Source organism: Babylonia areolata, chromosome 5, assembly GCF_041734735.1.
Source record: "Babylonia areolata isolate BAREFJ2019XMU chromosome 5, ASM4173473v1, whole genome shotgun sequence".
Classification (NCBI taxonomy): Eukaryota; Metazoa; Mollusca; class Gastropoda; order Neogastropoda; family Buccinidae; genus Babylonia; species Babylonia areolata.
Genome location: NC_134880.1, coordinates 44,659,273 through 44,731,361, shown reverse-complemented (window position 1 = coordinate 44,731,361; position 72,089 = coordinate 44,659,273). Strand labels below are relative to the sequence as shown.

The window sequence follows — 72,089 nt, the reverse complement described above, 5'->3', positions numbered from 1 at the left end:
TTTGCGGGGGGAAGGGGGGGAGTAGGGCTGGCGTGCGCGCGTACGTGTGTGTGTGTGTGTGTGTGTGTGTGTGTGTGTTTGATGATTTGAAAATGATTTCTTAGTGTGTCAAAAGTTGAAAAACGTAACAGCATAGTTTAAATCTCTCTTCAATGCTTCTTCACTCTATCTCTCTCTCTCTCTCTGAATGTGCGTGTGTGTGTGTGTGTGTGTGTCTGTCTGTCTGTCTGTCTGTCTGTCTCTCTATGTCATTGTATGCCTGTGTGTTTGTTCTCGTTTCCATCTTTTTCTTTTATTTAGAAAAAAAATAGAATAAAAATGTATTTCACATGCCATGGACATGCCGAGTTTGTTGGGTTGTTGTTGTTTTATATGTGTGTGTTTGTTTGTGTGAGAAAAGAAAGAAAACAACAAATAATGATTATCCCCATCCCTTCTACACACCCACCTACCCCCCCACTTCTGCCACACCCCCACACGCCTCCCACCCCCCACCCTTACCCCTACCCTTATCCCCTCTACACCCATACGTACGCCCCCCCCCCCCCCACCTCCTCTGCACACCTTCTCATCCTCCCCATTCCCCAGGTGACCCGTGTCCACAGCAAAGGAAGTAGCGTGCAGGAGGCCGACCTGCTGCTCTCGGTGGACGGCCACGTTCAGAGACACCGCCGCCCGGCCCAGGTGCACAGTCAGCTGGACGACACGGGCCCCAAGGGCGTCCTGCTGACTGCACGCGGCCTCCGGCTGCCCCCCTCTGTGGCCAGCGCTCTGGCTGCGGCAGGTCTGTGTGTGTGTGTGTGTGTGTGTGTGTGTGTGTGTGTGTAGGAGGATGGGGGATTGTGTGTGGGTAAGTGTGGAGTGGTGGGATGGATTTGTGTGTAGGGGGAGGGGTCGTGTGTGTTTGTGTGTGTGTGTGTGTGTGTGTGTGTGTGTGTGTGTGTGTGTGTGTGTTGTGTGTGTGTGTTTCTCTCTCTCTCTCTCTTTGCGTGTCTGTGTGTGGGGGAGTTGTGTATGTGTAGATGTATGTGTCGGGTGGGTAGGGGTGGTGGCGGTGGTGGTTGTGTGTGTGTGTGTGTGTGTGTGTGTGTGTGTGTGTGTGTGTGTGTGTGTGTTAGTGTCTGTGTCTGTGTGTCTGTGGTGGTGTGAGTGTGAAATGAATGTTGGGTGGCTTTAACGTTCTTTGTCTCTTTTGTCCTTCCCACTTTCACACACACACACACTCACACACCAACACACACACACACACACACACACACACACACACACACACAACCCCCAACACCACACCACCACACCCCATCCACACCCCCAGCACACAGAATAACCCCCAACCTGAAACACTCGTAATTTTTCACAGATGAGGGAAGGGAGGTCACCACGAGCACACCCGCCGCCTCCACACCACCCTCCTCCTCCTCTTCCAGCAGAGCAGTGCTGGTTGGGGAGGGGGTGTATGAGGTGACGCTGACCAAGGGCCCTGCAGGCGTGGGCTTCTGTCTGGAGGGCGGAAAGGCCTCTCCTCGGGGTGATCTGCCCATCCTCATCAAGCGGATCTTCAAAGGTCAGAACGCAGCAGAATGATAAAGTTATTAATATCGTTTCCAAATAAGAGAAGTTTAATTTGCATCATCCCCTTATTATTTTTGTTGGTCATGATCGTCTCTCATCATCATCATCAGCAGCAGCAGAAGCAGCAACAGCAGCAGCGGTGTCCTCATAATTATCACCATTATCGTCATCATCGTCACTTATTTTCAGTAGCGGATTTCTCATCATTATCGTCGTCATCGTCACCCATCGTCATCAATACACGAGAATCATAGTAGTCAATCAATATGTATGCATAACACACACACACACACACACACACACACACACACACACACACACACACACACACACACACGCACGCACGCACGCACACGATATCATCATTTCATCCTAACCAGGTGATGTGTTGCACCAAATACACAACACACACACACACACATGTCAGGCGTTGTGTTGCACTTTATACACAACACAACGCTACACTACACACCCCACACCACAACACCCCCCCCCACACACACCCCACACACACACACTCCCCCCGAAACACCACACACACACACATACTGACAAAGCTATGTCCCCCTGCCCAGGAGGGCCAGCAGAGAAGGGCGGGGTGCTGAAGGTGAAGGACGAGCTCGTGTCAGTGAACGGCGAGGACTACACGGCTCTGAGGCACTACGAGGCCTGGAACCACCTCAAGGCCGTGCCCGACGGCGACATCACCCTCCGCTTCCGCCGGGAGGACCAGTAGACCACCAGTACCGTAGAGTACAGAACAGTACAGTACAGTACACTACACTACACTACACTACACTACAGTACAATACACTACAGTACAATACAGTAGACTAAGTACATGGACCAGTTTCCTACCCGTTTTTCCAGGTCCGAATCTTTTATATATATATATATATATATGTATATATATGTATATATAAATGTATGTATATATCTGAGAAAGAAAAGGAAAAATATATATCTATATAACAGATACCCGCGGGGACTAGTTCAGTAGAGTAGAGATACCCGGGTTCGGGTACCTGGACTAGTTTCCTACCCTTTTTTTTTCCAGGTCTGAATCTTATCAGATGGGGGCGGGGAGGCGGAGGGGTTCGGGAGGGAGGGGTGGTTAGAGAGATCTTGTATTGAGGACGTGAAGGGAAGAGCTCATTATTCGTTCATATTTAGAAATGATAATTTTATATAAAGGCTGACAGTTTTCATAGCTCTGGTCTTTCTTCTTTGTTCTTTTTCTTTTGTGGGGGGGCCGGGGGGGGGGGGGGCTGTTGGGTTGTTGGAGTCGATCATGGGTGTGTAACGGTATGGTACTGACGACATGAAGAGAAGAGCTCATTATTCGTTTGGGTTTAGTAATAATTATGTAAAGGCTGGCAGATTTTCGTCTATCTTGCGTATTTCAGCGCCTGACTGATGTCATTCAGGCTGTATCTGACCATGCCTTGGTTCTTTGCCCAGCCCTGGACGCAGTGGGTATGAATTCTCTGCCCTGATGGATGTAAAAGACTATGGGACGTTCAGTTTTAATTTTATTTCATTTCTACCAATTTAGTGCTGCAAAGATCGCTCCTGTAATCAAGCCCCGGTCTGTGAAGATTTGGATAGCACGTCTCTTGTCATTGGAGACACCATCCTCTGCCTTTCTGCTGCTCTGTCACTCTTCTGCTGGACGTGGCTCGTCTTGTGATTGTTTCCTGTTGTGTTGCTTTACTGATTCGTCTGCTGCACACATCTCCTTCTTGTTCTTGTTCTTCTCTCCTATGCTCCTCCACCTCCTCCTCCTCCTCCACCTCCTCCTCCTTCTTCTTCTCTTTTCCACCACCACTACCACCACCTCCTTCTTCTCCACCTCCTCCTCTTTCTTTTTCTTCTCCTCCTCCTCCTCTTTCTTCTTCTTCTCCTCCTCCTCCTTCTCCTCTTCCTCCTCCTTCTTCTTCTTCTTCTGCGTTCACTCGTATGCACACGAGTGGGCTTTTACGTGTATGACCGTTTTTACCCCGCCATGTAGGCAGCCATACTCCGTTTTCAGGGATGTGCATGCTGGGTATGTTCTTGTTTCCATAACCCACCGAACGCTGACATGGATTACAGGATCTTTAACGTGCGTATTTGATCTTCTGCTTGCATATACACACGAAGGGGGTTCAGGCACTAGCAGGTCTGCACATATGTTGACCTGGGAGATCGTAAAAATCTCCACCCTTTACCCACCAGGCGCCGTCACCGTGATTCGAACCCGGGACCCTCAGATTGACAGTCCAACGCTTTAACCACTCGACTATTGCGCCCGTCTCTCTTTTTCCTCCAATCCCTTCTTCTTCTTCCTGGCTTTTTGTCCTTTCAGTACAAGGTGATTTGGACATGTATGCATTCATTCATTCATTTGAGCATACACATGGACATTCACACAATGGACGTGGAGAGTGAGGTGTCGGACGTGTAGATGGAGAGGGATGTAAGGGGGTTGGAGGGGGGGGGTATTTAGAGACAGGAAACAAAATAGGGGAAGTTGACAGTGAGACGTTGGGTGGAGGTCATCTTACCAGTGTAAGGAAGTATGATGTTACGAATCACTGACTGGTGTACGACCTCAGCAATGGGTGATAACAATTGGTGACCTCAGCAATTGATTCAATATCGTTGTATATTGTGCTCACATCTTAATCTATCACTTGTTCTTAAATTGGATTGTGAGAACTGGACAATGAAACAGCAATGATACTGTCATTATTACAACAGTTCGGGTCTTTTCTTATTCCTGTATGCCTTGTTCTTGTTCCTGCTCTGTCATATAATTATTTCAAGAGGGGAAAGAACTTTTTTTCCGAATCCAGATTTTTTTTTTTTAAGTATGCAAGAATATTTTCAAAACCCAAATCTGTTGCATTAAAAATGCACCAGAAGCATGATTTTGGATAAAAGCTCTTGTTTGGCAATGACTCTTTTCAACAGACTATTATTCTTTTTAAACTGCAACCAGGTGTCAAATCGATGAGATGAGACAATATAAACATACAGCCGGTTTGGGTATTCCGGTTTTATTAAACCATTAAACTGTTGAAGAAAAAAATGTCAGGAAACCCTCTTATACCAAAGCAGCATGTAATTTATATTTTTGATGATTAGAATTGGAAATATAAATATTGAGCAATTCACAGAGCAGTTGCACCAGCTGTTATGATTGTTATTTGAACATTTATTTTCTCCTAGTTCTATGTTTTGATAACTGTATTTTCGTTGTAAAGAATGTATTAACTTACAAGTGAAACACTGATTGTCTCACAGTTTCTTTCTCCTTTTTTTTTTATTGTAAAGAAAGCATAAACTTTCAAGCCAAATTCACGCGTGCGTTTAATAGTTTTGTGTTATTTGATGTTCGTTGTTTGGTGTACATACTGCAAGGGTCCAATCTACTTTGTGATGTGCTGACAAACTGTCTCCATGAGGAAATGTGTTAAGGAAGTGAACACTGACATTTAAAGCATCTGAGGTGGGGGGGCGGGGGGGGAGCGGTTGTGTGTGTGTGTGTGTGTGTGTGTGTGTGTGTGTATGTGTGATTTGTCTGCTTGGTGTGTACGTTGTATAGAACTCTCTCTCTCTCTCTGTCTCTCTCTTTAAATTTCAGTGTTGATTTCATTAGTTATCTAAAGAAATAGATAAAATAAAACGAACACTTTAAGTGGAATTATAGCATCCTGGGTATTACATACACAGGACTACGTAGGGTTGATAAAGACGAATTATTGATGTCAGTTTCGGGTGTATACCGTCAAATCACGTCACTCACCTGTCCTTCAGTAAGTACAGGCCTTCTTTATGGATAACCATTTTCTAACAAAATTTATCCGTGACGTTTCCAAAGAATGTATTTTTTCCAACCTTATGGTTGAATTTTAAGAAATGTTCTATAACAGGTCTAAATTTGTTAAATCTGCTTCTGTATGTACATAAAGCTCCCTGAAAATGAAACATTGAACAGAAACTGTTCGATATCCCTAATGAAAGAAAGGTGTTTGTATGACTGGGTAACGCAGGTTGCTGGTGATAAAGGGAAATGGTGATGTGAAGATTAAGTTTCAGTGATAAATACACAGAGAGAGAGAGAGAGAGAGAGAGAGAGAGAGAGAGGAGTAGGAAGGTGGGGAAAGAGCTTACAAAGTCCACTTATTTCATAACCACCTCACACATTATCAGGACGTGTAATCAAAATATGTCGGTTTGTTTCTCGTGTCCATACTTACTTTGTACATGTACAGATTTTATAGTTCGTGTACAGTTTGTTTATTTTCCACAACAGAAAACAACCAACAACAACAAAAAAACGGTTAACCAAGATCAACTGGAGGAGTGTTCTTGTTCCTGCATGCATTGTTAGTGAACAGCAGTGCAGCAATTGTGGATTAATTTCTCGTTTTGTTTTGATTGTACATGTATAAAACTCAGTCGTAATGGTGGTCTGCACTGTCTGATAGGTATGTAATGTGTTGAGTGATAAGAAATAAATCAGAGGCGTTTGTGTCGAAGAAACCAGAAATGTTTGTGTCAATGGGACAGGAAGAAACCAGAGATGTTTGAGACAGGAAGAAACCAGAGATGTTTGTGTCAATGAGACAGGAAGGAATCAGAGATATTTGTGTCAATGAGACAGGAAGAAATCAGAGATGTTTGTGTCAATGAGACAGGAAGAAATCAGAGAAGTTTGTGTTAACGAGACAGGAAGAAATCAGAGAAGTTTGTGTTAACGAGACAGGAAGAAATCAGAGATGTTCGTCTCAGAGAGAGACAGGAAGAAATGAGGTGTTTGTGTCAGAGATAGGATGAAATTAGATGTGTTTGTGTTTGTGTCAGAGACAGGAAGAAATAGGAAGAAACCAGAATTGTTTGTGTCAGTGAGACAGGAAGGAATCAGAGATGTTTGTCTCAGAGAGAGACAGGAAGAAATGAGGTGTTTGTGTCAGAGATAGGATGAATTAGATGTGTTTGTGTTTGTGTCAGAGACAGGAAGAAATCACAATTGTTTGTGTCAAAGAGAGACAGGAAGAAATCACAGGTGTTTGTGTCAGAGATATTGTATGGACAAAGTGACCACCAACCTTGAAAAATGTGCCAATCACCACGCTCAGAATCCACTTGTTGAAGACACTCGATCGACAACGTGGACCTTGAAAGGTTTCCCTTACCCTATAAGTCTGAATGTGCACATACTCATCGTCAGCTTCATGAACTCTACGTGCTAAGCAATAGCATAATCATCCAAAGTCTCAAATTGGTGAATATCATTTTTTGGTGTGGTTGGTGTTTTGGATGACAAAAGTACATTAATCATCTGGGTAGGTATGACTGAACACCAGAATGTTGTAGTGTTTGGGAGGAATGCCAGAGACCTATCTACCAGGCTGCCGATTTGCCTGCTGCTCACGTCTCCCACATGCTGCTCATTGAAACAGAACCCAGATCTGTGATTGCTTCTGTGCCATCAGCCTGTCACTGCTGCTCACCTCGAGTCTGTCTGTCAACGCTGTTGTAACAATTTTTTTGTGAAAAAAAAAATCCATGAGATATTTGAAATCAAAGAAATATGCATAGCAGCTTAAATGGTAGATGTGTATCACGAAGTGCAAAAGCTTTTTTAAGTGACCATTGTTACGCAAACTGTCAAAAAGTCAGTCGCTTTAGTCAAATCAACTGCACCATATTATCAGCGAACACCCCCCTCCCCACTCCCCGTCCCCCCACCCCCCTCCACACACACACACACACCCAGTTTTAGGTGCCAGAATAATCAACTCGTATGATTGTGGGCCCTCAACAACGAAGTCGTTCAGTTGAAATTACTTCTCCTGAAAAAGCTCCCCCCACCCCCCACGCCCCCCCTTGCCCCCCTGCTACCACCTTCAGATTATTTCTGTTCTCATTGCCTCCTTTCACTCCTTAATAATCCTGAACATAGAGAGAGCGTCAGAAAATTTTGAGGAATACTGGAACAAACTTCTTCTTTCTTGAAGATATGCTTTTTTTCTGATGTAATAATCTTTGTTTCACTAGCTCACAAAAAATTTTCATGGTCCTTTCTTGAATGCAGATTGTTGAACAAATAATTTCTGTTTTGATATATCCTTGTATATAATTATTTGTATGCATCAGAGCTCGCTGAAAAACTGTGTGTGACTTATTGGACCGGTTTCGTCTTTCATTAATGATATTGGTAAATGAATATTTGTTCATTGCTCTGTTCAAAATGACAGTCTGGGCAGGTTCCGTAAGCGGGTGCTTTTGCCTGTCATCTGTTTTTCTTTTCTTTTTTTTTCTGTCTTCAAACATATTTATGTTCTTTCAAAGGGGTTATTTGTTTTGTTTTTGTTTGTTTTGGGTTTTTTTTGTTTGTTTTTTAGTTTTTTGTTTTATTTTTAAAGATTTGAACATGTGACGTGTGGGAAGCACTGTGACAGAAAGGAGGAGTTTGTATTATACTCATGTTTGGTGTTAAATATACTTACCATGTCAAACTGATGCAAACTAGGCCTATTGGTTTGCTCTGCTTGGCCAAATTTCGCGCGGCTAACAGTGAAAAGACGGGCCCACCCGCTCTCAGCCAATCAAACGCCTCTAAAAACTATAAGCGCTTAATCATTCCTTTGGCCAAGGCTCTGACCCTCCCCAATAGGGTCACGTATGCCGAATCAGTCCCTCAGGCTACTTTGTTACCCTTGACCCTCCTTACGCCATGTGACTCTAACTCCAGAACCACAAGGCAAGACAGAATCCGTTATTCTGATCCACTGTTCATCAGGGCTCAGAATTTGAGGCCGCGACACAGCGAGGGTGTTGTGTCCTTGGGAAAGGTAGGTACCCGACTTCCGTTGGGGAAAGTTAAAAAGTGGTGGACAGATAACCTGTATATGCATTTTGTAAACAAGGCTTTGTGATATCCTCTACTTTTGACTCTCATTTATTGTTTCTGTGTATATAGTTTGGTGGGAGGGGTTTTTTGGGTTGGTTTTTTTTTTTTGGGGGGGGGGGGGGGGGGGGGAGTGGGAGGTGCCTTGGGTTTTTTGTTTGTTTTGTTTGTCTGTTTTGGGGTGTGGTTTTTTATTTTATACTTTTCTACACTGTTTATATATACCAACAGCCCACCTTTTCTTTGTGTGTTTATATAATTTTGTCTTCATCTTTGTTCTTGATAGGTATAATTGTGTATCATTTCTTTGTTGCACTCGTTCAATATTGTGTATAGAATTACGGCGTCTAAAAAAAAAAAATGCTGTGAAATAGTTATGATATATTGTTTGTTCTACTGAAAATATTCCATTTTTGATATTTGTCAAATTATTCTTGAAAACAGTGAGCCAGAAAACGGGCAGATGTGAGTGATATAAAATGGTCAATGGAAAATATAAATTCATTAGTTTGATTTGTTCATTCGGATCTGTGATTTATTAATATTTGAAATTACTCAATACTCCAGTTAATATTAATCTAAATTATGTTTACAAACAAGCAATATATTACACTAAATAAGGGGCAGTTAAAAATAATTCAAGAGCGTTTATTAAGGAACCCAATGGAATTTACGATATAATACTTAATTTATCTGCTGAGATAATGAAGTTATTCTGATTCTGAATACTTATTACTTCCAATACTAGGAAAATTTATCATTTTGTTGCAGTACAAAAAGTCCATCTATACACAAATCAACCAGTTCGTTTCAGTGCAAAATGTTAATTACAAGTTGAAAATTATTCATGTTTAGAGTATCATCTTTCAATATTCACAGACAGAGCTTTGGGAAAATGACAGTGAGAGAACAAAACTGCATGAAAGAAACATTGTTGATGAACAAGGAACAACTCAACGTCTCTTTTCATAGAAGAAAAGTAATTGATTAACAATCACAACCCATTGCAAAATAAACACACAGACAAAAAAAAAACTCTTTGTTGCAGTGAAATGGGAGTAAATGCTGTGTTAATGGGAGGAAACAAGTTTGCCTCATTTTACTGTTGTATAATTTTCATTCCTCGTCTAGTAAAAGATGGTATCACTATGGCACAAGCTCACAAACTGATTTTTGTAGGATACCCAGAGTTCCAGCCCTTCAGAACAAACTATCACAATATTTTTAGCCCTGATTGGGTCATATCCAGAAGAGTCATGTACTCAACATTAAGTTGGAACACTGGGACCATTTAGCTGAGCATTGTCCACTTCACAAAAGTGTGTAATTTTGAGCGCGTTGGGTTACGCTGCTGGTCAGGCATCTGCTTGGCAGATGTGGTGTAGCGTATATGGATTTGTCCGAACGCAGTGACGCCTCCTTGAGCTACTGAAACTGAAACTGTGTAATTTTGAGAGTGTTACTCAGACGTTCTGATCAGCACTGTTAGGCATCTATGTCTATTGGCAGTCTTGGACCACAATGACACCAGAACAGTGTTTTGTCACAGCAGATTTCTGTGTGTGAAATTTTGACTGCTCTCCCTGGGGAGAGAGCATTGCCACTGTGCAGCACCAATTCCCACCCCGCACCCACATTCCCCCTCTATTTTTTTTCTGTCTGCAAGTGAATTTATTTTACTATCATAATCAGTATTTCCACAGTATTTTGCCAGAGACAACACTTTTGTTACCATGGGTTCTTTTATGTGTGCCAAGTCCATGTGCATACAGTATCTTGGTTTATTATCTTGTCTGAAAGACTAGCACCCAGACCACTCATGGTCAAGTGGGAGGAGGGTTTCATTATGTGCACACTCATTTCCTAGTTCACTTTCATTGTATTACCACTGAGCCATCATTGCATGTGGGGACAGGAGTTCAGGCCCATGATATACCAGGCCTGTCATTTATCATTGTGTGTGCCTGTGTATAGTGTACAGATTACAGGTGTGTAATTCAATTCATCCTGCAAAATAAAGATCAAATGGTCATGAATAATGTTCAATCCTGATCAGGAAAGATGTGAAATATGTGATCTGACAATTTCATGACAATTTCAACAAAATGTTGCACATTCATTTTCTACAATAGTAAAGAGAGTACTTAACATGTATGAATTTAAGTATTTATTCGGATGCGTCATTTTCTTGCTTGTCCATCTTATGTCACTGTGTTGATTGCTGAAAATGGAATGAGTTACAGATGCTCCATGAAATCCACAACCTTCCAATTATATCACAAATGCCAAATAAGTATGTATGTGTGTGCATGCTAATATCACTTTTTGGATGCATCTATACTCAACTTCTTTGTTTTTTTCATTTGTGAAATGTATACCATATACACTAAACCAAACTCTGAACCACACACACAAAAATTAATAGATGGCAATATTAGTGTAAATAACAATCAATGTTGTGTTGCTGAGAAATTTGAATTTTCCATCATACTAATTGTGCAAATTACTTTTTTTTTTTAAATAACGCACATTCTCTTAACTAAAATCTTGCCAACTGTTCAGCCAGAATCTAACCCCAAAGAACGGTAGTTCTGTTCGCCATCCATTTCTTGAGGAATGAAGATTTAAAATTCATGCTGATGCACCATTCATTAAGGAACATTTAACTGTTTCTACTGGTCATGAATCTCCTTATTCAAATCTGAAACAGCAAAAACTTTGAACTGAAACATTATAAGAATTTTTAAAAATAATAATGATAAAATTAAATTTAAAAAAAAAAAGCATAAAATTATGCTTGATTTATTACTTACTGCAGCTATTTTTTTTCTCACAAATCAAATGTTTTCTTTGCATGTGTATTCATGTCCAAGACAAGTGTCTCCAGTTACTGGTCATCCCATTTGTGCCATTAGATGGATCGTTTCCCTTAAATTCTCCCCCTTTAGATACATGAACACAACAAAAGTAAGGAATCAAATTTTAGAGGGGATATTTGACATCATTTCATCAAATAGTTCATTTTGAACCAAGTTAGAAACCTTTTCAAAAAATGTTTTTCACGAGATGAATGATGTATTGGTTGATTCGTAAGCTTAAATTCTTCCACTGTACCATGTTTATGGGTTAAAAGTAGACATATGCATTGAACATAATAGCACTTTTTATTTTTCCTCACAATAGAAGAATCATGCAGTGAAAAATGTTCTATGACAATTTTCCCCAGAACTTTACTGGATGAACATGTCACACTGCATGTAAAGACTTGCTGAACTTGCTATGTGAATATGAAAATACATTGGTATGATATATACAACACAAATTAGTGAATCAGCAAGGGGTGGCATGATGTCTTTTCTGTCTGAGCATAAAATGCAAACGTGGACTTGCTGGCTTTGCTACAAATGATAATGTTGGAATTATGCTACATATAACCCCTCCTTTGCTTTGGAATAAACACTGCAAATCACAAGGTATATGATGTGTGCCTGTGTGTACCTCAGTGTGAGTGAGTGTCTGTGTGTGTGTGCCAAAGCTTTGAATGGAAATTCATGTCTGGCTGATAAAGACTGTAGCCAAACTACTGCTACCACCTAACTAATCTGCAAAGCAAAAACCCTTTCACAGGTCACACATCTCTCTTCCTCTCTATTTTATAAGCAAAGCAAAACCCTTTCACAAGACACACATCTCTTCTCTCTCTCACATGATTCACTATCAAGTGACCAGGTCAACTCAGCTGATTTCTCATGTTTTATTTGAATAACCCTCTGTTGACAAAAATATTTGGATGGTACCTTCCAACACAAGTGGATCTGCGGAACAGCATGACTCCAGACGTCTGTACAATGTCTGGCGTCCTGTTCCACCCAATGGCCTTCGCACTTACACAATCATTACATGAAGGATAATAAAAATGAAATTTAAAAAAATGGGAGAAACTCAAACCCACCTTTTTTTGTTTTTACACAATTTTACAAATTAGATAGTTATTTTCGTTCAGACCGTGTGACAAAATATACACCAAGATGACAAATCAGACATTGTAATCTGTTTCCACATAAAACATTCTTTTCAGGCAAACACCCTTCTAGCATAACAAGGAACAGCCTTCTGTCCCCCAAATATAATAACAGTACCATCTGGGTGTTTCTGAGAGGACCTACATAACACAACCATAACTGAGCAATCACAACAGAACCAGTCCCCTGAATCACACTTACATCCCCAAAGTTAAAAACAACTAACAAATCCCTTCACACCCCTACAACTTTTCAAACTTTGGGGCATGCAACAGGCGATGTTGCTGTCTTTTCTGAAAGTGAGGGGCAAAAAAGAAAAAAAAGAAAAAAGAAGAAAAATCCAAGTGGCTGATAGCAGACTACCAGTCCCGAGACATACCATGCAGATGAAATATAATGTACCAGTTGGATTCCTCAAGTTTACACACACACACACACACACAAACTCACTCTCTCCTCTTTATGTGCATTAGCCCTGTATAAGTGCTGACCATGTGTCGTGATGATGCAGTCTAGCAGCATGAACCTGGTTCCCTGTCCGCCACAACACAAACACTATCTCCCAACACTGACAAAATATTGAAAGACCCAGGTGGACTTGTCAATGCTAACCCCTATCCCTTTCCCAACTTCTGCACCCCACTAACTGAACAAACTGTTGGCGTACAACAGGTATAAATTAAAGGGGGGGGGGGGGGGGGGGGGGCGGATCAAACCTTTTTACCAGTATTGACATTTTAAAGATTTGTCAAAGTTAAGAAAATTAGTTTCAAAACACAGTACCAGAGCAGTGCAATGGGGACTTTTAACCTTTGAACTGAATTGCACTGCACTGATTTACTTTTCTGTTACAATAGTTCAAATCAATGAAACGACATTTCACTGAATCAACAGCCTACTCTGGACATGTCAGTCAGCCCATCTGTTGGCTATGCATAGCTGAACCACCAGAACATCCAGAAGATCAGTGGGCAACAAGTGACAACCAGTGCACTCCCCAAACAAAACCATCTCTTTCAACATGCTGTCACATCCCTGGGGTCCTGTTCTCTAAAGCCTTCCACACAACTGCACAAACAGCTTCACCACGGCTTGTTCTGGTAAAAAAGGACCTCCACTACCAACACAGACCTCATGTCAGCACAATTAAAAAAAAAAACAAAAAAAAACGAAAAAAGAAAAAAAAGTCATACGAGTAACCAAAGCAACAAGAAAAAAAAGAGAAAAGCATGCCCACAATGAACTTTGTCCAGTGAAAAAAACAGCATTATAAAACTACAAGGAGAAACCGTTGGTCTTGCCAAACTCACTCCTGCCCTCATCACAAACACATGCTGTAACTCTGGACGACACTGACACCTACTTCCTACCTCAGTTCTCTCCCTACAGCCATGCACAGGGTATGAACACATGTGCTGTGCAACAATAACCAGTTTACACCACAATGAGGGAAGGAGGGCGGAAAGGAGACATACCCGAACAGACCAACATCCAACATCCCAATGACCTAATGTGCAGAGCTATACAGCTTATTGCATAGTGTGAAGCCGCCTGCAAAACAAACTGAAGGCAAAAAACAAACTGAAGGCAAAAACACAAGAATGTGAAGACCATACCAGTCTGACCCCAGACACTTTAAACCTCACATTGTACCCACAGGTCATCACCCCCCACTACTCAATGGATACACAGAGCACAAGAACACAGGAAAAACAATAAGAACCTAAAACAAACAGAAGGATCTACTGTGACGCAAACTCTTTGCAATACAATAGACATGTGTAACACTGATGCATGTCCACAACATTCAATGACCTGACTAATACAAGAAAAACAAACAAAAAACCAAAACACCATGAAATATACAAAACACATTAAGATAACTTGCAGTACTAATGCACAGCTCATTACAGCCAAATCTGTGCAATTTTTAAACAAAACAAAATTTAGCTCTGTAATGGGCTATCCACATACACACACAAAAAGCACATTTAACAATGTTAGCATAAACACCAAGAGCACATCCAAATACAGAACAAAATCAGTCTCATGCAAATATTCATACTGGTAACTGTCTGGTACTCACACAGTCACAGAGAGATGGCCGCAGAGACACAGAGAGAGTGGGATGAGCTGGGAATGGGGTGCACACGGATATGGTAGGAGGGCAAGATGATGAGCTTTAGAAACAATCTGTCACAAAAACATGACCACCATCACACACACACATACATGTATCTGAACACACCATACGCATACACACTCATTACATGATTATTTATCAACACACACACACACATATACTATATCACAGAATAACAGCATGCAATTCACTTTGATTGCATTTCAATCTGAGGGTGTGTTTTTTTTTAACCACCATTTAAAAAACACAGAAAACAAAAAAACATAAAAATATAATTTAAAGAGAGAGAGAGAAAGCACACCACTATCAAAACTGATTCATGAGCTGCTTTACATGTGAACAATACAGAGAGGGAAGAGGAAGGAGACAGAAGGTGGAGGTATGTACGTGTGTGCACGAAGGAGTGTGGGTGGTTTGGTGGAGGGGGGGATTGATGAAAATGATGCTTATTTTGAAATTGGTTTTCCTGCTTGTTCTATATAAAAATAATTTTATTATGATAATAAAAACAAAAACAAAAAAAATCTTATGATGTAATGTTTCCCTTTTTGGTGTTTTGTGTCACAAGCAGTGACAGAGTCAGAAAGAACCCTGCCAGATGTGTTGGTTTTCCTTTCCTTCAACTGTGAGTAACAATCACTTTTTTGGATGATTTTCTTGTGCCATTCTGAGCAAACATTCCTGGGGAAAACAAATCCTCTGACCCTGCACACAGACATCATACACAACCACAGGTACACTACCCCTGCCCCCGCTGCCACAAAACCATAAGCCACTGAAGAGTTCCGTGCTTATATGACATGATAAAGAGGCATGTCACATGATCTGTGCTTCTGAAGTTGATTGGCTCTCCAAAGTTACCAGCAACAATGGCAATCGAGAGAGGCAAAATTTACAAAACAGCAGACTTCTTTTTTCAACTTTATGCTTCATATTTTGTTTTTTTAATAATGCATATGATGGCACTTCATTGTACAGAGTTTGGTTGTAGCAATGGAGGCTATAAACTACAGAAATAAAGGACAGCACACATTAACTACTTTTGTCTATGTTATCGCCTTTGGAAATTGCTCATGATTTTGAGGAAAAGTTACATGCGCATGCGCAGCTGAACTCTCCAGTGGACTATTAAGCACACACACACACAAAACACATTCACACACACACAAATCCCCAAGACAACTTGTTATGATTAGGTGGCACAGAAAGAGATCCATACAGCCCAAGAAAGTATGAGGGTGGTTTTTCAACCAACTGCTGCTGCTAAGTAAGCCTGTCAATGAAGGGCTGTCACCTCACTGAGATAAGACAGAAGCTTACAGGTCAGGATGTCAGTGAAGGGCTGTCACCTCACTGAGATAAGACAGAAGCTTACAGGTCAGGATGCCAATGAAGGGCTGTCACCTCAATGAGATAAGACTGAGCTTACAAGTCAGGATGTCAGTGAAGGGCTGTCACTTCACTGAGAAAAGACAGAAGCTTACAGGTCAGGATGTCAGTGAAGGGCTGTCACCTGACTGAGATAAGACAGACACTTACTGGTCAGGATGTCTGTTACCACTTATTATTTGGACTTTTTCATCTTAGGATGGCATTACGTTTGCTCAGACACCATTGATAAACAGCAGAAAAAAAACAGAAGTAACTGCAGTTCAAACTCATGCCATACCAAGGTTGAGCTGTCAAGGGATTATTAAGAAAAACCTAGCTGTGAGTGTGACCACTACACGCCCACATCAGGTCACACAAGTGAATACAGTGGAATGGACCATGTGAACTGAGTCACAGCTCTGGTCTCAGGCTACTGCCAGAACACAGAACACAACTCACATCTTGCACTTAAAAAAGGGTTGTTCCAGGCAAAATTCTGACAGGAAAACAAAGACACTTGCAGGTAGAAAAAAAAAAGGGGTGGTGCCACACTGTGGTGATGTGCTCTCCCTGGACAGAGCAGCCTGAATTTCACACAGAAAAATCTGTTTTAACAAAATGTAATACAATACAATACAGTACATGGCCCCTTGAAGATGCCTGGGCTCTATCAGAAACAGTTTCAATTTCAAACATGCAGGTTTTCAATACAGCACTGGGAGTGGAGGTGGGGAGCTGAGTGGGTGAAAGTCAGAGACGCACACTTGCAGCACAAAAGAAAGAAAAAGAGTGGTGTTTTATAACAATCCGAAACTGACTTCTGTCCAGTAATTCTGTAAAATTTTCCAAGTTTCCTCTGTCTCTCTGTTGTAAGTTATGGGATAGATTTATGACACAACTGTGATCATATCATCCGTTACGATATGTGCACTCTGAAAGATGTCAATTTACATTGACAAAATGGATTTCTTATTTAAAAAAAACAAAAACAAAAATATAACTCAACATAATTTCAAGAGCATGAGATTCAGACAACATAATGAATACATGTAATGTATGTCAAGACATTACAACCACATCCCAGAAGCCCTATCATTAACACACATCATCCGCAGTGCTAATGATTTGTTTCAATCAAGTCTAAAAAAATAAATTTTAAAACTATTATCAAACTGAATGTGTCATCTATGTTTGCATTTAATGAACTGCAGTTTTTCAACATTACTCTTCTCTATAAGTAAAAGTATGATCCAGATTTGACAATATCAATTCTTTGCCCCTCACAAGCATCTAAACATAGCCCTGTTCACATACACTGAGTCTGAAACAAATATAAACTAATAAACATCCTAAGCAGTCAAAGCAATCCAGAGAAACAAAGTACAATATCCCTCATACCACATGATGATGCACTTAATAAAACTCAGGTGCACTGAACTGACAGCACATAAAGAAAGACATCATGACTATTTGCTTTTTTTCTGCTTTTTTTTATTTTTTAAATTACACATTCAGTTGAACAATTTGTCAGGAAGTCAGACAGGTGATGACCATGTGACCATCACTGTAACTAATAAAGTTTATTCTGGAATGTTCAGTACTGGTATCATTCTGAATGACTTATTAGTTAAAAACAAACCAACCCACCACCACTGATGCTCTATTTTAGTCTATAATAAAATATCAATTGCCAATCTTATGATACTGGATAAAATAGTACCTAAATGTACTGTTTGTTTTTTACAATAACACAGCTACATACTTCAAGGTCCAACATCACTACGATTTATCCTACTCCATAAACTTTTGTCAAATTGTGTACATTTTTTGTCATCCTGTGGGTTTTTTTTTTTTTGGGTTTTTTTTTAATATAGTTTCAGTAGCAAAGATCTAAGCACTGACACATCATCAGTGCATTTAGCAATATACGTTGTGACAGTGACAGGACAAAGATAATAAGACACACACAACAACAACAGGGCAACATTCATAACCAATACATATATGCGTTAACAATGTGGACAAAGTCATTAACTAATTTCAGTGTTTGCACCTTATGCGCTAACAGCATCATCCTGAAAACATTTTGTGGCAAAAGAAAAAAAAAGCATCAACAAAAATCAACATCACAAGAACTTTTCACTCTCTTGAGTGAGGTAACAAAACTGGGGTCAACAAAACTACTACAAGACAAATGCAACCAACAATACACCTTCCCACACTACAGTACAAGTACAGGGACAATCTACAATTACACTTATTCAGTACCAGGTGTAAGTACAGCCAGTGCACTTCAAACACGTTATAACTACCACCAATACCAGCGACAGTCAAATGTTAGCAATAAATAGATCTAATATCTAGACCTAGTGGTAGTAGTCATGTAGAGAACACATATTATATATCACATTTGGTCCTTTCCCCAACCTCTCCTGCTCAACACCATACACCCACACACATGCCTGCACTGCCATAGTCACACTCAGACACAGGCAGACCCACACCCATCCACATACATACACATGTATGCATCACAGAGAAACTAAATCACAATAAAATAAAATAAAATCAAAGTATCCCACCGTTAACAGACTGAACAAATCACAGATTATATATTTTAACACTCCCTCACAATTTGAGAACCAAAACAACATTACAGTTCACTCGAGCTCTAAGTGTATGCATTATCATTGTATCAAAAGCTGTCATACTTTTTTCGCAATACACATCACCAACCTAAGTAAGCTGTACTTTTCTATCAATACACACTACCAGTATTTTTTGTGTGAATAAGAACCCTTCAACAAACAAGATAAAACCACCCATGCATGCCTTCATGTACATTCAATACACATGCAAACACTAACAGACCCACAACACTTGATGTTTGTTTCCACCCCTTCTGTTGACAGTCAGTCCTCAAAAACAAGTCACGCAACACTGGAACACACTTCTCTCTTTTCCCCATTCAATCATGATTAGAACTGCTGTTACAGAATCAATGAAAATATCTTAATCATAAACCAGTCAAGATTGTGGGCAACTTCATAGTTTGTTTCCAATAAACAGAATAATAACACAAAGGAAAGCTCAATTTGATACATTTCTAAAAGAGTTTATGTATGTATGAAGTGCTTGTTTTTACTTTTTACTTTGGAAAGCAAATAAATACAATTCTTTAAGCTCAAAATGGATATTAACTTTTATTTCAATTGCTTTACTGAGCAAAGTTAGTTATTTTGGACATGTGTATCTGTTAAGTTTTATTGACTGGAGATGTGAACATGGATGAAGGAGAAAAAAAAGTCTGAACCTGATCACAAAATGGTTAAGAACAGTTACTCAAACAAACAAACAAACAAAAATGTGGAGTCTGAAAAAACAAAAAAACAAAAACAAAAAAAAACACAAAAAAAATGTATATAAAATAATAATTAAAAAAAAAGAGCTGGCATGAACACATGATGATATACAGTTTACTGAAAATATTATCAACATTAAGAATCCTCCTCCCCCTGAACCTGACAGAAGAAACTCCCAGAAAGAGGAAAGGAAGAAAAAAAAGAGTGCAGACAGACGAAGACTAAGATAGACTGATAGGCATACAGACAAAGATCAATGGAAAAAAACAAGAGAGGAGAATGAAGCAGAGCACTGGCGAAAAAGAGGCTAGAGACACAAGAGACAAGAGACGAAAGAGAGAGAAAAGGGGGGAGAGAGAAGAGGAGAGGGGAGAAGGGAAAGAGAGGAGAGCAGAGAGAAGAGGGGAGATGGGGAGAGACAGAGGAAGAAGAGAGAAGAGAAGCAGACACAGAAGAGACGAGAGAGAGACAGAGAGAGAGAGAGAGAGAGAGAGAGCAGACACAGAAGAGACAAGAGAGGAGAGAGAGGGAGAGAGAGAGAGCTGATACAAAAGAGACAAGAGACAGAGAGAGAGAGAGAGAGAGAGAGAGACAGAGCAGAGGCAGGCAGACAGAGGCGGAGATCACTTGGTCATGGCAGAGAAGACAGCCCACATCATCTCGCTGGTGCCCTCCTTCATGCTCTCCACATCCAGGTCCAGGTCAAGCAGCTCCCTGACCCGCTTCATGGCCACCTCATAGTCGTCGTCCGACAGCGGGGCAAAAGCGTTCTCCAGCACATCCGAGGAGTGGGCCAGGTAGATGAGCGACAGCATGCGCTTGTCCATGCGGTGCGCGTCATTGGTCCAGCGGTTCAGCACCGACTCTTGCACCCGCTTGATCAGTTTCTGCTTGATGACATTGTCGGTGAGGGGGTGTGTGGTCATGTCGAAGAGGAGGAAGTTCTGTTTCTCCGTTGTACACACCCCCTTCTCCACCAGGTTCTTGGCCAGCCGCTCCCGCACATTGCGCAGCTGGTAGCGCAGCTTGAGGGGGTTCCACGTCTCTCCTGCACACACAGCGCACAACGTTACTATGGTGGTCAGTCAAGTCCCACAAAGACCATGAGAACAGTAATGGCGGCAAATGCTGTCTTGACTATCTGGGCTGGATTTTGATCATACTGGAAATTGTCTTGCCCCAGTTACCCCACTCTCTCGGCCTAGAGGGTTTCAGGACAGTGCACTGAGCTGGTCCCCAAAGGCCAAATAGCCCCAAAGGCTGCAGCTGTAACCCTTATACCCCTAACTTGCTCAATGTCAACTTGCAGTGTAACACTGACCCACCTGGTATCGCCCACGAAACACGTGCTTACTTTGGGTGCAGCCATTGTTGTTTACATAAACGAGACTCTCACGAGATTCACAGCCTCGTTTTCAGCACTTCCTGCTGTGCATTTCAAGCTTTAAACTTAAAGTGTCCAAATTGCTTCAGTTTTTACCAAGTTGTGAACTTTTAAAGATTCAAAATGAGTTTGATGTCTGACGAAGAATTTTGGCGTTTGTTAAATGATGACTCGGATGATGAACCTTTCGAAGGATTTTCACGAGATGATCTTGAGAAAATTGATTCAACTGAGGCTGACAGTGATTTAGACATGAACTTGGCTGCTGTTGCAGCCCAGTTAGCCAAAAATGACAGTGACAGTGACAGTGAAGATGATTCAAGTGTGACTCGACTGCCAAACCTCCCAGATCGAAACTGGCAGGACAACCTACACAGTGTGTCAGCCGTCGATTTCATTGAATATGCTGGGGTTGTGCATGATCTGCCTGTTGGAGCTAGTCCCATGGATTTTTTGTCTTTTTTTTTTTTTTTTTTGGAGAATATGTTTGAAGACAAGGCATACCAGACAAATTTGTATGCAACGCAAACACAGGAATTCAAGGGGGCAGATGCAAAATGTCAGCCAGTGACAGTGAGCGACATCAAACTTTATTTAGCAGTCAACATCTCGATGGGTATCCACACACTGCCCAGAATAGAAAACTACTGGTCGAAAGACGACAAATTGAATGTACCATCCATTTCAAGTCTCATGTGTAGGACAAGGTTTGAGAAAATCGGTCAATACTTCCATTTGAATGACCGTTCAAAATGTCACCCAAGTGGTCACGCTGAGTACGATCCTCTTTTCAAAGTTTGTCCAGTGCTTGACATTTTCAAAACAAAATGTGGGGAATTGTACAATCCTGGGAAGGCTATCAGCATTGATGAAGCCATGATAAAATTTAATGGACGGCTCCATTTCAAACAATACATCAAGTCAAAACCTACACCATGGGGGATCAAAATTTGGTGCAGTGCAGACCCAACATCTGGATACTTACTGGACTTTGATGTCTCCACTGGCAAGACACAGCAACCATTGAAAGGTTAGTATTATTTTGTTATTTTGAGGTGTCAGTTATGATGAAAAATCTAAAATTCTTAATATGAAAAAATGTGTGTTTTTTTTCCTTGAGGGAGAGAAGGGGTGCAGGGGGTGCGCGAGTCGGGGTATGAGGGAGGCAGACATTTTTGGGGGGTGGACCATAGGGAGTGGAGATGTATCTCTGGTGTGTGTGTGTGTGTGTGTGTGTGTGTGTGTGTGTGAGTGTATGTGTGTGTGCGTGTGTGTTTCACTGTTGAGTATTTATTACCCAGCTAAAACTACAGTTTTTCAAATACAGACTAAGTAATTCACACACAGACATATTCTTTCTCCCTTTCTCTCTAAAAGACAGATGTATTCACAACATACTGAAAGTGATATGGTTTGTGTGTATTTATTTGTAGGTGGACTTGGACTTCATGACTGAGGGCAAGAACTACCTCGGGAAAGGGCATCACATCTGCTTTGACAACTTTTTCACATTGGTCACCTTGGCTGAGGATCTTCTGGCTCTCAAAACACACTCATGTGGCGCCATACGCATGAACCGCAAAGGCTGGCCAGCAGACTTGAAGGTCGGGAAGTGGAAGAAGATGAAGAGAGGAGAGTTAGTTCTGTCAGAGTGGGCAGATGGTGGCTACGCTGTGGCAAGACAAGCGCACTATCGCTGTCCTCTCCACCAACACCAATCCAGAGACGGGAGAAGCACCTTGCACGGCTGCTCAGCCGAGCACAAAATCCGGCTCTTTAGGTGGCCGAGCAGCGTCTAGCGTCTTGGGTCAAATTTTTTTTAATGCCAGACTTTCCCACTGCACTCTGCACTGGCCGGCGCATTCGCTGCGGTATTTCTGGCCCCGCGCGCCAAACCAGGACACTGCCTTCTTTGTTTCACTCGGCCCCGCAGCCCCCGCCCCACTTTTCCCACGTTTTCACAGCATCCACACATTTCCTGCAGCGATTACAGAAAGTTGAATTATTGTTATTCCTGCTTGTATTATTGGAGTGCAGTTTGATTTGATTTACACAATTTTATTATTTTATCAACATCATCTTTCTTGTGGAATGAAGGGCACGGCAGTGCCATAAGCCAACAGACACTCACCCTGCTCTCCATCCCCCTGCTGCTCGCACTCACCATGCTACAGTGTGTTCATTCAAACATTTGTTGTGCTGCGAAGAAAAATCGCACAACTCAAATGGTAAGCTGATCTGCATGCAGGCATGCTAAATGTTCTGTGTGAATTTACGATGTTATTGTGATAAACGCCTGTTTTCTTAGAGTGGGATTTAAACTTAATGATTTTTGCGATCATGTTTCTGCTTTTCCTTCTCTTCTCTTTCCTCATTGATGTTTCAGCCGTTGCCGCAACAACCGCTATGTAAGAAAACATACTGTGTTTGGAGTCAATGGAAAGCTTATTTTGTGTTCTTTTTAGAAAACCACTTCTTTAGTCGTTATTTCCGATCCATCCGAGGAGATGATGCGCGAAAGAAACAAAGCAGATTTACCACCGAACAAGCGTACAGCGAGTGCCGCTGGCACGGCCTGTTTGTCAACCGCGTTTATTTATATCCATGCCCTACTTCCTGGGTTCACGAACTTTCGCTGGGCCAACTAAAGTGCCAGCACTGAACACCCGTTCTCATTACAATGCCAGAGGTGAGTAACTTTTCGGTTATATGTTATTTCATTTACTTTCATTTTCATCATTTTTACCAAGATGAAAAAGACAAGATCATACCACCACAGGGTCAGTGGCAATGCAGGTAAGTAATTATTTTTTTTATATACTTTTTATTATATATCAAAGAACATTTATTTCATTTCTATGTTTCTATGATTCAAAACTAAGACTCAAAAATCAAATTACTCTGATTTCAGGCTTAAGTGAAGCAGTGCCTGTACCGCAGCCCATTGTGACATACAACAACATGGGAGGGGTGGATCTTCACGATCAACACCGGTCCTACAACACTGTTGGTCGATCCTGCAGGAAGTGGTGGAGATATTTGTTCTGGTTTTTTGTCCAGAGCAGCCTAATCAATGCCTTCATCATTTTCTGCAAGACCAACTCTCCAAGACCCAGGTCCAAGCGCTGCCAGGATCCACTCTACTTCCAGCTTGCTGTCTTTGAGGGGCTTGTGCGTGGCAGTGTCATTGCCAAGCGGCAAGTGGCCATGCATCCTAGTGTGGTGAGGCGTTCTTTCAATGATCCAGCTGAACATCCACCTGAACGCCTGCCAGGACGAAAGAAGACCTGTCTCCAGTGCCAGAAGAAAGGGTGCCGTCAGGTCTGCGGCCGTGGAAAAGAAACTGTTTTTGGGTGCACATTGTGCAAAGGAGAGTGTTTTGCACAGTTTCACGTACAACTCTTGCAGTAGACTGTTGTGTGGGTCCCCTGGATCATTTGCTAGTATTTGGGAACTATTTATTGACTGCTGCTTGATCTTAAAAAACAATACTGTATTTTTTATTAAATAACTGACAATCAAATTTGATGTTTTGATTTTTTTTGTGGGTACACAGCAACATGAACCTGGAATCAAAACAGTCCTTTTACAACTTTATTACATGCAGAATGAAGGATAAGTCAGTGTAACAAAAGAAAGTAATTATATTTTTAATCGATTTTTGTAATTACCTACTATTGAAAATCGCAAGAGTTATTTCCCTTTCCACGGGGTTTCCTGGATGATAAGTGCTGGGCGAGCTGGGGGTAAAGGGTTATGAGCCAGAGCAATCTTGCCTCCCAGTTTTGAGATTCACTGTCCTTCACAAAAGACTAATCTGTGATTAGTAAATGACTTCTTATTACAGTGGAGAAACCACTGATGATGCAGCTCTCACTCTACTCATGGCCCAACTGTAAGCTTGTCAGTTTCTGATATATAAGCTAAGTGGGCCGGGCCATAACGGTGGTGGTACAGGAAACCAATGACCACCATTTAAGTAAAGTGGAGAAGTGGACAAGTGGCAATGCGCCCAACTACGAAGCCAGTGTCCACAGGTGCCAGTCCCATACATATACAGACTGGGTTTTTGTCCCCCACCCCCTTCCCCCGATCCCCTTCACTAGACCTCGAGCAGTGGCTTGGTGATTGTCAATGGATGTATTTCGGTACAAGGATAAACTGAGGTCCCATGAGCAGCATGCACTTAGCATGTAAAATATCCCAAGGAAACGAAAGGGTTGTCCCTAGCAAAATGCAGTAGAAAACCGTACCACGATAGTGAAACAAATACATCCCCAGACAGATAAAAGGGGGAAAAAAATGCACTAATCTGACACACTATCCCTGCGGCGAGCAGCCCGAATTTCACACAGGAAATCTTGTCAACCCAATCTGAAACTGAGAATCACTGAACTCGGCTTCCTTCACCACCAGTTGAAGTTTTTATGCGCATTGATATTTTATCTCTGGTGTTCTATGAGACTACTGAACAATATCAAACCTGTCAATGAAGAATAAATCTTACTAATTTATATTTCATCGTCTTTGGTGATGCTGTTTTTCATTTTGTTTGCCAAGTAGGATACACATCCCAAGAAAGTCATTATATAAGTTTATCTTTTTCCCCAAATCCCTTTGTCCTAAACATGCTGCATTCACTGACTACACAAATGCCTCTGAATCCAAACACAATACATCATTCTGTACACCACTGTAAACAGGGCCTCTACAAGTTATAGTAAAACAATCTGTACACACATAGTGACACAGGAGCCTATCAAAACAAAAGAAAATATTTCATTTTAAGACGGCAAAGGAATCAGCACAAGGTGTTTTTTTACGTCTGGCCCTCCAGGCATGAACTGATAGAAAGATAAGAAAAATATAACAATTGAAAGTAGAATATTCATGACAGCTAAATACATTCGAAATAATATACACATGCACATAAGCATACACATATTTAAGCACTCATGTATGATACTAAGACACAGTATAAATAATACGTATAACAGTGAAAGGAGAGAGAATGAAAACAAAAATAAAACTTTAAACTGACAAAAGAAGAAAAACAACAATAGACGACAGAATGAAGACAGAGATCTATACAGGCAAGCAGATGTAGAGAAAGATAAAGAACGAGGTAAGGACATACTGATAGTAATCAGTAAAATTTTCTGGATAACATAAATATTATAATTTATATTAATAACAATATTCATAGTAAGATATAGGCTAACAGACCATAGGTTTTTCATAACATATGCATGATGTGTGCTGGACAAAACTTGTGGACAACAATTCATTTGATTATAATAAAATAGATAAGACTAACAGACCACAAATTTTTCATAACAATTATAAACATACATGCATGATGTGTGCGGAACAAAATTTGTGGATAATAATTCATAATTTGTCGAAAATATTAATAATTCATAATACAGTATACAATTCACAGATTTTTCACAAGATACACATAACGTGTTAGCCACAACCTGACCCGGTCTCCGCCAGCTCTTACCACTCAAGTATTCAATCCAGCTCTGCACGGTCTCTACAGGCTGCGTCTCCTTGATGTGGCGTAGGGCTTCGTCCAGCAACACGTCACCAGTGGGCTGGTCAGACTTGCACAGCACTTTGCGGTTTGTCAGGCTGCGTCGACGCATTCCCCCCTTCTCCAGCTCAATGCGCCCTCTGAGGGACAGCTCGATCAGGATGCAGCCACGCAGGCCCGAGGATATACAGTCATTCCAAAAGGAGGTGTAGCCCTGCAGAATATAAGTAGTACTTTTTCAGTAGTAGTAGTAGTCTTCAGATTGATTTCATGTCTTTCGTTTCCATGCTAAGTCATGCTGGACAGGCAAAAAAAGAAAAGAAAAAAAAAGTGAAATGGTGATGGGTATCAGGAGAAATGGAGAGGGAGAGAGGTGGTGCAAGTGTATACATGTGTGTATGTGTGTGTGCATGCATGCTTGTGTGTGTGTGTACACACACATGCATGCAACTTTTTTTTTTGCAAGTGTATGTATTTTATACGTGTGTGTGTGTATAAAATTGTGCGTGCGTGAGTGCATGCGTGTGTGTGTGCATAATCATATAACATATGCTCCAGAATATACATATCAAGATGACTCATCTTTCCATTGCCAGGGGGCAACCCATAACCTATTCAAACTGATTTTATAAATAGGCTTCCAATTTCACATTCCAATGTCAAGTTGTTTACTCCCTCAGCCCATCTCAGGCCAGGTTTCTTCTTCTCTCCTTTCTTTCCACTGAACACTGTGTGCAAGTCTTTCAATCAAATTCATAAGATATTAATGGTGAATTGAGGTCTTGTGGACTGCAAACACTAAGTGCATGCAAAAATTATAGGGCACTATTATTCTCAACAATAATATGCAAGTAAATGTTTTCAGGAAAAAAAAAATCTTTGTTTAACAAAAGGATATGGGAGAAGGGGATGCAGTTACTGGGGGTAGAATTTTTTTTTTTAAAGATGTCCAACTGTGTGTGTGTGTGTGTGTGTGTGTGTGTGTGTGTGTGTGTGTGTGCATGCATATATAATTTGCAAACATGCATACATTAGGTAGCGGCAGCCCCCATGGCCGATGCCGGGAAACCTATGAACGCCTAAAAAATTGACTAATTTTGAAGTGCATTTTCTCAAATTTGATTTCATTTTGTGAAAAACTATCCAACTGAAATAATCATTTATCATCCATAATTTTAATTTTTATTGTGTTTGCTTTATGCAATGCGTGCATGAGTTCGCGGATGGAAGAAAAAAAGTGTACTGTAACGCGAAATAGCGATCCTTGTTCAATGGCGGCCGGCGTCTTTCTGAGCGCGACACAGTTAGTTTCAACCACATAGTGGAAAAAAATCGCATCCGTTGTTTTCCATTCATTGGTTACTGTTCGAAAAACTGGGAGCCGTGAAAGGCGAAAGTTCAAGGAGAACTTTCGTGTGTTTTTTTCCAAGCCTTGGGCGAAGTAGGGTAGTTAGATCTGAGCGCAAAGTTACGGGAATTTTTCGGCTATCTTTCAACGCCTCGCGCAGTTCGAAAATGAAATCTGACCCTACGGGTTACTGTATGAGCGGTAAAGAGCATTTTCTGCTGATTTCAATGGTATCCGAAACTAATATTTTTGATCCATGAGCAATTTGCTCAAGCGATTCAAAAGCAGGTACCCCTCTTCGTCAGTTGCGTCGGCCCAATCAACATTCGACAAAGGAGAGCGGCACTTCAGCTAACACAAAAATGGCATTGTTTCTCCAGAAAATCTTAAGTTTCATCGGTAAGTTTTATATTATTTTTGAAAACGAATGTCTTTAGCACTTTCATGCACAATATTGAGCTGAAATTCTCTGAATCAGGATTTTGATCGATGTCAGTAACTGAGCAGCTTGGATCTATTTCATAAGTGTTTTCGTAACGTGACACCGTGTTTCAATCGGAACACGATTTATTTTTTTCGGAGTAAAACACACAAAAACTATTGATACAGAATGAAAAATGGACATGTTAAAACGGAGCCCATGAATTCCAATTACTAATATTTGATTGATTTTTGCTTTAGTAAGCAAAATATTACCTGGGTCTAAAACCGGAAGTGCTCGGGACAGCATTAGCGTCGTCTGCTACAGACTCGGTTTGTGTTGAATAAGTGAGTAAACAAATTGGAATATGGTTTCTTTTTCATTCAGCATCACACAAAACTCAAGTCTGATATTCTAGTTGCATTTAGCTTCTATAGCTGTGAAACTTTATCTCAATATATACAGACAGATAGATACTATGCTCTCACATTCCAGAAAGAACAAGAACACCAATTCATACTACCCCCCCCCCCCCCCCTTTCTCCTCTGCAAACTTCACTTTCATAATTAGCTGAGAGTTGTATAGCCATTCCCCTCCTTTGTCTCTGAGAATCTCCCACCAATGGTAAGGAGAGGGGAGGGGGTTGTCAATGGTTGTGGCAAACTTGGCACTGAGCCAAATCACTGACCACTTGCTCTGGCTGAGAATCCCTGACTGCTGACAGTGATATAACCCACCATCTCCTCCCTCCAGTCATCCCCCTTCCCCATTTCTTTCCTGTCAGTGGAGTAGGTGTGTGCGTGTGTGTGTGTGAGAGAGAGAGCCAGAGCAAGTTTGCATTTGCACATGTATGCTTGTGAGTATGTGTATGTCTGAGTATGAAAAAAGTGTAATGTGAAGAGATATATGACTAATTTGAACAGTGCAGGCAACATCCTGTTTCTTCAAAAATTTAACACCAATTTTTAACAAACTAAAATTAGTAAAAAGAAAATCAGTACAATAACACCCATAGCCTAAGTTGTACATCAGGTTCAGTCAAGTCAAACTATATAACACTACCAGGAATCCAGCCATTAAGATAGTATAATTGTGTGTGTGTGTGTGTGTGTGTGTGTGTGTGTGCGCGCGCGGGGGGGGTCATGTAACCCATGATATGCTGTGCATCTAGACTGCATGAAACAGAAAACAAAGGGAAGTAAACACATATTTCATGAAATGATAAAATGCAAAATACCATGCACATATTGTGAATGAAATATTCAGTTTGATATATATCTAAGACATGCATTCTCACATACACACACAAATAAAGATGAGTACACAAAATATATATCAAAGAATAAGATACTAAGTATGATGTGCATATTAACAATAAAATATTTAATGTAAGTAATCATATACATGTATACATAAGACATTAAGTAATACTTTCATCTCAGTCATGAAATGTAGCACACTGAAGTGGAATTTCTGAGTAAATAATCGCATGCAACAAAGACATCCATAAGATGAACAGTACAAGTAGATGGCAAAGTTCTTGTCAGCAATTGGAAAGGACAGACCCCTAAAAATTCAGCCTCAATTGTCAAAGCATAAGTTGATGCTGCAACTGAGTTATTGTGTGAAAGGTAAGTGCGGCCATTTTGTTCAGTGCGGTGAATTTTGTGTTGCTGTTGAATGAATGCTTACCTGTTAGTATGCCATTTTATAATTCTGTTATCACAGTGTTTTCCTCCCACTCAAAACACTCAGAAATTGACAAAAGCCTAAACATATATTAAACTGAGAGCTCTGGTTTTGGTTTTAAGTTTTAAATTGAACATAACATTTGTTCTTTCTTATGAGCTGATCTGTGTATCTAACATGTTGCAGAAACAGCTGCTTATGGCAGGGTTTGCAAGACCTATTCCATGATCCAAAAAGGCCAGTATGAACATCTCAGGTAGTGAGCAGCATGTTATTGCTGATGCCAGGAAACCTGTGAGTGCCAAAAAATGAGAGATTTTTTGGTGTGCATTTTCTCTTGTGAATGCCATTTTGTGAAGAAATAAAGGTGCATCATCCACCTTTTATTTCTTATTTATTGTGTTTCTTCTATAATGAAATGCATGACTGGGTTCATGGATGGAAGAAAAAACTAGAGAGCTGAAAGAAAATAGATTCATATATCTGTCATTTTTGCTAGCAACTTATGTAATATTTGCTCCCTCCTGGGAACCTTTGTTGTGGAATGCCCCATCAACCTACCCATTCTGTATAATGCTCTCAAGTTGCATTCATTTAAAAATTTGTAGTAATTTTGAAGCAGATGATCAGCCTAGACCACTGGTAACTTATTGTGGCTGCAACTTCAATATTTTTTTCAAAAACAAAAATTTTGAAGAAGTCTCATCTGCAGCATGCACCCTTTTTTAATGAGAAAATCAGGTATCATTCCTTTTCTGCCAACTTTAGAGGGAAGTTTTAAGGTTGATTTTAATTTATTTTGAAAGCTGACATTTCACTTAATACACACACAAAATTTCATGGTCCTACTTGTGACAGGTACTGAAATATTTATCTTTGCAGCATGCTACCCCAATAAACAGTCTTTTTTCCACTGGTCAAATTGAAGATTTTTCAAAGTTTGAGACTCTGATACTTAAAATTCAGTCAACTGTCCTGCCTGAAAAAAATTCAGTGCACTTTCTGTGATGTAATCTGCAAGATATTTTATTTTGAAATGCAACTGTCTATTCGTTTCAGTGCTGTAGACCTTCAAAGTTGCTATTCTGTACACATTGACACGTCTTGATTTTCTATTTCCTCCTACTTTGACAGACATATTTTCCAGTTTCTTTGCTGCTGAAGTGTTAGTGTTTTCTTGTGCAATATACCATTATCATATGGTTTTTAAAAGTATATGAGTTTTCATTACAGTACCCTCATGGACAGTATAATATAACTGTGAAAATGTGAGAATATTAAGTACTAACAGCATGTACACATCGTCACATCTTTAAAATGGAATATCTTCAGAACCAATCAAGATATTCACTTACTTTTTTTTTTTGTTTTTCTTATATTGTCATGTTGTTTGCCAAAAATCACATTTCAGTCATTGTAATGAATATTTAAATTTTCACTGCCGCCACCTACATACATGCATCAGTAAATAGCATGAGGGAACAGAAAATTCTGGTTAATTACTTTTAACTGTGGAGCTGTAAACCTGACAGCTGGTGATCAATAAACAAACAGAACTGAAACAGCTGGTGATCAATAAACAAACAGAACTGAAACTGCTAAGAGTTGCAGCAGATGTTGGTTTGCTTCTCCTTGGGTGAACAATTCCAGTGTAAACATCATATGTGTTCAAATGACAAAGTCATTAAATGTAAATGTCAGTCTCAGGTGGTCAGGGGGAAGGGGGGAGGGGGGGAGGAGGAGGAGGAGGAGGAGGAGGTTGGGCTTAAATTCCCATAGGTTTAATCTATAAATTTACTAAATCAGAACCTACAAATATACAGATATGTGCTTTTACCACTTTTAGGTTAATCAAGGTTATGTATGCAGTCAGACTGAGAAAGTCCATACCTTTTTAAAATTAAAATGTATTTTGTTCAACACCTTCTTTAGGTATACTTTTTGTCTCAATTACTAAATCAGTCTCTATCTGGCTAATACTCTAATAAAGGGCAAGCACAATATTCACAATCTATTCATATTTTACTAAGGAATCATTTCAAAGTAAATCACAAAGTAAATGCTGCAGTTAAGTGAATTACTGAATGATAAAATACAGATGAGATCTATGTTACAGTATGTGGCTGAGAAATTATGAAAATGACAGAGTTCTACCACCATGACCATGGCACTGTGAGAGCTCAGACTCTGGGTATGCTTCTATGCACTATGATCTTACTTGGTGGTGCTAACCTAATGCTTTGGGTATGATCCAAGTTAGTAGTAGTACTATAGAAGTTATAGCCTATTTTTGTATTTATACTAAGAGTGCAGCATCAAACAAGTTAGAGAGGTTCCTTTTCATTTTTGGTTGGTCTGTTTAAATTTCCCCAGCAGTTCAACTGTTCATACACATCATGCATGAGTGTGATGATCACTGGTGTCAGCTTCAACAGGGAGGTTAGGAAACTAACTAGTTTTTATCTATGTCAAAAAAAAAACAAAAAAAAATTAAATCTTCATCTTTGAGAGTGCTCAAATTCACAAAATAAATGCTGTGTATATCAAAACACAAGAAGTAAGTCCTATGCACAGTGCCTTAGAACATGTGTCAGCATACCAGTTAACAACTGGAAGTCCCGTTGTCCTGTGCATGGTCAATGCACTGATAACAAAAACAAAATGGAGTATGATTCTAGCATACTGAGTCGCATTAATCAAGCATCACCAAGAACATACCCAGCATGCACACCCCCAAAAGCAGAGTATGGCTGCCTCCATGGCAGGGTAAAAATGGTCAAACACGTAAAAGCCCACTTGTGTACACACAAGTGAATGTGGGAGTTGCACTTGCAGCCCATGAACGCAGAAGAAGAAGAAAAGTCTGCAGGTAATAGAAAGCATGCTGAGCCATCTAAGTAGCTTGTAGATCTATGGGCACCATTTCCAGAAACACAGGTGTTGCAATGTCTCCACATGGATGATATCATATATATATTCCGCAGTAACTGCTGAGGCAGCTGAATCCACTTCTGAATCAAGGCATGTGGGCTGTGGGTGTTGATTTCACCACTTGTCTTATTGGCCATGCTAAATCAAAGCACGGATCAGTATATATATATATATATATATATATATATATATATATATATATATATATATATATACACACACACACACACACACACTTACGCATTTATTCTAATCTGATGCTGTAGGCATATATATATATAACAATTTTTCTTCTTATAGCACATATATTGCAAATATGAACACTGTCAATTCTGATTTTATTTAGTTTTATCTGTCATTATCTTTTTTCTTTCAATTGTGAATTCCAACTAATAGTTTTCTACTACATATGCTTTGTTCGTTTGAATGTAACTTTGTATTCCTCACATCAAAAATAGTTCAAGTACACTGATCATGAATTCAAGTTTGATCTGTAGGGAACGAGCAAATGACATGGATTTTGGAATCATTCACCATTCTGGTAACACACAACTTGTAAACAAATTCACGCGTCCATGATCTTAAGCTTTGTTGATGCTTTCAGTGCTATGAGTTCACTGGTGTCTTGTAGATTACAACAATGCTTCACATGATGAAACCCCACCCACCAACACATACAAATGTAAACCATTTGAATTTAATTTTTAGACATACATCGCCATGGAGTAACTGTAACTGTGTAAGACACGTGTATACAATTTTTTATTTTCAAAAATATTTATTCCATTTTAACCATGAGAGTTAAAACCATGCTGGTGAAAAACATGCGCACACAAGTGGACAGAAATCATGCAAGTAACATAAAATAAGAAAAGGAGGAGTGGAACAAGAGCCTGAGGCCCATGATGTTGAACCAGAAATGGAAAAAGATAGTGAAACAGCAGCATCTGCTCTTGAGGATGCAAGAACTGACTGCCAGAACATTCAGACTGACATGACATCTTCTGAAATTTATGGGATCGGGGAAGAAATAAACAGGCTTATATACATGGAAACAGAAACTTGAGAGAACAGTTACAGAAGAAAGAAATTAGCTCAGTGTTGTATGGTCAAATTAGTAATGAACTGATGAAGAAAAAAAAAAAAAATGTGTGATCATGAAGCACATGTAGTGGTGTACAAAACAAGAACCATGCCTTAAGAAATGTTCTCATAAGGAGTGAAGTAATAGCACAATTTATGTTTGATCTAGTGAAAGGCGACAAGGCCACTGCTAATAGTAATGGACATCAACATGTTGACAGTCTAAAATAAAATCTCATTTATTATGTTATCAATGCATGACATCAGTTGCAATTAATTAAAAATTGTGGATGGTTCAGTACATTATCAAAATGGTCATTTTTTAAATACCCTTGTGAAAATGTGTTAAGACTGTGTCATAAATGCAAACCAAACAATATGTATAATGTGGGAGGTAAAATCTGTCAAAATGCTAGATCAAGCAAATGAAAGTAAACAGATCAATTGCATAAGGGCAAAATAATAAATACAATCTTAAATAAATCACACTGCAGATGAACAGCCATATGACAGTATGAGGCCAGCAGGATTATAAACATAATTCATTCTGTCAGTTTTTGGAGAATCATCCAGTAAGATGGTAATCATGTGGCTGGCCTTTTCCCTGAACTGTACAACTGCTTCAGTTTTATTACTTTAAATCTTTGTATAATAGTTCCCGTCTATGGGTGCAGATCTCAGCCAACCCAGCCATGTAGTAACAGTGGACATCATCATTGTCTGATTTATCCATTACTTCACATGGCAAAAGTGGTTTCTCATTTTTTTTCTCATTTTGCCTCTAGGAGTGCATAACCTGCATGCACATGCACATATATGAACACATATGCACACACAAAACACACACAAATACATAAGCTTAATCATTGTCCATTCTCATCATTATCATTAATTCAATGAATGACAGTTAATGATTCTTATGTCCATGCTATTATCAGTCATGTTTGTGATGACATGGAACAGTGACAGCTGACAGTTGCAACACACACACACACACACACACACACACATACACACACACACATAAGGACACTTACACAGACCAACTGACACAGTAATAGATATGCTCACTCATGCTCACAGTCACATGTGTACATATGACAATACATAAAAACAAAGCAATATTATTTTTCAAGACAGCATTTTCTTCCCTAGCTGTCATGGCCATTTGATTTATTGACTGACTCTTAGATTAGAATAAGAAAAAGAAAGAAAAACAAAAACACAACAATATTTACTTTTACATGATTTACATCAAAATAAGTCAGCCAAGTACAATCCCCACCAGTGATCATGTCAGTCTTAAAGGCATCACAAAAAAAAACCTGGAGGGAGTCTTGGAGACAATTGTCAGTGAAGGGACAAATCACATTCAGAGAAGACTGAGGCAGGTGTGAGAAATCTCATTTGATTCTTAGTCTTAAGTTTGCCCTGACTGTGTTATCACAGATCTTGTACCCAGATATCGGTCAACAGCATGTGCAGTTCAACAACTTCAAGACTTTCAGTGTAGCACTTGAACTGCTCAAAATTTAATCATAATGTGTAAGCGCTCATGCCAAACACAAGATGGAGGTGGAATGCCACACATTCTGATTCCCTTAAATCGCATGGATCAAAACCAAATAACGCGCTCCATCTAGCCTCTGTGTCAAACTTACTGACTTGCGTTATATTATCCTTCGCTTTGAGTTCTTCCATACTGAAATATTATATTTGACACACACGTGGAACGAAACGAAAGGCCCGGAAACGCCAACCTCTTATCATAGCGGACATCGCTCCGCTTCCATAGGAATATTCTGTCATCGCTTGTTCCCTATAATAAAACTGTATTCTTTTTTCCTTCAGCTTTTGAGTGTTTGCTATATCTGGTGTTAAAAGCAATAAAAGCGTAACTTATTATCTAGTATTTTTTAAAACATAATATGCAACAATATAACAGTTAAGTTTGATCCAGATCGAATGCAATCAGGGCAAACTTTACTAAAAATAAGTGAATGGGAGGTGATTCTCAGAAAAAATAGATATGAGACACTGTCACAAAATAAAAAGTTGTTTCCTACTGGTTTTCTTTCTTAATAGTTGCAGTTATATATTTATTCACACATTTTTTGCCATTCACTAGTTAACATTCAGTTTTGTGTGGTAACAGTTTATCTTGATAGATGTGTACACATTCTGATGCAAACAACAAAGCGAGCATAGGCCACAGCCTGAAATTGAACAAGGTCCACTGTTGACTTAACATTCAGAGTACCATCTTTGCGGAGCAGGTCATCAACACCTGGAATGGTCTCCCATAAGAGGTGGTGACAGTCCCAACACTAGCTGCTTTCAAGGGTCACATGGACACTCACTGGGCCAGTATTCCCACCCTTTACAACCCAGAGTGCTACCACGGCACTAGTCTGTATACATAACCATGCAGGTTTTTAGAACAGAATGGTGAACAGGCCAGTACCAGGCCTCAAGCAATTAAGCATAACCTGTTCCCCACCCCCTACGCCCCCCCACAAATACAACCTTATCAGTTTTTAATGGTTTGTGTGTGTGTGTGTGTGTGTGTGTGTGTGTGTGTGCGTGCGTGTGTGGTGGTGTTTAAGCATCCTAATTCTCAATTATATATATGTTGCATTTGACTAACAATAGTTCACACACACACACACACACACACACACACACACACACACAAACACTGAGTCGCTTTCCATCGAAATTCCAATCCATCATTGTCATTCCAATTTCCATTAAAAAAAAATAAATAGGTTACGAGACTGTGATTCCTATCTTGTAATTTTGTTGCAAGAAAATCGGTCAAAACTTATCAATGTAGGTACTACTCAACAAGCTGTCGTTAAGTATATTAGGTATACCCCATTGAAAATATTCTAAAAATCACCTCTCTGTCTTTCAAACCCAGCAGAAGGACTTCTTCCATGAGTGTGAGTCTGGTCTCTTTCGAGTCGTGGTCAATTTCTTCTTCCTCGCCATTTGTCAGCTTTTCTTCTCTGTCTTCGACATTGCTATCCGCACCCTGTGAAGCGCTGACTGTTCGACGTTGGACAAGTCCACTTGAACGTGAATAAATACCAGACATTGTGAGATGCTTTGAACAGCCCAAAGCAACCGATTGTAAATAAACTCCGCCAAAGCCAATGAAACGAAAATGGCTGACGGATTCGACGTCAATGTTTTGCGAGAACTAATGTGATTTCAAAACAAAAAAACGATAAATTTCAGAAAGATCTGAAATAAAGAACAAAATTTCAAGAAATCTGAAAAATACATCAATAAGTGCTATCAAAACCCAAAAGGAAGCTCTGATACATTTGTATTGTACTTTCGCAAGATAACGAGAACTAGAATCTGGGCGTTAATCCGTCGTCTGCTACGAAGCGTCTGCTTCACAGTTCACACAGACTGCCAGCCGTGTGTGTGTGTGTGTGTGTGTGTGTGTGTGTCAGTGTGCATGTGTGTGTGTGTGTGTGTGTGTGTGCGCGCGCGCGTCAGTGTCACTGTGTGTGTGTGTGTGTGTGTGTGTGTGTGTGTGTGTGTGTGTGTGCTCTCAATGGTAACTACGTGGAAAGACTTGTGTGCTTCTCGTGTATTTCAAACTGAGATATTTTAGACGCTTTTTCTATGCAAAGTGTATGATATATTATCATTATTACTATCATTATCATGAGCATTTACGCCTAATCTTGAAAATAAGCCTTGGGCGTTTACAAACAGAACACATACGTAAATATCAAAGAAGAAAAATTGAACACAAGATACCAAACTTTATTAAAAAATCTTTTAAGGGTGGGTCTTCAGAATGGATTTGAAAGATTGCAGCGAAGATGAGTGACAGAGAGGCTGAGGAAGTTGATTCCAAAGAAAATTAATGGGGTTTGGTATGAAAAACTGCGTGGCAGGAGGGATCCTAAGCATAGTACGGGTGTCAGAAGAAGAGAGGAGTTGGCGTGAGGTTACGTTTCAGGATGAATGAGGTCAGAAAGATACTGTGGACCAGTAGCCTCAATTGGACTTGAAACACAAAGAGATGACTTTGTAAATAATTCTTTCTTGTACCGGAAGCCAGTGTACAGCATGAAGGAGAGACGTGATCAAATTTAGAGGAACGGAAGACAAGGCGAGCAGCAATATGGTACTGGACTTTCTGAAGCCTAGCTGGGTGAACCGACAAGTACTGAATTACAATTATCCGGGCTGGACAGCACAAAGACACAAATGAGAGTTTTGGTTGTATGACGAATTGATGCAGTTATGTGAATTTCAAAGTAACACGATGTACAGTTTGCATATATTTGCAACATATGCTGCTGATAGGAAAGAGACTGGTCGAATAGGACACCAAGATTACGGACGGAAGAGGAAAGAGGAATGTCGGTGCCACTGAGGGAGACTGAAGAAGGAAAAGAGACTGAATGGCAAAATCTTTGTGGGGTGTAATCATAATTTCAGTTTTATCCTAATTTAATTTTAGCTTGTTTTCAGTCAGCCATGTCTTCAGATCGGAGATGTAGGCCTGAGTAGAGTCAACGAGAGAGGGAAGGAGAGACGGAGGTCTCGACAGATACACTTCCTGTGAGTGTGTGTGTTTGCCAGTCTTCCTTTGTTTTGTCTGTTTAAAAATCAAGAGAAAAATCGATATATGTACAACTTAAACCTTGATATTTACAATATTGATATGATATTTATTATATGTGCTCTTTCTTTTCTTCTTTATTATTTATTCACCTTTTTTTTTCTCAAGGCCTGACTAAGCGCGTTGGGTTACGCTGCTGATCAGGCATCTGCTTGGCAGATGTGGCGTAGCGTATATGGATTTGTCCGAACGCAGTGACGCCTCCTTGAGAAACTTTCTTTTCTTCTTCATTTATGTTTCCCATCGTGCTCTGGAGTCATCGTAAGAATATATCTGGGAATACAGTGTGAAACACGCACTGCAAAACATTAATTAACAAACACGCACAAAGCAAAACATTAATTAACAAAATACTGAAAAGAAAGACAGATAGATAGACGAAAAAAAAACAAAAAAAAAAAGCCCCAATTATGTAGCAGTGAAAATATTATCTGCAGCACTGTAATCATCAAGGGAAGTAATTCTAAAAAAAAAGTAATTCTCATTCCCAACCGTGACAGCACTCAACGGAATTCAACACAACGTGAAAACCTTGAATATTTGTGGGGATACGACAGCGGCAAATCGGACACGATGTTTCCGACCAACATAAACCCATACAACCCTTCAGTTCGCGTCGGCAACTGGTTTGAAGATATTTGCATGGAAGAGGTTAGCGGGTTTATAAATTAGATCTATAAATATATATGGATGTATTTGGTTTGGAAATTGCATCAAAAGATTTGTGGCGCTTGCTTCCCAGCAGCAGTTTTGTTTTGCATACAGGGAAATCTTAGTAGATTTGCAGATACTTTGATTAACAACAGCAAAAATGTCATCATGAAAATATATGGTAAATCTCTCATCTCTCTCTCTCTCTCTCTCTCTCTCTTACAATATCTCTCTCTCTCTCTCTCTCTCTCTCTCTCTCTCTATATATATATATATATATTATATATAGTAAGAGAGAGAGAGTGTATATATATATATATATATATATATTGTGTGTGTGTGTGTGTGTGTGTGTGTGTGTGTGTGTGTGAGAGAGAGAGAGAGAGAGAGAGAGAGAGAGAGAGAGATGAATTAACTGGCGTCACAATGGTTATTTCTCAAATCATGTGTATCAATATAGTAAGGTGACTGTGTAAGTACTAAACTGGGTAGGTTTCGATCAAGGAAAAATCGGTCGGGATTAGATCACTCACTTACCCTATATGTTAAAATTATTACTGAATTAGGCTAACTATTGATAATGACAATCATGTAAACGAACTGGATCCCACTGTGGGGAGTAGGGGCTGGGGGTAAGGGAAGAAAAAAACAATATGGAGGAAAAGGCAAATAAAGGATAGATCTAATTCTAAAGATGAATAAAAAAAAAAAAAATAAATAAAATAAAATGCGGAGGTAAGGGAAGCAGTAGCAATGAGGAAGAAACGGAAAAAAACAAACAAAACAAACAAACAACAAAAAAAACGAAAACGAAAAAAAAAGAGATAGACTGGCAAAAAAACAAAAACAAAAAAACACACACACACAAAAAAGGAAAAAAAAACAAAAAAAAAGAAAAAAGAAAGAGGACAGGATTGACTGAAATAAGACATATTTCATTATTTGACAGACATGGGAGACAAGTCAATGAAACACACGAAGAATTGAATAAGTGACTAATTATATGACAGAAAATGGGCTGACCCTGCAGCCTCAAAAATGTTGCATGGTTCTGTTTGTAACCTAGACACATTACCTAATATTGAAATATATTGGTCAGTCATTGAATATAAACAAGTCGTTAAAATCATGTGTATAGTCCTACCTCATATCAAAAGTGACATGGAATTTACAATATTTTGGAATACCCATTGCCAAAGGAGAGAGAAAGCCTCAAATTATTAAATATTATTAGCAGGCATTACATGGGGCAGGATACCTCCGAATAAATACATCCAGCAACATCGCTGGTACGCTTAAAACTAACCTTTGCACAAGAGATTTTTTTCTGCACTGAAATATGTATTGAAAAAATTACTAAGTGTTCATAGTAAAGCATATAAGCTTGCTGTTGGTGTTCTAGTTCATGCTTCAACTTTAAAAACACACACAGAAATTAAAATATTACTCCTTGAAGAACAGATGAAACTTGCACCAGCAGAGTACATCTTGAGAAGTATACCTACAACAAATCACAATTCAGTTACTGCCAATATTAGTTTAAAATCGAACTTTAATTTCCAGCACATTCTATTCACTCCCTCACAATTGTAAATGCCTATACGGTATACCTCTGGCATTTTTAAAACATCGGGATTATCAGACACAACAATACTTAAATGGGAAAAGAACAGCGCTACCTTTTTTTTTTTTTTTAGATCTCATATTCATGAAAACTATCTAAATCACCTTAAAGCATATACTGATGGTACTTGATAACAACCAGGCAGGGACAGCATTTGTAATTCCATCATTAAAAGTAGAGAAGTACTGTCATTGGTGATTTTTTGTTCAGTGTTGCTATAATTATTCTCGCCAAAACATATGTATATATCAATGGGTCTAAATCATTTAATCAGTCTTCCCATTACTATATTTCAGGTGCTGCTTTGTGTAGATTTTAAATTTGTATTACAAACATTAAAATCATTCAATTTGAAAACAAAAGAATTTGTCATGTAATTCAATTTTTTATTTTTTTTTTTTTTTTTACCATTCTTGGTACAATAAAGATTGCTCTTTGTTGGGTTCCTTCTCACGAAGGGATTATTGGAAATGAGCAGGTTGATCGTTGTGGAGAAAAAAAAGAAGAAGAAAAGGCGCAATGAATTTTCACAAAGATGTTGAAATTTGTTTTCCATTTTCATCACCAGAAGGTTATTTTCCACTGGAGAAAACCAGCTGGAACAAGCTGTCAGTCGGCTGTACCCAGGTAGACATGTTGTGGTACAAATGACTCCGTGTTGGTAAAGCGCTTAGAGTCTTAGAATCAGGACTCTGACCGAATATAGGCGCTATGTAAGTATCCCGAAGACAGGGTGCTATGTGAGTATCCCGAAGATAGGCGCTGTGTGCGTATCTGCGTCCATTCCATATTCCTCCATGCTGTGTGCAGGAGACACTGAAGCACTTTCTGTCCAAGAGAGACAACGGGGAACTGATGATCCAGAAGAACTCCGAATTCCTCTCCACTTTGAACAAAAAGGTAAGTGGCTCAGTTCAGCTCAGTTCAGTTCAGTTCCTCAAGGAGGCGTCACTGAGTTCGGACAAATCCATATACGATACACCACAGCTGCTCAGCAGATGCCTGACCAGCAGCGTAAACCTTAATCAGGCCTTCAGGGAAAAAAACAACAGAGAAAAAAAACAACGAAAAAAAACAACAACAAAACCCATAGACAATATCAATCAAACAAATAAGCAAATCAGTTTAAACACACAGACACAGACAGACAGACAGACAGACACACACACACACACACACACACACACACACACACACACATGCGCGCGCACGCGCACACTCAAGCACTCAGGCCTATATCCCCACACTCATAGTCATACACATAAACACACGCACATTAAGCGGCGTTTATCAAAAGTGATTGACACCTCCACCTCATCCGCCCCCACCTCCGTCCCCCTCAAATCATCTACCTCCTTCTTTGTCTTTCTCTGTCTTGCCCCCCCCCCACTTTCTCTCTTTCACTTTCTCTCTCTCTCTCCTCTTTCTCCCTCTCTCCCCCTCTCTCTCTTCTTTTTCTCTCACGCATAAACACATGCATGCATGCTTGCGCGCACACTCACACACACACACAAACACACACACACACACACACACACACACACACACACACACACACGCTCTCCTCTCCTCCTTACACACACACACACACACACGGAGTCATTGATCACTGCCCCCCATTCTGCCCCTCCCACCACTGCACATTCCCCACCTATCCCTACATTATTTTAAGATAAATTTTTATGATAATCTTTGTTCACGTTAGTTGGAAAAAAATGTAAAATTAAAGATTATTGACACGCACACACACACACACACACACACACACACACACACACACACACACACACACATTCCTTCCACCTGCACACATCTGCTCCTGAACACACACCTCCACCCCGCAATCCCCCCACTTCCCCACGCCCCTCTCCACTTCCGGGATTCCTCCTCACTTGATTCCTTCTTCCCCCAAACCAGATCGAGATCAGCATCTCCCAGGACTACAGCCTGCACATCGGGGACCAGGTGATGGTCTTGTGCCCGGCCCCAGACCCCGGCGACCCCAACAACACGTGGCCGGACAACCCCCGGGGGGACATGGTGGTGGCGGCGCATATCACCTCCCCGGCCGACCTCCTGCTGGGCAGGCAGTCCACGGAGCCTCTGCTGGCCACGGCCACCCGAACGCTGGAGCCCAACCAGCGAACCGTCTTCTCCATTGAGAGGTGAAACCGGGTGCGTGTGGGTGTGGGGGTGGGGGTGGGGGGGAGGGCGTAGGAGGGTTGAGTGTTTGTGTGTGCATGCATGAATGTGTTAGTGTTCATGTGTGTGTGTGTGTGTGTTGGAGGTGGGGTTGGGGGGGGGGGGGGGCAGGGGGCGGTGTGAGCTGTGGACGGTTCTTTTGGGACTTTTTATTTCAAAGATCGAGGACGTCATTCTGGATGAGACGATAAACTTAGGTCCAGTGTGTAGCATTCACGTAATGCACGTAAAAGAACCCATGGCAACAAAAAGATTGTCATTGGCAAAATTCTGTTGAAAAAAAAAATCAACTTTGATAGTGAAACAAGTACACTTTCAGCCAGGAGAAATTGTATGGATAGCACTGCACTGTAGTGAGGTGCTTTACTTGGGCAGGGCAGCCCAAATTTGACTCACACAATACAGCGCTGTGGCATCAACCGATCAGTATGTGCAACACCATTTTCAAATTCAAGGAGGTGTCAAAGCGTGCGGGCTGACCCGTAATCAAAACGCAACACTAGTTTCAGTTTCAGCTTCAAGGAGCCATCAAAGCGTGCGGACTGATCCATATACGCAACGAACACCAGTTTCAGTTTCAACAAGAGCCAGAGAGGCAACAAGAGTTTCAGTTTCAGGGATTGAAAGGTCAAAGCAAGTGGACTGATCAATTGATTCAGTTTCAAAGGGGGCGTGCAGACTGTTCATATACACTGCACATCTGCTTAAAAAGAAAAAAGAAAAAAAGAAGAAGAGAAAAAAAGGGGGGGAGAAGGAATAAGTGCCTTGCCTTCGCATAAACCTAATGCGCTGGTCAGACTTTGAGCAATATCACGCGTGTCTCATTGTGTGTCTGTGTTCGTTCTTTAGTTTAGCGTCTTTTCACTATCAGTGATATTAGATGATCAAAAAAAAGAAAAAAGAAAGAAATAGGTGGGGATAGCGGGAGGGGGGGGGGGGGGGGACAGAAAAGGTAGAAAACTACCCAAAACTGCATAACTAACATGCGGTTACATTTAACAGTAACAATTCAATAATGATAATAATAATCAGAAACCATTAACACAATTCTGAAGTACATTAAAGGAATGTAGAAATAGGGCTATGAACTAATGCCTGTGAAAGTTCAACCATAAGAACGTCGACAGAAATAACTTCCCCAAAAATCATCTGCAGATATTCTCTTTGAAATACTTAGGCAAGAAGGTACATAACTGCTGACAGTGAAACAAACAACGATGCAAGCTGAACTGCTTACCACAGATGCATGTAGCATTTTTACTATACTTTGTTTTCAGTGCATCAAGTTTTATACTGAAGAAAGTAGAGTTTATTAATCTTGTATAGCAAGCTGATGGATTCGGTATCTTTTCTTTAATAATATATTCTTGGGGAATGATGCCCCTTAAAAAACTTTTCCTTCCATCGGTTATGAAATCGACCCCATGCAGATTTTTCTAACAAAGTGTATGCCTCTTTTACAGAAAGACGGACTTGTATTTTTATTGATTTTTCTGAATCTTGTGCTCCTCTTTTAGATGCTTTATCAGCAGTTTCATTGCCATGAATGTCCACATGAGAAGGCACCCAACAAAAACTGACCTCAATCCCTTTGATCCTCAAACAATGTACCTAATGATTTGCCTCAATAACTAAGTCAGGTCTTGTTTCAAAGCTAAATAATTCTAGAGCATAAAGTACTGATTTGGAATCAACAAAGAATGCTATTTTCGAGAAAACTATTTGATGGCTCACTAAGTAGTTCAGAGCTTGTATAACAGCGATTAGCTCAGCTGTGAATATGGAAAGATGTTTTCCAATAAAGTCAGATTTTTCAGCTTTAAAAGTTAAAGGCAGGAAAATAGAAAGCCGCACCAGCATTTTTGTCATCAAGAACAGATCCATCAGTAAATATATGGAGATGATTCTGTGTGTGTGTGTGTGTGTGTGTGTGTGTGTGTGTGTGCACCAACCCACTGGCAAAATGTGTGTGTGTGTGTGTGTGTGTGCACCAACCCATTGGCAAAATGTGTGTGTGTGTGTGTGTGTGTGCACGCGCGCGTGTGTGTGTGTGTTTGCGTGTGTGTGTATGTGTGTGTACGAACGTGCGCGTTTCTGCTCAGCGTGGAGGGGGGAATGAAGGGTTACAAAGTGAAGCACGGAGAGCCCTTCTACCTTCGATTGGTCAGCCAGACCCTGGGACAGGTGAGACTGTCATCGCTGTGTGTCAGTCTGTCTGTCTGTATGTATGTTTGTCTGTCTGCCTGCCTGCCTGTGTTTGTCTGCTGTCTGATATTTGAAGCCATGGTTATCTTCGAATTCAAAGGACGAACATCAGTGTAGTGTCGTGTAGTGCAGTGTAGTGTAACCACCCGTTGTGTTCTATCCTGCAGTGTACTGTTGTTGTTTTTTTGTTTTTTTAAAATAATTTCCCCTGTCTTCTGTTACTCTTACCCCCCCATACCCCGGCCCCGGTCCCTCACACCTCTCCCCATGAATGTGTCCCGTGTGCTGTGCTGTGCTGTGGCTGTGGTTGTGGCTGTGGTTGTGGCTGTGATTGTGGCTGTGGTTGTGGCTGTGGCTGTGGTTGTGGATGTGGCTGTGGTGGTGGCTGTGGATGTGGTTGTGGCTATGGCTGTGGTTGTGGCTGTGGTTATGGCTGTGGCTGCCTGATGCCTGATGGCCGCTGCCTGATGCCGTGCCAGCTGTACCTGTGCTCTGACCGGGTGGCCTTCAACAAGCGAGCCGTCAAGTCGAAACACCAGCTGGTGTTCTTCTCCCCGCACCCATCCTACCTGGGCCACTGGATGCTGGTGCACAAGAACCCCAGACTCCGCCTGGAGTACGAGCACCTTCCTGTGGAGGTCAGAGGATAGGAGGAGGGTCAGGGGTGATTGTGTGTGTGTGTGTTGGGCGGGGGAGGGGGGGGGTGATGGGGGTAGTGGGGAGCGTGGGCTTGGAGAGGGAGGTAGGCGGGGCGAGGGCAGGGGTAGGGAGGGGATTAGCAATAACTTGATGTGGAAGCGTGGGGGCAGATTGTGTGTGTGTTTGTGTGTGTGTGTGTGTCCTTTTTATATCGACAGTATGGTCAAGTTATCTGCATACAAAAAACACGGTATCTCAATCTTACCTTTCTTTAATCATTATTCAGGCAATGTGAATCATTTTGATTTAAATCTGCCACGAGATCATTAATGAAGATGTTGAAAAATTGATGGGCTTGGAATGTTTCCTTGGTGGACCCTCTTTTTAATGTTAACTGTGTGAGAACATACACTGTTTTGTCTCGTGCAAATATTTGCTTCATCATTGTATGTACTTTGCATGATGTTATAGCTTTTCCTCTTATTCGAATTTGCCCCACTTTGAGAAATCAGTTTCATGGAGCACACTGTCAAAAGCATGTCAGAAGTCAACGAAACATTTATATAACCGATTCTATAATTTGTTGTTCTTTGTTCATTTGTGTGTGTGTGTGTGTGTGTGTGTGTGTGTGTGTCCAGGCCAACGAGAAGTGTGCGCTGGTTCACTGCAAGACCAACAACTGCCTTGCTGTGGAGGACTTTGGCGTGCAGTGAGTCGTACAACTGGGTCCGGCACAATGCAAAACAGTGCGATACACGACATGACACGACACGATACAATTCAGTAGAATTTTATAGTACAATATACAGTGCAATGAAGAGCACCACATTACAATATACTGCAGTACAACAAACTATAGTGCAATGCAATACAATATAATAAACACTCTACGCTGCACTACACTACACTACACTTCACTACGATGCAGTTCAATACTAAACAATTCAATACAATGCAATACTAGTGGAGTGTCAGCCAACACCAATCTCCACTCAGTCATACATACGTAACAGCGACGACGACAGCATCAACAAGGAGGGTGAGGATGACGCTGATGATGAGTGACGATGGTGACGATAATGATGAGGATGACGCTGTTGATGATGAGAGTGACAGTGCTGATAACAATGATGGGAAAGGTTCACGGGCATTGTGATGTATGTGATGGTTTTGAAGTGTCGTGATACTGGAGTATTGTGAAATCTGATATGTATCATGGAGGTATTTTGATGCCAGATATGTACGATGAGTATCTTGTACATACATTGGAGCTTGAGTGGTTGGCTGTTTGTTTGTGCAAGGCAAGGGATGTGGTTTGTTTCAGTGTTTAAATTCATGTTTTACACATCAGTGTTGTTGTTTTTTTAGCTTTTGTTTTTTTGCGTTATATTGAGCAATTGAGCATGTTTTACATGGAAAAGTGCTATGTAAATCAAATTGTTGTGTTGTTGTTGTTATCATGATGATGATGATGTCGTCGTCGTCGTTGTTGTTGTTGTTGTTCTTCTTCTTACCATCGTTATCATTATCATTATCATTACTAATGTGATGATGATGATGATGATGATGATGATGGTAATTATGAGTATGATTATGACTTATTATTATCATCATTACAATGATGATGATGATGATGATGATGACTGATTTTCATTCCTGTCATGTCGGGGCAGTACCCCGTTCGGCAGGGAGCTGGAGGTGGCCGCCCACACCTACCTGGACAGTCACAGAGTGGAGAAGGACAACAACCAGTGGGTGCTCCTGCTGGCGGTGCCCGGTAGCAGAGCGCAGCCCGTGCCCTACCAGCCCCCTCTGCCACGTTGACCTGCTGGTTCAGCCGAACTGACAATGCCGAAAATCTTTATTCTTGAGTAATAAAATTTTCGACTCTCTCTCTCTCTCTCTCTCTCTCACTGTTTCTTTCTTCTTTCCATTTCCTTTTCCATTGGTGTTCTTCTGCAGTATACCGTTTGCTCTGTTTCTGTTATAATTCAGTGTTATCTGAACAGATTTGTTAGCATCACACGTACGCAAACTGTAGCAGATAAGAACGATAAACGTTATATATATGAAAAACAACACCAACCAAACATCCATCCCCAAAAAAAACAACACACACACACACACACACACACACACACAAAAAACAAAACAAAGCAAAAACACACAAACAACAAACAAAAACGTAAAAGGTTATTGTTTTTCTTCCTTATCCCCCTCCCCTTCATCCTCTTCTCTGTGTCGCTTTTTTCAGGTCAGTAAACATACCACTGTTCCGGATTTCCAAATAGGAAACGGATGATATTAAGATTAAAAAAAAATTTTTTTTACGTTATGTACAATTAGCATGTTATTTGATATTCAGATTGTGACACCACAGCGAAACTAAAAGTGTCTTTTGGCTTCAGTTTTTGTATTGTAGCTCTTTCGATTAGTCTGAGAATAGACTGCGTACACATCCGACAGTATATATCATAATTTTTAAGCTTGTGTTACTGACTCTTTTCACATGTGATAATGGACAAAAACAACAAGAACAACATAAGATATGTTTTGAAAAAAAAAAAAAGTTTCAGATGCATTTATTTTGAATGTGTAAACTTATGAGATAATTTGCCATAACGTCGATATACTGGAATGGGCCGAAGAGCTAAGTGGGATCGATATTTTGGAGACCATAAATTATACAACTCTGGCATTTTCTCGAAGTGTAACCAAACTCCTGTTCTGACTTTTGATTATGTCGTACATGTGTGTGTGTGTGTGTGCGCGCACACACACACACAAAGTGTAGCGATTTAGACAGCGCTGACAGAAGTGGGTAGAACGTCAGACGAGAATCTGTCCTGCTTTTGTGGCCGGCCGTAAGGAAGGGAGAGAAACAGTATCTAGCGAAAAACAGCGAACGTTGCGATATTTATCTCCCTTATACTGTGATCGTGTTCGTTACTTTTATTAACTTTTCACAATAGGAATTGGGTGTTTTGTGCAATACTTTTTTCTTTGTTTGTTAGTGAAAGTGATACTATTATGTCCAAGTATATATTCAACAGTATATGACAAGTTAAAAAACGAGTGATACTATTATACCAGAATATATATTCAACAGTATATGACAAGTTAATAAACGATTTTTGATATTAATTAGCTATGGAAATATCAATAAATTGTTTCTTCGACAGCAGTTCTAAATCGTTTCGATGTTGTACACTGTTGCATAATGTGTGTGGAAATTATGTTCATGTGTGACTGTGTGTGTGCATATGTGTGGCCAGGGGATGTTTTTTTTTGTGTGTGTGTATGTGTGTCGCCGTGTGTGTGTGTGTTTGTGTGTGTGTGTGTGTGTGTGTGAAGGAAGCATACATCAGAGAAAGAGACGGGGATGTGAGAGTTACGCAGGGGGGGGGGGGGGGGGGGTAGGCACGTAATAATGTATATTGGTTACACCCGTGTGTGTGTGTGTGCTGGAGTGAGTGTGGGTTTGATCAGCTGTCTTGCACATGCTAAACACCTCTACCAAACTCGTGGTAAATCATGGGGAGTTAGCCGACCGTTGGCGGAATATCCCGAACGTCAATAGTCGACAGAATAAGCCAGCGTTCGACACAATAAGCTTTCGAGCTCATGCGACAGTCGGGGTATAGTATTTGGCTCACCCAACCATCACCAACTAGTGACAAACACAACGTGACATCTATGATATGGGTGAAACTTATTTTGGTGGTTGGCGTAATCCTTGATGTCTGGACAAGTCCACAGGGAACTATGAGACCACTGACGATGTTTTTATTTCATTTCAAAGTTTTCAGGTCTTTTACAGCAGTAAACTGACATGAACTTCTGCTGCTGTGTTGCTTTTTACAGTTCAAAACTGCAAGTTGCGAATAACCTGTAATTCAACAGTGGTATCGGTTGGGGTTCCAATGATGTCTTCTCTGAAAATGAAAATAATTGTATTAGGGGTTTTAAACACACATGCACACACACACACACACACACACACATTCACACTCAAACACAAACACACACACTTCACACTGACACACACATAAAAGCCCCCTCCACACACACACACACATTCACACTCATAAACACAAACACATACACGCATTGACACTGACAAACACATGAGCCCCCTCCACACACACACACATTCACACTCAAACACAAACACACCACACACACATTCACACTGACAACACATACAAGCCCCCTCCATACACACACACTCGCATACACACACACACACACACACAACCCCTCCCCTCCAACATGCACACACACACACACACACACACACACACGCCTCATGCTATCCCCTTCCGTGTCCACCGTTCATTTAAACCATCCAACTCAATCCATCTCCTTCCATTTATGAGAAGAAGATTGAAAAAACAAATAAAAGCAATGAAAAAATAAATAAAAAGAACGTCTGTATCACCCAAGCCACCTCCCAAAACAAAGTCGACAGGTATTGATCCATGTTGGTGTTATCGAGACACGAGATCTGGGAAGAAAAGCGGGGTAGGCACGTGAACTGAGCACGTGCACGCAGCTCTCTCTGGCTCACACAGGGTGAACCAAGAACCTCCACCCTCCTGCTTTCTCCCCCCCACCCCCCCACCACCCCCCTCTCCCCCACCTGTGGCTGTGTCTCTCGGGCCCTGATCCCATTTCAAGAGACATTGTTTTCTGCGCAGTTTGCATGACAGCACGATTTCAGCGCCTGTCTCTCACACACAGGCTGAGGCTGGTTTGGGTGTGTGTGTGTGTGTGTGTGAAGAATTGGCATGGTTTCTGTGTTTGTTTCTTTTTCTGTCTGGCACAAATAAACACATACATACATGCAAACAAACAAACACACACACACATGCAGACAGGCACAAACAGACACGTGCGCATGTACAGACAGACACACACACACACACACACACACACACACAAACAACAACAAACCAAAAAACAAAAAAAACCCCACAAAAACAAATAGTTGACCCCACCACACACCATAGACTCATACCTACAAGTACTCATGCTTTCACATAATTTTAAAACGCATTTAGCATTCAATTCCAAAAGAAAGCACAAACAAGTTCGTTTTCTGAGACACCCCTTTCCTGTTCATCAAAATCTGTGAAATACAAAAGCAAACAAAACAAACATTTTAAAGATACTCATGCACAGCTTGAAAAGCAAACAAAGAAACCGACAAAAGAAACATTTACTGCTGTGCTCGACAACATACATGTTTCTAAACCTTGCATGAACTGTCAGGATCATCAAAGTCTATAATGGCGTGCATCCCGACGTTGTCGTAGTGTCACGAACTTGTGATAAATACGTCGCGACATTCACAATAGACTGTAGGTGAAATTCATCGTGGTTGCCGCCCAGATCCATGATGTCTGTAGTCCACAGAGAACTCTGACAGCTCTGGAGCCACTTGATTACAATTCGAGGTTTTTTGGATTTTTTTTTTTTACACCATTGACTTCTGCATTGTCACTTTTATGGTTTTCACTGCAAGTTGTGAATAAGATAACATTTAATGGATTTAGTTTGCCTTCTGTGAAAACACAGGTCACTTTTAATGCAATGGGGGTTTTCCACACACACACACAAACACACACACACACACATAAACACACACACACACACACACACACACACACACACACACAAATAAACACACACGCACACATATTCACACTCACAAACACACATACACACACACACCTCCACTCACACACACACCTCGTCCTACCCCCTTCCATGTCCCCTGTTCCTTTCCATTCAACTCAATCCACCTCCTTCCATTTATGAGAAGAAGATGGAAAAAAAAACTTAAAGAAATGAAATAAAAGAGTGTCTATATCACACACACACACACACACACACACACACACACACACACACATACACTTGTGGACACACGCACACACACACACACACACATAAACATGTGGACACACACACGCATGCACCTCCTCCTGCCCCCTTCTGTGTTCCCTGTTCCTTCAAACCATCCAACTCAATCTTCTCCCTACATTTATGAGAAGAAGATTGAATGAAAAAAACAACAACAACAACAAACAAACAAAAAAAAGAACATCTATATCACCTAAGCGACTTTTGTCAACAGGTATTGATCCATGTTGGTGTTATCAAACACGAGATCTGGGAAGAAAAGCGAGGCAGGCACGTGAACTGAGCACGTGCACGCAGCTCTCTCTGGCTCACACAGGGTGAACCAAGAACCTCCACCCTCCTCCTTTCTCCCCCCCCCCCCCCCAGCCCCCCCATGGGACCTGTGGCTGTGTCTCTCGGGCCCTGATCCCATTTCAAGAGACAGTGTTTTCTGCGCAGTTTGCATGACAGCACGATTTCAGCGCCTGTCTCTCACACAGAGCTGAGGCTAGGTTTTTTTTGTGGTGGTATAACGGATTGGGAGGATTTTTTTGATTGTGTCGCTGTTTGGCTCTGTCTCTGTCTGTCTGAGTGTGTCTGTTTGTCTGTATCCACCTGTCTGTCTCTGTCTCTCCATGTCTGTGTCAAAGTTTTCATTATTTGAAACCAACATGAAATTCAGCCGTGTTGAAATTTTACGATGAAAACAGCTAGTTGTGAATGAAATATGAATTGATAATGGAGTAAGTTTGGGTTTGAACAATGGCATGTCTGCCATAAAACTCAATATTCAAGATTATGTGTTTTCCTCACACAAAGATACATAGACAAACACAGAGACACAAACACTCTCTCTTTCTTTGATAAGTACACACACATACACAAACAAGGGGCACACGCACACACACACACACACACACACACACAACCACACACATAACATATGCACACATATACACAAAAGCACACACATACACGCACGCACACAAAGAAACACACACACACACACACACAAACACACACACACACACACGAACAAGGAAACACGCCTCACGCTGACCACTGCCCTGTCCCCCCACCACCTTCAACCCCAACAATCTCCATCCACGTATGACAACAGAAGATTGAAATAACATAGAAATGAACGTCTGAATCACCTTAGTGACCAAAAACAAAAACGACACACATTGATCCATGTTGGTGTTTTGTGAGATTGGATCTGGGAAGAAAAGCGAGGCAGGCACGTGAACTGAGCACGTGCACGCAGCTCTCTCTGGCTCACACACAGCGACCCAGACCCTCCCCCTCCCCCCCCCCCACACACCCTTGCTCCCCCTCATCCCCCTACCCCCAACCCCCACCCATGGGACCTGTGGCTGTGTCTCTTGGGCCCTGATCCCATTTCAAGAGACAGTGTTTTCTGCGCAGTTTGCATGACAGCACGATTTCAGCGCCTCTCTCTCTCACACACAGGCTGAGGCTGTTTTTTTTTTGGGGTGGTATAGCGGATTGGAAGGGTTTCTTTGCTTGTCTCTGAATTTGTGTTGGTCTGTGTTACTGTCTCGGTCTGTCTCTCTGTTTGTGTATGTCTCATTCTCTTTGTCTTATCACTGTCTAACTGTCTCTGTCTCTGTCACTGTCTCTCTCTACCCTTCCGGCGCTCTGTCTACCTGTTTCTGATGTAGAGCGCCATTATGTCTTTGAGAGAACTGCTGAATCAGCATGTCACTGACAGACAGATTTGGTGCACGTGAGTCAGGGACATTTTGTTTGCTGTATTAGTATGAATGAATGAATGAATGATCAGTGTGATGACAATGATGCTATGGGGATCCATTTATGTTTCTGACTCTCAAAATACACCCCGGCGTCAACCAGACTGAGAAATACAGACACCTGCAGAGCTGAACAGGAAACGAGCAACATTCCGAAAGACGCATCCGTGAAGTGGATGAACCTCGACTGTGTGGTCCTTCGTCTGCAAATTTGAGCCCAGAGCACACCCAGCTCTTGGTAGGAGCCTGCCCCTCCCCCCCCCCCCCCCCCTCCCCAACCCAACCTTCCTGCGATGGGACTCGAATTCATGTCATCCAGGTCGTCAGTCTGCGATGTATACTACGTCACCACAACGGCTGATCGTCATTGATGGATCATTTTTGTAGAAAACAGACAATGCAGTGTGCATTTGTAATGTAGGAGGAAAAGGAAACAGCCCTGGTTGTTGCTTTGGGATCACGTCCAGTGAGCCTTTCCCTGAGTTAGTAAAGCCATATTTGTATAAAACGTCATCAACAATCACCAGTCACGGGAACGTTGACATTAAAAAAAAAATCCACATCTACTTCTCTTGTAAATTTAAAGACTTCCCCATTAAAAAAAAAAGTCTGTTACGTAATTTCCTTAGTTCCGCTTTCAATCTGTTTTTCAAAATGTTCGGTTTCGATTCCATCATCAAACTATCCTGTTTTCGTCATCTCACCATACAATTCCAATCACCTTACCAATTTTAATTCGATTTGGCAAATAGCGTCCACCGAAAAAGGAACCACCCACAGAGGACAAGCTGAGCCAATCGTGGAACAGACAGCTAGTTCTTGATCAGGACATTTCGCTCAGCATGCTAGAGTCACACACGCACACACACACACACACACACACACACACACACACACACATCTCTTCCTTGTTATTCACTCCGTCCATACGGATATGAAATCGAAAAACAGTTTTCCGCCATAAGGAAAGAGGAGCGGGGTTAAAAAAATCAATTGAACATCGCTTCTCCTGATTCCGAGAAGACTTGAACGCTGTTGGTGTTGCTGCTGCTGCTGTTTTTAGGAGGTAGGGTTCGGGTATATCATGAAGGAAAGAGGTGGCGGCGGTGGTGGTGGTGGTGGTGGTGGTGGCAGAGGAATTAGGGATAGTCCCCCTTGAAAACGAGAGGTCAGACGAGGCGGTCTGAAGTGATAGAGGTCTTCCGATCGTTCAGCCCCTTGGTATAGGTAGGTAGGTAGGTAGCTCTAGAATCCCTGTTCTGGTTAACCAGCTGTCTGTTCAAATGACGTGCTGTTTTCTGGAGTCACGGAGGTTGCGGGGTTGTAGATTATTTTCATCACTGTTTTCTTCTTTATATATATATAGAGAGAAAGAGATACCCATGAAGATATAAAATCATCTACATAACTGTTTTCGTTGTCATCATCATCTGATTGCCTACAGTCACCAATATGTGTAACAGAACATTAAACAGAATTCGTTATTTCTTTCCAGTCAGCTTTCATATGTCAAAAAGAGACTGAGAGAGAGAGAGAGACAGCGACAGTGACGTACTGAAAGAGACAGAGAGATAGGGAGAGACAGACAGGCAGAGAGAGAGAGAGAGAGAGGGGGGCGGGGGGCAAATAGCGTCCACCGAAAAAGGAACCACCCACAGAGGACAAGCTGAGCCAATCGTGGAACAGACAACTAGTTCTTGATCAGGACATTTCGCTCAGCATGCTAGAGTCACACACACACACACACACACACACACACACACATATCTCTTCCTTGTTATTCACTCCGTCCATACGGATATGAAATCGAAAAACAGTTTTCCCCCATAAGGAAAGAGGAGCGGGGTTAAAAAAAATCAATTGAACATCGCTTCTCCTGATTCCGAGAAGACTTGAACGCTGTTGGTGTTGCTGCTGCTGCTGTTTTTAGGAGGTAGGGTTCGGGTATATCATGAAGGAAAGAGGTGGCGGTGGTGGTGGTGGTGGTGGTGGTGGCAGAGGAATTAGGGATAGTCCCCCTTGAAAACGAGAGGTCAGACGAGGCGGTCTGATGTGATAGAGGTCTTCTGATCGTTCAGCCCCTTGGTATAGGTAGGTAGGTAGGTAGGTAGGTCTAGAATCCCTGTTCTGTTTAACCAGCTGTCTGTTCAAATGACGTGCTGTTTTCTGGAGTCACGGAGGTTGCGGGGTTGTAGATTATTTTCATCACTGTTTTCTTCTTTATATATATATAGAGAGAGAGAGAAAGAGATACCCATGAAGATATAAAATCATCTACATAACTGTTTTCGTTGTCATCATCATCGTCGTCGTCGTCATCATCATAATCATCATCTTCTTCTTCTTCTTCTTCATTATCAGCGTGGTCGTCTTCATCATTTTCATCCTCATCAGATCGTTATCACAGGTCTGACAGAAACACTGTTACTTCTTGTCCTTGTTTTTTTATTGATCAGTTCTTATCGTCATTGTCATTGTCATGACGACGACAATGATGATGATGATGATGGCGACGACGATGCTGCTGCTGCTGCTGCTGATGATGATGATGACGATGATGATGATGATGATGATGACGATGATGATGATGATGATAATGACGACGACGACGACGATGCTGCTGCTGCTGCTGTTGCTGATAGTGATGATGATGATCATCATCATGACGAAGAAGATGATGATGATGATGACGATGGTGATGATGATGATGATGATGATGATGATGACAACGATGATGATGATGATGACGATGACGATGATGATGACGACAATGATGATGATGATGATGATGACGATGACGACGACGACGACGATGATGATGATGATGATGGTGTTGATGAATGGGCATGTGACTGTACAATGCGGACCCGGTGCTCCAAACCACACAGACACAGACGCGGTGTCCGCAGTGACACAGTTCTACAGATGGAAGGATCCTCTGGTGAACAACAGAGATGTGGATCACAGAGTTACAGTTTCGTTAGGACTGGGATTTATCTCCCTCATCCTCCAACACCTTCCGCCCCCTCCCCCCCAGTCGCTCACTGGACCTGGAGTGCTGCTTTGGGTTCTAGTCTTTCAGATGAAGCGATGAACCGGAATCTGAGGGAAAATGTGCCGTGGTAGTTAGTACCCTTGGGACGAACAACCCTTCACTTTCACACCCAGGTTTCTGCTGTGATGACGAGGAACAAACAATGCAAGACACGATGCCATCATCGCTGACCCAGATGTGAAGGTGAAGGTCACGGAGATATCTTGTGTCCAATCAGCTCCACTTTACCCTTCACCCTCCTATCTTGCCACCCCCTCCCTTCCTTCGCCCCCAACATCCCCTCCCCCCTCACCTTCCTCATCCGGCGAATCAATTTAATTTGCAAACACGTTTTCTATCTCTCTCTCCCATGGAAGGATGGACATTCACACACACGCGCGCGCGCACGCACACGCACATATGCACACACACACACGCACACATAGATACACGCAAACACACGCGCGCGCACACACGCACTCACGCAATAACAACTACAGCAAGAACAATAACAATAATAATAACAACAATAAAGCACGCACGCACACATACTATATTTGGCTTAAAATCCCTAATAAAATCATTTAAATTGTAACACACACACGCGCGCGCACACACACACACACACACACACACACACACACACACACACACACACACACACACACACACACACACACACACACACACACACACACATACTCACTCACTTACTCACTCACATGCGCGCACGCGCGTGTAAACAAAGAATGAGAGAGAGAGGGAGGGGGGACAAATACATAAACAGGGAGAGAGGGGGAAATGGAGAGAGAGACAGACAGTCAAACAGACAGAGAGATACATAAATAGAAACATACGCAAACATAATGAGAGAGAGAGAGAGAGAGAGAGAGGGGGGGGGGGGGGGGTTCTCCATGTGGGTTGTGGTGGACCTGCAGAGACATGACATTCAATCTACGGTATTAGAAGCAACAGCATGGCCTATCCCAACACAACAAAACAAAGAGAGACTCAATCTGTGAAAGATCAGTGCTTTTGTTTCTTTCTCTCTTTGTTTTAAGGGGAAGGTGGGGGGGGGGGGGGGGGGCAAGGGGGTGGTAGAGGGGGTCTCCTGCAGAGGACATCCCGACTTCAAAATACGGGGTCTGTGACACACTGAAATGTGCCAGACAATTCTGTACACTTCTGCTGTCCCCGATGTTAAGACGTGTAGGGGGTGACAGCGAAAATGAATGCTTTATGGTGGGGTTTTTTTTCCCCCCCTTCCCTTCTTCTGGTTCTCTCTGTCTTGTTTGTGTGCCTTTGTTTTTTGCTGCTACATCATCTGTGCCGTGCCTGGCGTCACTCTTCTGCCTCTCCTCCCTCCATCCCCTCTCCCTTCTACCCCCCCCCCCCCCCCCCCACCACCCCCCACCCCCGCCAACCGGAAGTTCAGTCAATTCCATTTTTTGTCCACCGCGAGATGCGCGATCCGTTTATCAACATGTTGTTGAACAGAGTTACAGCGCATTGCGGATAGGTTTTTATTTTTTATTTTTAGTTCATTAGTTTCAGTCTTCAGATTCAGTTTCAAGGAGGTATGAAAGCACGTGTATGTATTCATATAAGTTATACCACATCTGCTCATGAAGATAAACACACACACACACACACACACACACACACACACACACACACACACACACACACACACACACACACACACACACACACACGTGTGTGTGTGTGTGTGTATCAAAAAGAGAGATATATATATATATATATATGTGTGTGTGTGTGTGTGTGTGAAGAAGCACATGGCTGATCTATGCATAGACGTAATGCGCTCATCAGGCCTCAAGAGCCCACCAAAGTCTATAAATATGTATTGATAACAGAAAACAAAATTGAAAGGAAATAGGTAAATGTAAAGTACAGTACTACTACTGCTGCTACTGCTACCACTACTACTACTGTTGTTGCTGCTGCTGCTGCTGATTTAATTTATAAAGTACCTTTCCATGTAAAACACGCTCAACCCCGATGCACAATGTAAAAAACGATGTTTAAAACATGCATTTAAACACTTATATCAAGAACGTATATCCATAACCCTTTACAGACAGCCAACCAAACACTAATTTATGTTCACACACACACACACACACACACACACACACACACACACACACACACACACACACACACACACACACACACACACACACACACACACACACACACACACACACACAACACACACACACACACACACACACACACAACACACACAACACACACACACACACACACACACACACACACACACACACACACACACACACCACACACACACACAACACACACAAAACACACACACACACACACACAACACACACACACACACACACACACACACACACAACACACACACACACAACACACACACACACACACACACACACACACACACACACACACAATGAGGTAAATAAAACGAAAACAGAATCAATGGAAACGAAAGGTACGTGCGTAGAAGGCCATAGAACCCAAGTTGTGTCGAGAATCCACGGACTTCCAAACGTCACTGCTGACAGGTTTTGAATACTGACCACTTCACTATGCTACTAGAACCATCACATGCCGATTAAAACTGTCTCACCGGTAGATCAACTCCGTGTGCCATAAATCCCGTAATCCATGTCAGTTTTTGATTATTGTTACAGAAATAAGAGCATATTCTGAATGCGCGGAGTATTGTGGATTAAAAAGAGGATTGCATATAAAAGCCTACTCACAAACACGAGTGAACGCAGGAGGAGTAGCTCATGAAAGAAGAAGAAGAAGAAGATTTATGACGAATATGTAATGCAGTCTGCAGTCTCTCAGTCTCCGATTGTGTACTGTACCGTTCATGGCACAAGCTGTTAACCAACCCGCTAACTCCAACTGAGAGAAAAAAAACAACAACAAAAACAACAACAACGAGACACACAGAAAAAAATAATAAATTACCTGTAATACACGTTTCCTGTTTCAGGCTTAACTGTTCATTTGGACACTTGTTTTGTTTTTTGTTCACTTGTTTTTCTTCTTCCTAAAACAAACAAACAAAAAACAACAACAAAAAGACACACACACGCACACATATGTGGGTGTGCATATATAATATTTGTATGTGTGGGTGTGGGAGGGGAGAGGGGGGTGATGGGCGTATGTGTGTGTGCTTGTATAAGTAAGTGTGTGCGTGTGTGTGTGTGTGTGTGTGTGTGTGTGTGTGTGTGTGTGTGTGTGTGTGTGTGTGTGTGTGTGTGTGTGTGTGTGTGTGTGTGTGCGTGCGTGCGTGCGTGCGTGCGTGCGTGCGTGTGTGTGTGTGTGTGTGTGTGTGTGCATGTTTTACATTTATTTGCTTATTTATCACCATGTCTTTTTATCATTACTATTATTATTATCATCATCATCATCAGTAGTAGTAGTAGTAGTAGTGGTAGTATCATTATTATCATTATCATTTTTTTTCTCAAGGGCTGACTAAGCGTGTTGGGTTATGCCGCTGGTCAGGCATCTGTTTGGCAGATGTAGTACAGCGTATATGGTTTCGTCCGAACGCAGTGACGCTTCTTTGAGTAACTGATACTCACACACACACACACACACACACACACACACACACACACACACACACACACACACACACAACAACAACAACAACAACAACAACAAAACAAAAAAAACAAAACAAAACAAAACAAAACAAAAAAAACAAGAGAGAGAGAGAGAGAGAGAGAGAGAGAGAGAGAGAGAGAGAGAGAGAGAGAGAGAGAGAGAGAACAAAACGAAACAATATTCTGTTTAAAACACCGAAATGAGATATAAGCAATTCTCAAGACTGAGATGGGGTGCGGCCTATTTTTGGTAGCACTAGTTGTTGACACAAGACAAGCCATGCCTCACGCTACGGTCAATCGACTGAATCAGCTTTCGTGACAACCCCGTTTGACTCTTTCCCTGGATCACGTGATCCGTCCGTGTCTCGTGCTCCGTGTCTAAATTTGGAACAGGTTGTTACAGAAAATGAGTTTCCGATGCCCAGACACTTGACCTTGCTGAGAGATAGAGAGAGAATGTGTGTGAGAGAGAGAGAGAGGAGGGGGAGGGAGATGGAGGGGGAAGAGAAAGTGGGGAAGGGGGAGAGAGAGAGAGAGGGAGGGAGAGGGAGGGGGAAAAGAGAGAGAGAGAGGGAGAGAGAGAGAGAGAGGGAGGGGGAGAGAGAGAGAGGGAGGGAGAGGGAGAGGGAGGGGGAAAAGAGAGAGGGGGAGAGAGGGAGGGGAGAGAGAGAGATGGAGGGGGAGAGCCAGCTATAACGTGAACTGAAAGACAGGCGGTGAAATCGACTTGTCATGCAAACCAAGCACAACATTATTTCCATTTCTGATCAGTAAAAAAAAAAAAAAAAGAAAGCCAACCAAAAACAGCAAACAACAACAACAACAACAACAACAACAACAACAAAAACCCCACCAAAAAACAAACCAAAAAAGCATGTTAACCAGCTCTTCCACTGAGCAATGAAAAAAAAAAAAAAAAAATCAACGTCGAGTGAAATATTAAATTTCTTCAGACAATCATTTTCTGTTTTGCGATTTTATTTATTTGTTCCACTGTCAATCGACGTCCCTTCATAAAATAAATATATAAACAAACAAACAAACAAAAATGGAAAAGAAATGAAGAAGAGTGTCAGGTGACAGATCTCTCTCTCCCTCTCTCTCTCTCTCTCTCTCTCTCTCTCTCTCTCTCTCTCTCTCTCTCTCTCTCTCTCTCTCTCTCTCTCTCTCTCTCTCTCTCTCTCTCTCTCTCTCTCTCTCTCTCTCTCTCTCTCTCTTTGCATAGATAGTTTATTTGCATGTTGGACATGACTGACAATAATAAGTTATGTGGATAACTTACCCCATGTCATATCTCACTACAGTTATTTAATAAAAATATGTCAGGTCAGGGTCATAGCCCTTGCTACTGGTACCATGTAGCCCAGTACTACCTGCCGCATGTGAAGTCTCCCAACGACGGACCAGGCGGAGGAGGAAACCTTTCCCACCGGCTGTGAAGGCGAAAGAGGGTGACCAAAGGGCAGGGGGAGCTCTTATCCATGGCTGGAAGTCATCCTGGGAGACGGAACTCCGATAATTACTTTATAAACCTGTCACCAGTTGCAAACACTCAAACGTATACGTACGTCTCTAAATAATCTCAAATGTACGCTAGTCTACAGATTAAATTGCACCTGTATTAAATGTATAATATATTTAGTATCCAGTGTATGAAATACTTTACTGAACAGGGTCATCTTACTGTACAGGGCCTCAGCTTCAGTTGTTTTTCATGCGGAACTATTCAAACTACATTATACTGCATATACTGCAAAAATTCGATTTGGAGTGAATCCTGACAATTTCGATGGGAGATTGTTGACTGAAGGGGGAATGAGGGGGTGGGGGAGTGGGGGGGGGGGCAAAGGAGGGAGAAGAGGGGGGGGAGGGGGCAGAACCTATGGAAGTTTGTGTGTCAGAGTTTCAGATATGGGAGGGGGAGAGGGACAGTCTGTGTGTGTGTGTGTGTGTGTGTGTGTGTGTGCGGGGGGGGGGGGGGGGGGGGGGATTACATTAATACCCAAGACGTTAGTACAAGGGTTGCAAGGAACAATGGCTTTCCTCGATGAAAAGTACAGTGGAGCGTCTCCACCATTGTGCCACAGACATCTTTCAACATCCAGTCCAAAACAGACTCCACAGACATCTGCCAACATCCAGTCCAAAACAGACACCACAGACATCTGCCAACATCCACTCCAAAGCAGACCTTCATTTCCAGACGAGGTACTTAACAGATGTGCTCTTTTTGTCTCAGCGTTTCCTTGACAACTCGGGTGGTTTGCACCGGGACGGGGGACAACCTGTCAGCGAGCTCTGAGGGTATACTGAAGAGGTGAGGGGGGTTCTGTGTGTGTGTGTGTGTGTGTGTGTGTGTGTGTGTGTGCGGGGGTGGTGGGATGGAAGGGATGGGGAAAAGGGGTTGAGGGAGGGCGTGGGGTGTCAGCTTGGACAAGAGTTTGACGGGTGAGGTGGCCGAATGGTTAGAACGCTGGATTCTCGCCCGAGTTTCCCGAAGTTCCATCCCCAGTTTCGGCGCACCTGATGGGCAAAGGGTAGAGATTTTTCCGATCTCCCAGTAACATGAGTGTGCACATTTACTAGTGCCTGATCCCACTTCGTGTGTATACGCACGCAGAAGATCAAACACGCACGTTAAAGATTCTGTAATCCACGTCAGCGTTCGGTGAGTTATACAAAACAAGAACATACCCAGCATGCACATCCCCGAAAACGGAGTCTGGCTGCCTACATGGCGGGGTAAAAACGGTCAAATACGAAAAAAACCCACTTGTACATACGTGAGAACGTTGTAGCTGCTGCCCATGAACGCAGAAGACGAAGAAGATGATTGATTGATTAACTGAATCTTTAATGGGTAAAGAATTAGGCACAGTAAAGGCCTTTTTACAATTCTGCCCATTTAACGACACAAAAAAATCAAACTAAAGAACGACACTAAATATAGAAATAAATAAAAAAAATGAAACAGAATAAAATAATAAGAACGACGAATAAGAATAGTAACTGGAATAGTCTATCAAAAGTAATAAAGCAATGAAAAGAACATTTGGTACATTAAGAAGATGAAGTAGATAAAGAAGAAGAAGAAGAAGAAGAAGAAGAAGAAGAAGAAGAAGACAAGAGTTCGAGTCCGTCCACGTCAGCGTCAGACGTTCTGTGCCAGAGTAGGAGGTTCCACACTCCACAACCAATCACCGATTGTGCATTGTTCCTGCCCCCTCAACATCCCGCCCCCTCCCCCAACTCACCCACCGGCACCCCCCTCCCCCACCCCGGCCCCCCCCCAAACTTCCACACAACGGCCCAGACGTGGAGGAAGCGGTGTGGAGGCAGCAGCCTTTCATCAGCCGGCAGAACTTTCATAGCAGCACTGTCAGCCGTACCGGGCACGGGCCAGGGTTTAATCTTGCCCCGTGAGTGGAGGCCCTCATCTTGTTGTGCCGTCCTCATCTTCCTCACACCCCCACCCACCCCCTTACCCACAATGGCCGTCACGTCAATGAGACTGTGGCCCCTTCCACACAATGGTCGCTGGACGCTCCATGCCCACGGTGCACCTCGCAACTAGTTCCCTCCCCCCCAAACCCCTCTTGTGGCATTGCTGCCCCCCGTGGAGTTTTATTTTGGCTTTGCGAAATGGTTCAAAGGTTGTTGTTTTTTTATTTACTTGTTTACTTACTTTGATTCAACTGGGACTTTATATAATCTAGATCACTGGGCATAGTAAGACAAAATTTTAACATCTGCAAAAAAAAAAAAAAGAAAAAAGAAAAAAAAAAGCCTTGTGACCTTTCAACTTCTTGACCTTGCTCCCAACCAAGCAAACACTCACAGAGGGCAACTGATGGCCGTTGTCGTATCTAAAAAAAATTTTCCATTCTTCACCTTCCGCCGTTTTAACCTTTCTTAACTGATGTCAGAAATCTTTTTTTTTTTTAATTTATATATATATTATTATTCCGAGGTGGAGTGACGGGCGCAGAAGACGAGTGCTTTAGGCGTTGGACTATGAATATGAGGCTCCCGGGTTTCAAATCCCGGTCATGGCGCCTGGCTGGTAAAAGGTAGAGGTTTTTTCCGATCTCCCATGTCAACAGACGTGCAGACCCGAATCCGCTTCTTCTGATATAATATACGCACGCAGAAGATGAAATACACACGTTATAGATCCCGCAATCAATGGATGGGTTGTGGAAACAATAACATACCCAGTTGCACTCCCCTCCGACCCCCGAAAACGGAGTATGACTGCCTACTTGACGAGGGTAAAAACGGTCATACACGGAAAAGCAGCTCATGGACGAAGAAGGAGTGATGGAAATCGGAGTAAAGTGCATTTGCAAAGAACTCAACACCATGCCGAAACGGGGCCTCAGACCATGGTGACACTGGACCAGATGTCCAACACCTGAACGATTCTGCCTCCACGCTTGTCTGGAACCTCGTTCATTAAAAAAAAAAAAAAATTTTAAAAAATAAAATCGTGCATCACTTCCCACAGAACAAGCTCACGAAGATTAACAAATCACACAGAACATTATTTTTTATTTCATTTTTTTTGTTTGCTCTATCTCTCTCTCTCTCTCTGTCTGCCTGTCTGTCTGTGTCTGTATGTTTGTCTGTTTCTGTCTGTCTGTCTGTCTGTCTGTCTCTGTGTCTCTCTCTGTCTGTCTGTCTCTGTCTCTCTCTCTCTCTCTCTTGACGGGATAGTGGTGAAGAGTAATGATAATAGGTGTGTATGGAGGTTGATTACGGCGATACATGTGTTTTCATTATATTTTGATCACCCCCCCCCACCCCCTCTTTATTTACAATTTCCTTCAGTCCGCCGTCTTCAGGAAGAGGGCTGGAATGTTTTAAAAAATTTATATTAAAAAAAAACGAAAAAGAAAAAGAAAGAAAAGAAACAAAACATGTACCTTGCACACCAATTCACTTCCTTAATACAAACTAGTCGTTTTTCGTCTTGTCTTGTCCCCCCAAAAAAACTTTCCACTCGCTCCTCTGGAAGGAAGAGTGTTGTAAAAGTTCCAGGACACATCTGACGAAGGTGGTCACTGCTGCGCATGAGGCCCGAAGAGATGAGGAAGGAAGGAAGGAAGGAGGGGAAGGAAGGAGGGGAAGAAGAAAGGAGGGGCGGGCGGGTGAGAGGGTGAGCAGGGGAAAGACCAGGAGGGTGGTGGGGGTGTGTGTGTGGGGGGGGGGGGGGGGTTAGGGGGAAAGGGTGGGGGGGTGGGGGAGGGGTGGTGGTGGTGGTGACGGTTAGCGATCAGTAGGTTGCAGTTGGCAGGGTAGGGGAGACAAATCATGTCGTGCTGTGACACCCCAACAATAAGCTTGGCGCCCGGCCTGCCAGGGGTTCCCCTACACTGAACACTGTAAATCAGGGGGAGAGAAACTGGGAGGAGCAGGAGGAAGAGTAAGAGGAGGAGGAGGAGGACAAGGAGAAGCATCGGTCTCTGTCTCTATGTTTCTGTCTCTTTCTGTTTCTGTCTCTCTGTCTATCTCTCTGTCTCTGTCTGTCTGTCTGTCTGTCTCTCTGTGTCTCTCTCTGTCTCTCCCTCTATCTGTGTTCCTCTCTCTATCTTTCTCTGTGACTTTCTGTCTCTGTCTGCCTCTGTGTGTGTCTGTCTCTATTTCTCTGTGTCTCTTTGTCTATATATGTCTGTCTCTCTATGTCTATTTCCTTCTGTACTACTTTCCCTCTCTCTCTCTGTCTGTCTCTATCTCTGTCTCTGTCTGTCCCTGTTTGTCTGTCTCTGTGTCTGTCTCTGAGTCTCTGTCTCTCTCTGTCTCTCCCTCTTTCCCTCTATCTCTGCCTTTCCGTCTGTCTGTCTGTCTCTCTCCCCCCTCACCCCCCCCTCTCGCTCTGTCTCTCTTTTCTTTTCTTCCTTTTCTGTCACTCTGTAGATGTGTGTAGACAGTAGACGAAGGAGCCAGAATAGACTGCCCGGGTTCCTCTCTGACTGTTAATCCTGAGCGGCCTTTTCTTTTTTGTCACGGGTCTACTATCGCTGAGAGTTATGTCCCTGCATTGCCATCTTTTATCCCTGGAGGAAAAGAAAAGGGTGTGCTTATTGTTCGCTTTGTTTATTATCTCGAGCAGCATTGACTCAGATCGGATCAGGCGGCCTCCATCTCTCTCGTGACACAAAAGAGTGGAGTTACTTCACGTGGGAATGTGTAGGCACTGTTACGATCTTCCAGTGGTCAAAACACGGACAGCAGCGTGAGAAGACACTTGCCATTTTTTAAATGACGAATAGTGCTTCCGATGTAAACTGAAGCTGGGAAGGCTTCTTCAATCCTTACCATAAAGAAAAAGAAAACATGCTTTGGTGACATTTGTAAACAAAGTTTCAAAAGCTAGATATTTGAGCAAAGTGAACAAAGGATAACTCTCGTGTGCGAAACCATAATTATTATCCTGTACACGGACATGCAGACAAGCAGGTGGTGGGATGCTGTTGCGTAGACAAACAGAACAATGCAAGTTTTGAAACAAACACGAAAACAAACAAAACATAACAAAACAAAAAAACAACAACAAAAAACAAAAAACAAAAAAAAACCCCACAAAAAACTAGTCAGTATGCTGAAAGACAGAAATCGCCTTCAATGGAATTCTTTGCAGACTCGTTGAGAAGGGACTGCAGAAAAGGTTTGCTTTAAAAAATATATCAGCACAACCGTTTGACCGGAATTTTCAATTCCTGCTCTGCCTTTTTGACTCATCCACCTCTCTACTATTCGTATTTCTTTTCAACGGAACTTTGTTCATTGATAGGGATTCTAACTTGTTTCTGTTATGACGGAAAATGATTGGTAATGTGTGTTTGCCTGCTTGCTCGTGTGGGCATTTTGTATTTGTTTACTTTTTAGAGATCACTCTTTTTGTTTACATGATGTGTGCCAAAGACGTTGATGTATAATGTTTCTATGCGCCCAGGGGGTACATTGGATAAACTTCTTGCCTTTCCTTGCCTTGCATTGCTTTGCAGACCCACCGAGAAGTGACTGCAGATATTTGTATTTGTATTTCTTTTTATCACAACAGATTTCTCTGTGTGAAGTTCGGGCTGCTTTCCCCACGGAGAGCGCGTCGCTACACTACAGCGCCACCCTTTTTTTTGTATTTTTTCCTTCGTGCAGTTTTATTTGGTTTTCCTATCGAAGTGGATTTTTCTACAGAATTTTGCCAGGAACAACCCTTTTGTTACCGTGGGTTCTTTTACGTGCGCTAAGTGCATGCTGCACACGGGACCTCGGTTTATCGTCTCATCCGAATGACTAGCGTCCAGACCACCACTCAAGGTCTAGTGGAGGGGGAGAAAATATCGGCGGCTGAGCCGTGATTCGAACCAGCGCGCTCAGATTCTCTCGCTTCCTAGGCGGACGCGTTGCCACTAGGCCAGCACTCCACACGTCGGTTGGTTTCAAAAATATCAACACAACCGAAACAGTGAAACACTGGAGTTTTCTAATCCTGCTCCCCCTGTAGTTCTCATGTGTCTTAAGGGTCTCGGAATAATGGATGGGAGGTCTTACACATATAATACAATGAAGTGCTGTGGGTTGATCAAGTATGACTGCGGCTTGTTCGCTTGGCACGAAAGATCCACAACCCCGTGCTTGCATGAAAGGAGGTGATTTCGGTTTTTTGTTTTCCTCCAAAACCTGGGGACAGTTTATCGGGTGAGACGATAAACCAAAGTACCGTGTGCAGCATGCATTTAGCGTACCACTCCTCGACAACATTGGGGTTGTCCCTGTTGAATTTCTGTAGAAACCAAACAAAACATTTTCATATAAAAACAAATACACTTGCAGACAGATAAAAAAAATTTTAAAAAAGAAGAAGAAAAGACGTGGGGCATGCTGCATTGTGGCAATGCCCTCAGCCCGAATTTCACACAGAACAATCTGTTGTGACAAAACAATGCAATACAATACAATACAATGCATTGCAATACAATACAATGCAATACAATACAATGCAATACAATAAAATGCAATGCAATACAATACAATGCATTGCAATACAATGCAATACAATAAAATACAATGCAATACAATACAATGCAATGCAATGCAATACAATGCAATAAAATACAATGCAATACGATACAGTGCAATACAGTATAACCCAATTCAATGCAATGCAATGCAACCCAACTCAACCCAACCTAACCCAACCTGACACAACACAGTACAACACAGCACACGACATGACACGATACGACATGATACAATACAATTCAATACAATGCAGTATTTGCTGGCTTTGAGCTGCTGTGGGTTGGTCAGGGCTCGCTAACGTGGAACCAAAGGTCCACAACCACGTGAACGTGAGAAGGGAAGTATTTCTCCAAATCATTGTCAGGGGGAGTTCAGAATGTTCATCCATGACAAAGAGCAAAACCGTTCGGGGAATGCTTGACACACTGATACATGTGACGAAGAACGCTGTCATTTGCGGTTACCCCCCGCACCCCCCCCCCCTCCCTTTCATTTTGCAGGTGACTGGACCAAGACTTCATTCTGTCTTCACAACAACACAGTCGTGCTCATATGGTTGTACTTTGCTTTATTTTTTTTATTTTTTTTTTTTTACAGTTTTATAAATAATCTTTCTTTGGTACCATCCAGGTGATCATATACTACAATGTGCAGAATGAACGAGCGATGCGACGTGTGCTATGCTATGGTTTATGTCCTTCAAACGAATTTACCCTAGGCCTTGTGTATTTATTGCTATGTTTTAAAGTGAATAACGTGCAATGGTTTTATGTATGCGCACGTGCTAAATGTTTGGTGTTGATTGTTTAAGTCATGTCTTATGTTTTTCTGTTGAGTAACTGTCCACGTTTCGTTTTCCACGGCAAGTGTAATTTCTCTGTATGGTATATTAAAGCTCTTCTTTTCTTATCTTTCGTGTGTGTAGGTGTGTGTGTGTGGAAGGGGGGCGAGTTCGGGGGGGGGGGGGGGGGCGAGGGTGCGCCTGTGCACGTACGCACGTGTGCGCGCATGCGTGACTGTAGCCCGACTGAATGACACAGGAAACAGACGCTGAGCACCCCAAGGCAGCTGTCGTTCGGCTCTACCCAGGTAGGCAGACTGTTGAGCAAATGATTCCGTGTTTGTAAAGCGCTTTGTGCTTGGTCTCTGACTGAGGATCGACACTATATGAGTATCTGTATCAATCAATCAATCAATCGATCAATCAGTCAATCAACATTCCTAGTCTATCCTATCTTTTCTTTTCTTATCATGCTGTCCAATAGCTACTTTCCATTATCGGGACAAGCTCAGCGAAGCAGAACTCATTTTCAACAGGAACCACAGGTGCTCATTGCTGATAAGTGAGTGAGGGTAGCCAGACAGACATAGTACAGTCATCGCACAGAACACAACACGCTTCGTTCCGGTGTAGCAGCATGTTAATAACTCCCGTCGGTGTTCTACCCCGGAATTAAACTTGGCGATTGGAGATTAGCCCCGGAGTCAATTTTAATGTAAAATAATAATAATGATAATAATTATATTCATAACTTTTCTAATGGCGCGAAATCCAGTACTACTGCTGGTCAACGCGCCTTAACATCATCGAGCTAGATATAAACATAAAAACATTACAACAGCTCTCTGTCAATCCAATGCCTTCACAGAACAAATCAAAAAGCATAATCCATCAAGCAATAAAAAACAACTCACCAAGCATATAATGCTTAGATTAAAATGGAATACATTCCATAAAACACATATTTCATGAACACACACACACACACACACACACACACACACACACACACACACACACAATTTTGACTGTGATGAGCGAAAAGCAGAAATAGAATCAGATGCGCGGATATGATGAGGAAGGTTGTTCCAGATGTGAGGAGCAGCAAAGAAGAAAGAACGTTCACCATAGGTTCTTGTATTGACACGAGGAAGTTTCAAAAGGTAACAGTCAGAGGAAGAGCGGAGATTTCTTCCGGTAGTGTAAACACTGATAAGGTCAGAAAGATATGTAGGTCCTACGGAGTGGAAAGTAATGTCAGAATGACCCCAGGGGGCACACGAAATAAACGCCTTGCCTTGCCTTGCCTTGCCTGTTTGAACAGGGGGGCAGTTCTGGAGAATATGCTCCGCTGTCTGGGCTTCCTGTCCACAGGGACAAGTTGGAGATGGCAACAAGCTCAAGTGTTCGGTTCATGTGATTGTTCAATCTGCTGTGACCAGTACGAAAAAAAAAACAACCCGAAAAAAATAAGAAAGAAATCTCACCATGACATGTTGCTGCTCCCAGGGCAACGTGTGGTAGTTAGTTTCAGTTTCAGTAGCTCAAGGAGGCGTCACTGCGTTCGGACAAATCCATATACACTACACCACATCTGCCAAGCAAGTGCCTGACCAGCAGCGTAACCCAACGCGCTTAGTCAGGCCTTGAGAAAATAAAAAATAAAAAAATAAAAAAATAAAAAAAAAAATTAAAAAAAAGAAAGAAAAAAAAGGTAGTAGTAATGAAAATAATAAATAAATAAATAAGACAACAATGATGATAAATAAGCAAATAAATGTAAAACATGAAGACACACATTCACACATACACCCACACATGCATAACAGATATGCACCAAACACGCAGTTTCACAGATATGAAAGCACAGTCAAATACATATAAACATACATGCGCTCACACACACACACACACACACACACACACACACACTACCCTGCACCTCCTCTTAGTGAACTGGTCAGTCAACTGACCAGTCAACTGGTCAGAAGTAATCACACCTCCCACTGGTTCCATCATACCCTCTGTTCGTGGTGGGTGTAGATCCGCGCGAGATAATTGTCCGTCATGGAAAAAGGGGGCCATTCTTCCTTACCTTGAAATGACCCCCGAGCTTTAATTTTACCCAGTTTGAACAAATTCAATAGATCAACGTAGAACGCCCTTCCCCCTCTCCCCCCTCCACCACCCCTCCACCCCCCAAACTGAACCGCTTCCTCCGTCCCCCAGTTTGTTTTGTTAAGTTTTGGATGGAGAAGCGTAGTGGAGGGATGCAAGGAGGAGGGCGAGGGGCCCACTTGAGGCCAGCCCAGAACAAACGCCCCTGCCTTTATCAACAGCTTGATTTATCTGGAGAAAGGGGAGAAAATCCAGCTAGAGGTTGAGAGGTGTCGATCTTGACTAGCCACAAATTTACCCCAGGGGGCATTCGAGGCTAACCTGGAATATCGCCGGGATAAAAACCAGCCGGGGGGTAGTTTGTGGCGGTTACACCAATTATGTTCCAAACACCGTGCGAGGATCTTGGGTGTGGGATGATAATTTCTAGAGATACAGCTTGAAAATGTGTGTGTGTGTGTGTGTGTGTGTGTGTGTGTGTGTGTGTGTGTGTGCGTGTGTTTTCATACTTGCTGACTCCGGTGCGACACAGCATCCGTTATGCTTTTTCTTGTAAAAATTCTAAAGACGGTTTAGAGAGAGAGACAGACAGACAGACACAGACACACAGACATTGACAGGGGAGCAGAGAGACCGAAATGAGAGAGAGGACAGAGAGATGGGGGAGACGGAGAGCGAGGGAGAGAGAGAGAGGGGGCGGGGACGGAGAGAGAGGGAGAGGGAAAGAGAGGGAGCTACAGAGAAAGGAGGGGAGACAGAGACACAAACAGGAAGAGACAGAGACACAAAGACAGAGACAGAGACAGACAAAAAGAGTGAGTGGAAGGGAGGGGGGTGATGTGAAAGGGGACACGAACTTTTGCACAGACATGTGCATTGCCAACTCTAAGCCAATACAAACACGCACATACGTAAGGGGAGAGAGAGAGAGAGAGAGAGAGAGAGAGAGAGAGAGAGACAGACAGACAGACAGACAGACAGACAGACAGTCAGACAGACACACACACACACACGTACGCACGCACGCACGCGCACATTCAAGATATGGTCAAGGTTGGCT

General features: G+C 41.9%; 3 protein-coding genes across 4 annotated transcripts in view; 2 read left to right on the top strand and 1 right to left on the bottom strand.

Annotated features, from left to right (window-relative positions):
• Positions 1-2,601, top strand: part of LOC143282289 (uncharacterized) — a 123,118-nt gene extending 120,517 nt beyond the window's left edge. The window contains exons 9-11 of the mRNA XM_076587889.1: positions 589-784; positions 1,361-1,564; positions 2,148-2,601. Of these exons, the coding sequence (XP_076444004.1) occupies positions 589-784; positions 1,361-1,564; positions 2,148-2,308 (561 nt within the window). The 3' untranslated portion in view covers positions 2,309-2,601. The remainder of the gene's footprint in view (positions 1-588; positions 785-1,360; positions 1,565-2,147) is intronic.
• A 9,612-nt stretch (positions 2,602-12,213) lies between these two features.
• Positions 12,214-36,940, bottom strand: LOC143282092 (Golgi phosphoprotein 3-like). 2 transcript variants are annotated; one of them, XR_013055212.1, is made up of 4 exons: positions 36,670-36,940; positions 26,262-26,508; positions 16,043-20,419; positions 12,214-15,987 (listed from the first exon to the last, which is right to left on the bottom strand). XR_013055212.1 is itself a non-coding variant. In XM_076587577.1 (3 exons), exons 1-3 carry the CDS (start codon positions 36,865-36,867, stop codon positions 19,995-19,997), a joined length of 870 nt encoding a protein of 289 aa, XP_076443692.1. In that variant the 5' UTR covers positions 36,868-36,940; the 3' UTR covers positions 12,214-19,994. The 2 variants fall into 2 exon arrangements, 1 of the variants encoding a protein (XP_076443692.1); XM_076587577.1 differs by having other exon boundaries at positions 12,214-20,419.
• A 977-nt stretch (positions 36,941-37,917) lies between these two features.
• On the top strand, positions 37,918-47,566 carry LOC143282288 (cilia- and flagella-associated protein 161-like). The gene is made up of 7 exons (XM_076587887.1): positions 37,918-37,959; positions 41,507-41,596; positions 42,614-42,861; positions 45,001-45,082; positions 45,583-45,741; positions 46,381-46,451; positions 47,416-47,566. The coding sequence occupies exons 1-7, from the start codon at positions 37,918-37,920 to the stop codon at positions 47,564-47,566; spliced, it is 843 nt and encodes a 280-aa protein (XP_076444002.1).
• Positions 47,567-72,089: the final 24,523 nt, after the last annotated feature.

Coding starts and splice junctions, on each gene's coding strand:
- LOC143282092 (XM_076587577.1), bottom strand. CDS start 36,867: ATGTCTGGTATTTATTCACGTTCAAGTGGACTTGTCCAACGTCGAACA. Junction 26,509..36,669: donor TGGGTTTGAAAGACAGAGAG/GTGATTTTTAGA, acceptor TATATTCTGCAG/GGCTACACCTCCTTTTGGAA. Junction 20,420..26,261: donor CTGGATTGAATACTTGAGTG/GTAAGAGCTGGC, acceptor CTGTGTGTGCAG/GAGAGACGTGGAACCCCCTC.
- LOC143282288 (XM_076587887.1), top strand. CDS start 37,918: ATGGTACTGGACTTTCTGAAGCCTAGCTGGGTGAACCGACAA. Junction 41,597..42,613: donor TCTCCACTTTGAACAAAAAG/GTAAGTGGCTCA, acceptor CCCCCAAACCAG/ATCGAGATCAGCATCTCCCA. Junction 42,862..45,000: donor ACCGTCTTCTCCATTGAGAG/GTGAAACCGGGT, acceptor GTTTCTGCTCAG/CGTGGAGGGGGGAATGAAGG.